The sequence below is a fragment of the Apium graveolens genome, chromosome 9, assembly GCF_009905375.1.
Source record: "Apium graveolens cultivar Ventura chromosome 9, ASM990537v1, whole genome shotgun sequence".
Classification (NCBI taxonomy): domain Eukaryota; kingdom Viridiplantae; phylum Streptophyta; class Magnoliopsida; order Apiales; family Apiaceae; genus Apium; species Apium graveolens.
This window is the reverse complement of record NC_133655.1, coordinates 177228301-177300389: the sequence shown is the minus strand read 5'-3', so window position 1 is coordinate 177300389 and position 72089 is coordinate 177228301. Positions and strand designations below refer to the sequence as shown.

The window sequence follows — 72089 nt, the reverse complement described above, 5'->3', positions numbered from 1 at the left end:
CACTGATCATATTAAAAGGGATGAAAATAATAAATTTTTAGGACCACCCTTTCTTCCTAGAGAGGTCAGGCAATTTCTGTTAAGAAATAGACCTACTCCTACACAAGTGCCTGCAAATCCTGATGCTGGCACCTCTGTCACAGTTCCTGATGCTAAGACTCAAGAAATCACCCATCTTGTTTCTAACCCAAGCATTTCTTCTTCCAAACAGCAAACACAACAAGTCTCTAAATTAGCCTCCTCTATTGTCTCTCAAGAGACATCAGTTGTAACAAAGAAAAGGCTGTTTAAGAAATCTGTCACTTCTAGACAGAAAGTTAAACAAGTCTCACTGAGTGAGAGTGAGAACAAAGAAGACTGCTTTCCAATCAGGAAAAGAAGACTGATCATTCAAGAAGATTCTGAATCAGATGATCATATGCCAATAGGGTCCCTGTCAAAAATCAAGAAGTACATTGATTAAAATCCTGATGACTTGATTGACACTACTGGAATCAAGGAGCCAGTTACTGATGCTAGTGCTCTGCTTGACAAGATTCTAGTAATTGAAGCAACTGATGAACACAAGAAAACTGCAAAGAGCTAGTTGAAAAGAAGAAGTGAAGAAGTAGTTGGATACATCAGAAAGAAAAAGAAGACTCAGTCTCTTGACAAGGATGTTAGTACACAAGAACCTAGGTCTCAAAGGAATTTAGCAACTGCAACACATCCAGTCACACAAGAACCATCTTCTCAAAGGGAATATGCTGACACTGAGGCTGCACAGATCATTGTTAATATTGCTCAGAGTGATCTTTTTGCTGATTCTGTTCAACTACTCCTGGAAAAACAAACTCATCAGGAGATACTGTCATGGGTGGATGCAATCATTGATGATCCTATTTTTGAGAAGAGCACACAAGAACCTTCACCAAGCATTGCTGAAGCAGCTCACATGTCTCAGACTCCACAAGAACCATCAGTTCAAAGTACTGATGCTGGTCTTTCAACTTCTCCTGACAGATCAAATCCTGATGATACATCACCTCCTACTGAGAATCATCTTTCAACTGCGCTAGCTACAATTGATGATCCATTACTAGTTGCTAGTTTGAAAAAGCATCCTGATGTGCTGTTTGTTCCTCCACTTTCATCACTTCCACTTGAGGAATCACCTTCAGGTATTGCTAACTTCTCATATATTCTCATGTTTGTATGATTATAAATAGTCTCTTCCTTGAGGTTACCTCTATTTATATGACAAATATACAACTTTTCTCAATCATCTCTTATTTCTTTGCTATATGTGTGATTGAGCCTTTCTGAGAGACTGTGTGAAAATATCAGATTTTAAAAAAAAAGAAAAATATTTTGAGTGGCAGTCTCCTGTACTGGCAATAGGAGAGGTAGTTTTGAGACAAGAATCTTATAAGTTTTTCTTTACTTATAAAGTTTCTTCTGTGAGAATAATATTACTCTTAAAAGTAATATATTGTGTGAAAAGTGATGAGATCACTTGAAAAGAACAGAGAGATTTAGGTGTTACCATGTTTCTGTTTCAGGATCCCATCAGCCACATGCATCTCTTGCAAAGAATCTGTATAAAGGCAAGGCAACCAGAATTCTGCACATTCTTCTGATGGCTTGTCTGACTCTGACAATGATAGTGATGATGATGATTCTGATACCACTCAGCTTAAGTCTGCAATTGATGCATCTAAGAAGTCCAATGTTGGTTCTTCTTCACACTCCACTGACCATCCTTCTTATTACAATGCTGATGCTGAGCATTTCAGACAGACAGAATGGGATTACAAATGGAGACTTGCAAATTCTTCTATCTCATCTGTTGTTAGCTTGCAACATATTCATCGTGCTTATGATGAAATTCAAACTCCTGATCTGAAGTTGCATCTTAAGGCCACAACTATTTCTGTTAAAGGAATTCACTCTGAACTTGATGAAATAAAGAAGTCTCATGCTGGTGTCAAAGAGAAAATTGATGGATTTTTGCTTCACACACCTAACTTAGCTGAAATCAAAAGTGTGAAAAATACCATCAAAGATGTTGTTAAATATCAAGACAACATGGCCTCTAGACTTTCCTCATTAAAAGATAAGGTTTCTTCTATAGGTGACAAACTGGATGCTCTATTTTACTTCTTTCAAATATTGATGCCAAAAAGGGGGAGAAGATAGTTGCTACAAAATGTACACCAGATTCTATTCAGACAAAGGATAAAGATATTGATGATGATGATGATAAGAATAATCCAGTTACAGATGTTCAAATTGCTTCTACTGCTCAACAACTTCAACATTCCAAGAAGAATGATCCTTCGGGACAAAGGAAGTCTATTGGTTGCTTATAAAGCCAAGCACAAGACTACTGCTGGTGCTCCTGAGGATGATGATATTACAATCTCAAATTTAACAGAAGCTAAAGGGATGTTTTTTCCTTACAGACATAAGGAAATAGGTGAAGAGATTGTCTTGTACTATAAAGACAAGAAGTTTGAGCAAAAGAATGCTAGGAGTGCTCTTGGGTATATAACTGAAGAATTTCCTGATCTAACACCTGAAGAAGCAGTTATGCAACAAAAGGAGCTTTTGGCTCAAATTGAAGCTGAAGCTAACACTTCTAAAGGAAGAGGAAAAAGAGGTGGTAGATCTGCAAGAGCAAGAGGAAGAGGAAGAGGAAGAGAAATAGGTGGAAGAACTTCTGGATCAAGTCAAGTGAATGCATTCAACTCTACTTTTCTGAATTTTCTATCCAGAGAAGGTTATGTCCTGTACAAGGAAATGAAGAAGATAAAGAAGTTCAGAAGCCAGAAGAGTTGATTATACCAAGGAAGAAAAGACCAGCCACTGACATTGATCAAGCTGATACAGCAAATCAGGATGTAACTCTTGATGCAAACACAAATCCTGAGGTAAAAGCAGATCCTGATGCTATGAACCTGATAACTAATTTTAACTCTGATGAAAAAGTGATCAAAGCATTAAATGAGTCAGCTCCTTCTCTAGTAATCACTCATATTTCAGAGGCTGATGAAAAAGAAAAGATTGATAGAAGGAAAGCTGATCAAGCATGCAAAGAATATTTGAAGAGAGTTTTAAAATAAAAGAGGGAGCTATGGCATAAAGCAGAAGGGAAGACTGATGATTTGTCTTCAAACTATGCTCCTCTCGGCAAGAAGAATAGAAGATGGAAAGACATCCATGTATCCAATTATTCTAAAGGGTTCTAGCATGTTGAATTTGTGTCAGCTGGGTTAAGAGATTCTATCTCAGAACAGGAAGATGTTGATAAGTACATCAAGAAGCCTTGGGTGGTATACAATGAAAAACTGAAACTTATCAAATCTCGAACCAGAGGAGACATTGGTCATTTCAGTATGGAGATCTTAGAATCTGATCTGCTGGAGACAGATACTCTGACAGAAAATCTTGGTGAAAGAATTTCTCCTTCACATCTTGAGAAAGTTGAAGTTGTGAAGATTGTTCAAAGAAAGATAAATGATAATTATGTCAGAGAAGAGATTCTGTACTTTTTCAAAGATGGTAAAGTAAAAAGCTTTACGTTATAGCAACTCTTAATGAAGGCTGTGACAGAATTGAAATATATTCACTATCTTCTTAGAGTTGAGAACAAAGTCACCAGAAATTGGTCTTCTATGATACTTGAAATGGTCAGAAGAAGAGTCATGACAAAAGATGATAAATACAATGGTGATTATATTCCTGAGTACAGAACTTATATGGTCAAGAAATGTAGATGAAAAAGGGAGCTGCAGTGCTACAAGTTTTTCTCAATAGTCCTTAGTTATCCTTCAGTCCTGATCATGAAGATGTCAGTTTAAGCTTCATGTTGATTGGTGATCTTGAGATAAGCAAAAGCTCAATTTTTAAGTTAAGATCAACTATCTATCAGCTTGGAGAAGACACTGAAGAGAGGAGAGAGTTGAAGAAAAAGCTTGTTAAAGTCCTACGAGACAAGGAGGAAGAAAGATTGAAGAACTTTCTTGAAACAAATGTTAGTTATCTGAAGATACTAAAGTAAGCTTTACTCCTTGTACATTTTGTAGATTGGTTTTGGAATCATTGAGAATGGAATTTAAGCTTCATTGCAATAAGCATAAATTGGGGGAGATTGTTACATATTGAATTCTCAATGATCAAAAGAAGCTCAGGATCTAGCTGTTCGGATGTCATCAGGATCTGATGTACCGTCAGGATTTGGTATGTCATCAGCATTTGTATGACATCAGTATTTGAAGACAGTCAGCATTAGAGGATTTGTTATGTTCCTTATAATATGGAGCATATATCTGTTACATCTGAGTTATAGGACTTTATTTGTTTAGTTTAAGATATGTATCAGTTTCAGTTAGTTTTTGATAATGCATATCTTAGATTAATCTGTTGCAGCTGTGTAGTATATAAACACAGTTTAGGTCATCACTTAGTGACATCATACTTGAGGATCATTCGACCTAGAAGCTCTCAAGAACATCAGTATTTCTTGAGAAGATTTTGTAATAGTTTTTATCAGATATATAAAAAGCTGTTATATTTTATTACTTGTTCGAAACATTTATACAATTGTATCCAACCCCCTTAAATAATTACATCTTTATTGGGCAACAGAAGATGTGTATCGAATTCACTGATCTAAATGACGCATGCCCAAAGAACTGCTACCCCTTACCTAGGATTGATACCCTGATCGATGCCAGCGCTGGGCATGAGATGTTGAGCTATATGAGTGGCTTCAGCGGCTACAATCATATCAAAATGCACAAAGATGACACCCGCAAGGCAACTTTCATAACCGACTTTGGTGTTTTTTGTTATCTTATTATGGCTTTTGGACTTAAAAATGCAGGAGCTACTTATCAGAGATTGGTGAAAGATATTTGCCCATATAGATGGAAAGACCGTGGAGGTCTATGTTGATGACATGTTAGTCAAAAGCCTGGCCAAGGCCGATCATAATAAATACTTCAGAGTGGCATTCGAAGTATTGAGGCACCACAAAATGATTTTAAACCCCGCCAAGTGTGCTTTTGGTGTTGGGTTCGAAATTTTTTTGGGTCATATGGTCTCGAAAAGAGGAATCAAGGCCAACCCCGATAAAATCAAAGCCATCCTAGATATGGATCCACCACACTGTATCAAGGATTTTCAGAAGTTGACTGGAAGAATTACGGCGCTAGGAAGTTTTATCTCCAAATTGGGAGACAAATGCCTGCCCTTTTTCAATACCTTGAAGAAGGTAAAGAACTTTGAGTGGACAGATGAGAGCCAATATGTATTTGAGCAGCTAAAGAAATACATTACTGAGGCCCCGTTGTTGGCCAAACCTATTCTGGAGGACATTCTTTACTTGTACCTCACAGTCTCTGAGCAAGCTGTGAGTGTCGTCCTAGTAAAGGAAGAATAGAAGCTCTAGAATCCCATCTACTATGTGAGTAAGGTGCTCCACATAGAGGAGTTGAACTTTTCCACCACTGAGAAGTTTGCACTTGCACTAGTCACAGCCTCGAGAAAGTTGAGACCATACTTCTAGGCCCACAAGATCGAAGTCCTGACGAACCAACCTTTGAGGAACATTGTTCACAGCCCGAAAGCAAGTGGAAGGCTCATAAAGTGGGCAATTGAGTTGGGTGAATTTGACATCAAATACAAGTGTCGAACAACCATCAAGGCTCAGGCCTTAGCAGACTTTATGGTCGAATGTATCATTAGCGACAAAGAAGTCAGGGGCAAGAGATAGTAGCCCCGGAAGGAAAAGAGAAAGATAAAGATGAAGATTTGACTCTGAAAGAATATTGGGTTCTCCATTTTGATGGCGCGTCTAAAACAAAATCTAGTGGTGCAGGCCTGGTCTTGCAAAGCTCTGAAAGGTTCATGATTGAGTATACTTTGAAGTTGGACTTCCCAACTATGAAAAATGAAGCGGAATATGAAACTTTGATAGTTGGCTTAGGCTTGGCCAGAGCCGTGAGGGCCAAGAATCTTAAAGTTTGTAGAGATTCAAGACTTGTTATTTCTCAAGTCAATGGAGAGTTTGAGGCTAAGGATGACACAGTGTCCAAGTACCTAAGAGTCGTGAAGGAAATATTGATTCAGTTTGATGAATGGTATGCTGAACATGTTCCTGAAGGGTTTCGAGCAAATAAATGCAACGGAAACGATGTAAAATAAAATAAAAACCAGAGTAAAATCGAAACCCTATGCAGGATCCATACGAAAATAGATATTTAATTCGTAGTAAGAATATTTACCTTGAAAAAGCTTTAAGAGTTCATTAATGGAGGATTAATGGAGTTCCAAACCTTGTTGAATCACCACATATCCCGCTCTCACGATCTACACTATACGGTATCTACACGAACGCTTTTCTTGAAGGATTGATGTGTACTAGCACCCGAAAACTCCATCTCCACCTCTCTTTCTCTTTCTCCTTGAACATCTAGGGTTTTGTAAACCATGTATCCTAATATATAAATTAGCCCTCAAAGAGTTTATAAAGAGAGAAAAATGAGTTTTCTAATTATAATCTAAATATAATTAATACTAATATGAAATCCCAATTTATTATTTAATTAAATCACACTTAATTAATTAGGAACTTATTTCGAAATTAGATTAAGTAATTTCTCTATTTTATTTAATTAATTAATTGAGTCATGCTTAATAAATGTCATATATAAAATATTTATTTAATTTAAATTCATAATTTAAATTATTTCTCCTTCAAGCACTCTTTGTGTGTGACCATGTAGGTTATTATTACATTGGCAATAATTTTAATATGTCATATTAAAATTATAAACAATTAGCGGCATCCAGTAATACATCATTGCTACCCAAGAATAATAATTAAATCGGTGATTCGATTAAACCTTTCATGATAATGTACAATGTAATATAATCAATTTAACCAAATATTATAGATTAAACTAGAGGCATGTAATGTGTCATCTTCATCATAGTTTAATCCAAGTTTCCTTGATCAATGAGTAGACTAGCATATCAGATCAACATTTGAGCGTGGTCATGCATTTCATAATCTAGCTCACACAAGAGGCCAATAATATCACTCCTAAAATAGGAGGGTTAAATCCCATCTAAATCATTCATATTTCTCATACGATTCATAATATATCCAATGTCCATTTTTATCATTACCCGTTTAAGGATAACTTTTAACGGAATCAAAGTATATTAATTCTCGTATAGAAATATAATGGCTTCAGGTCTAAGGACCATTACATCATTATCACTGTGAAAATAACTTATGACATTATAAACATGTAGTATCTCACAACGGGTCAATCCAGCACCATGTATCTAATACATGTGCATGTGTTTTGACTTTAGTATCACCATACCTATGATCAATGAGATGTGATCATCAGTCAACAAACATACTAGTCTTAATGCATAATTATTGTCCCCTATAATAATACTCGACTAGGGACCTTTAGGAATATTGATACTATTCTCATAATCTCATTTCTAAGTCAAGTACTTAGAGATATAGAATTGCATATCATATTCTAAGGACATTTATTAATCTAATATTTATATCGCAGGTAAATTAAAAATTAATAAATTATTAAAGGAATAATCGATAGAACATAAATATTAATAATCCAAATGTCTTAAACTAAAACATCATAGTGTGGTCTCTAGGGCACAAACACTAACAGTTCTGAGATAGGAGAACATTACGGCCGATTCCCTATCTAAGTTTGCCTCGTCTGAAATTGAGAACTACCCAAAAAGTATCAACTTCCAAGTCCCGAAGACCCTTACTATGCATGTCATAAATTTGATAGCACCAATTGTTGTGGCGAGTTGTTCCATCAATCCAACCAAGACTCACCTTGAGACGATGTCCACGAGGCACGCAAATTATCGGTGAGAGCATTGAGATATTTGTTGATGGAAGGCCTCTTGTACAAAAGGTCCTTCGTCATTTCATACTTAAAGTACTTGAGACCTCTTGAAGTAGAAGAGGCACCTAAAGAAGCTCATGAGGGGATTTGTGGACAACACTTGGGGGAAGGGTCTTCGCTCACAAGATAACTCGATTGGGATTCTACTGTAACGTCTGGAAAAATTACGCTTGTATTATATCATATTTATAATAAATTATGTCTGTTAGTTTATCATTTATGTGTAATTAGTAATAAAACCCTAACTGCTACGTGTTACGTGCCTTCTGTATTATTCGGGTATTTTCAGGGTATTTTTCAGATAATTTATTTTGTATTTATAGCTTTCCTATCAAAATTTATACGACCCGAATCATGATCTTATAGCTGATATTTCAAATAAAATAATGGGCTTTATTTTTCATCAAACGGCTTATACCAACGCGTTATTCCGAACATTTAAGTATTTTATAAATTTTCTCATTTCACGAAAAATGACTTTTCCGTGCCCCATTGGGTGTTAAAACCCCCACAAAAATCACATTTTTATTTTTATAAAATTATAGGTCTTTCATATATACCATTTCTTTGTATTTTTGCATTATTCACAATTTTTGGGAAATTTTGGTATATATATATTGTATATATAAAATATTTATACTTTAAATTTTAATACTCAAAAATTAAAAAATTAGGGGCCAATTAATTTTAAAAAAATGTAGAATTAGGGCCTTAATTTTAATTAGGAGTATTAATTTTACTACTATAAATAGCCTAATTATTATTAATTAATTAATTAAAATTCAGAAAAATACACAAAATTCTCTACAGCTGGGTCGTGTAGAACAAATCCGGGTCGAGGATTCAATCGTTGATTTTAATCAGATTTCTGTACCAAATCAAGCAGTTCGAGTATCCAAATCGAAGGTTTCGATCTGTTCTTCCTATTTTAAATATCAATTTCACGTTTTAATGCATCGTTTTTTATTTTCAATTTCTACGGTTTATGTTCAAATTAGGGCTTTTTGATTCTAGGGTTATTATGATGTTTTGATGATAGATATAGCTTCCTGATGTTATTTGCAATCGATTCATGGTGTTTAATTGAACAAACAATTCCTGGATGGTAATTTTCGATTATTAGGGTTTTATGTTCAATCTTCAAATCATACCTTCGTGATTTTGGTGAATATTTGGTTCTTGAAATCTTAGGGGTTTGATTGTATGTGTTCTTAGCTTCGATTTGCACTATAGAACGTTCAATTTCATGTACAAATAAAGAAATTCGATATTTGGCCGGAGTTGATGTCGGTTTTGATCGGAGATGAAGATTCCACGATGTTTATGGTCTGTTTTGGCCGGAGATGAATTGCTGAAATTGATTGGAATAGAAACCCTGTGAAATACGAACCAAACCAAGTTGTTTTTGGCCTGAAAACGGCACACCGGAATCTGCTCCGGTGGCCGGATTCTGGGCAAAATCTGGTGTGTTCTTCACGACCCGGATTTTGACCCGTTTGACCCGATTGGATTATCTGATTTTGATCCAATTTTGTCAGACTTTGGTTTCTGACAAATGTTTCTGGAATTTAATTTTATTTTTATTTTTATTAATTATAAAAATTAGTTTTATTTATTTTATAAATTGATTAATTAATTATTTAATTAATTGATTTATATTATAAATAATTATGAAATATTTTCTAAAAATTAGATTTAATTATTTTTTTAAGTAATTATTATTTATTTATTTATTATTTATTAATTATTTAAAAATGATTAATTATTTTGATAATTAATCAAATAATTTTCAATAAATCATAATAAATTCATTTTAATTCCAAAAATTATAGAAAAATCATTTTTAATTCTGATTTTTCTTAAATAATTACTTAAAAATATTTTTAAGGTTTAATAATTAATAATAATTATTTATATTGAATGATTTGTTGATTTATCTTTGTTTAATTGATATTAATTAGGTCATTCGTCCAATTCGAGCGAAACGAAAGCCCTTTGACTCAGAAGAATGAAGTATTTTCATTAAAAATAATATTAAAACCTAATTTCTTCTAGAAACTAGTTGCCTTTGATATTTAGTTGATTGTAAGCCGAATCACGTGCAGAGACGAGTCCGATAAATCCCGAAAAATAGGAAACGAGTCAGATAATGATCAATTAAGCAAACAACCAGTCAATTTTGATTCTAAAAATTATTTTAAACATAAGAATGATTATGTGGCTTATGTGCTTATGTGTATTATGTGGTTAATCGAGTCTTGCTTGTTAATAAATAATATACGAGTCAATAATACGCGTATGGATAGATAATAGGAGCTACATGAAGTCGATTTAAGACCCGATTGAGATATGAGATGACTAAATCAGTCTATTTTTTTGATAGAAGCCAAGCCAACAAGGTATATTGAGCCGGTGATAGACGAAGGTGACATATTTGAAGTAAATCGCGTGGAAGGCAAGTTTTTCCCCTATTCTAATTTCAGAATAGTGACGTTTCTTCAGATTCTTATCACGCTTGCACTCTTTTGATTCCTATTCACAAATACTAATACACAATTGATATTCTCTTGTTCATATTTCATTTTGATTCTTGATTTCTCCTTTTCCTTTGAATCCTCTATTCATATTCCAATTGTTACACATATACATTGGTATATTCTGGTGATTAGAATATATCAAGGCATATCGATTGTTCCAGTTGCTACTCCATGGACTGGATAATGATGTTTGGGATTAAGTTTTACTTGATCCTAAGGACTGGGACATAACTGGATCCTTGAGATAGGCCGTAGAGCCTGGGTGCCCGACTAGATCAATATAGTGAGATATAGATATGCACTGTATCCTGTCTGATCAACAGGGTATAGATGTGAACTTGTGTCCAGTTTAGTTCATTTGGTATTCGCTAGTAATGGCCTTCTTTCTATTCTCGCGGGGTTATATCTTTGCAGATGTACCCAGATTACCAATTCATTTAAATTACTTTAACACTGTTCATACTATCTTTGCTGTTTTTATGTTATTCACCTTATTGTTTTCAGTTAAGAAGGAGTATGAAACTTATCAGGACTCGAGTAGTAAAGAAGTGGGTCAAGCCGCGGGATCCTCTCATACCCGAGATGTTGATCCCAATCCACGAAGAAAAGCTTTGAGTTGCCCGAACAGGTGGAGTGTAGATAGTTAGTGTGTGTGTGTTTGAATAAAGATGAACTTAGTTTAAAACTGGTTAGACAATGGTTGGTAATAAAGAAAGTTTGTAAGATTTTAAATTTGGTTTGTAATAAAGGAGTTAGTGGTTCTTGTTTTCATACTACAACCTAAAAAGATCCCGGTTAGTGTAATAAGGGGTTTAGATATATTTCTTTATTATTGTTATTCAGGGTGTACAAGTTTGGAGATTGGCTAGTAACCCCCAGACTTATACCCCGGGTCTGGAGCGCGTTACATCTAGCGCGTTACATCTACTGGCCAACAATGTTAGCCGATGCAAAGGCTTATGTGAAGAAATGCGACAGATGCCAGATGCACGCTCCGATAGTATGACAGTCCCCAGAGAGGCTTACATCCATCAACACACCCATCCTTTTTATGATGTGGGGAATGGATATACTTGGTCCATTTCCTGTAGCTTCAAGACAAAGGAAGTTTATTGTGGTTATCATAAACTACTTCATAAAGTGGATTGAGGTCAAGGCACTAGCAAAGATAACCACTCGGCATATCTGTCAGTTCCTTTGGGAGAATGTGATATGCAGGTTTGGAATCCTGCGCATCCTTGTCACGGATAATGAATGATAATTTGATAATGCACAGTTCGAGGAGTACTGTAATGATAACAACATAGAGCTTCGCTTCACCTCGGTTGCACACCCCCTGGAAAATGGGCAGGAGGAAGTTTCTAATCGAATCATCCTTGAAGGACTTAAGAAAAAGGTCGAATGCTCAAGGAACACTTGGGTGGACGAGCTGTTGTCTATACTATGGGCATATCGTACCACCTGCCGAGTAACAACCGAAGTTACCCAATTCATGTTGGCTTATGGAGCCGAAGCTGTGGTGCCTGTAAAATTCACCCATGGATCGCCTAGGGTCGAACCTTATGAACTAGAGAACAATGAAGAAGGTATGAGGCTGGCACTTGATCTCATCGACGAGATCAGAGATGATGCTAACTAACTAAATACGGAGCACCAATGAAGAGCCTCTCTATATTACAAAAGAAGTGTTAAGGAAAGGTTCTTTCAGCAAGGAGACTTGGTCTTAAAGAAGATTGAAATGTCTGGAGTCAGAAAGAGAGGAAAGCTAGCCCTTAAATGAAAAAGGCCTTATAAGGTCAAGAAGACATTAAAACGAGGATCCTACAAGCTAGAGATCTTGAACGGTGATGAAGTGCCTCGCACTTGACATGCTTCAAACCTGAAGGTTTATTATGTTTAGGACATTCATAATATTTCCTAGTACTTAGTAGTAGATATTTAAATAAGATTGACGAAACTATTTCATGTAAGAGTTGAGCCCATTTCCCGAAGATATTATATATTTATGCAAGTTTGTTTCTATCATCTTATCTACAACTTTATTTAAGTACGAGCATCTAAAGAATACAAGTCTCGAAGGACCAAATGCCGAAAATAAAAGACAAGTATGAAATCAAACTAACAATGCATATATAAGATCCCGAAGGATCACGAATTAGTCCCAAGGGATAGTTAGGTTACAGACCATAAAATTTCAAATAAATAAAGTTCTAAATAAAAAAGCCACAGGCATCTAAAGCCATGCAAGGCCATCATAATCAATCATCTAAAGAATCCTCCTCCTTCTCATTTCCTGCTCCATGAACGACCTTGTCCTCCTCGTCTTCCTCTCCTCTTCACCATTTTCATCTAATCCAGACTCAGAAGATGAGCTACCACTCCCTGGAATCGGCTCCTGAATCTTTCCATAAAGGGCCGCCTTGGAGCTAGAGCAACCTAAAGGAGCCTTGCCCTTAGAGCTAGAATCCCCATGGCTCGAGCTGGATAAAGACTGATGACGAGTGGTCTCGGGGGCAGACCCAAAAGCTTTTCCGGATGGGACGATCACAGGATCTGCCCAAGGGCAAGTGAAAAGGTTTGGGTCGATCATGTCCGCATCCATGCTATGGACGTCTTCGAACTTATGATAACATTCATGCGTTTCCTCCACTTCATCTTCCTTCTCCGCATCTCCTTGGAATGTTTCTTTTCTACAAGAGTAGCCTTTTCTTCCGCCCTGTGTGTCTTGGACTCCCACTCCTTCAAAGATATTTTCATCTTTTCCATTGAGACTTGGAAAGATGCATAGTCACTCCTCGTCTTGATACTCTGTGTAGAAGATGTAGCAAAGTAGGCATTGGCTTGACAAGAAAAATAAAAAAGAGAGAGGTTACAAAAACTAACTCCACAAAAACAAGTGAAGGACACCAGGCCAACCATGACCATCACGGAGGTCTGGTCCCGGCCGACCATGACTCAAAAAAGCTGAGTCCGCCACATAGAGGCCTCTGGCCGACCAGAACCTCCATCGGAGGTGAGTCTTGGTTGGTCTAAAATCTCCTGATGTAAAGAAAAATGCTCTCGAATAAATTTTTTACAAGTTAAGAGTACCTGGTATAAGGCGTAAGCTCTTAACACCTCGGCATCAAGTAGCTTCTCACCAGAGGAGATATGAAGGAGGTCTGGGGGAGTAATGTAATTCTTAGATCACTCTAAGGTGAGAGCCAGACTCCCGAACACCGAGTCATTGGTGGATATGCCCCATGAAGGCTCAAAAGGGTTTTAACATTATCATCTGAGCCCTTGACTCTTTTCTTCTCGAAGCCAGAATCTTCAAGAAATGCCGAGACTTTCGGAATGCAGTTCGCCTGCTCGGCAACTTTCCAATCCATCATCCCGGTAATCACATCACCCTTGTTGTTCAGCGCATCCATGACTTCGGTAGCTGAAACAAAATGAAGAAAGAATTGGTATAAAAAAAACTTGACAAAGTCTAGGATAGAATAAAAATAAATACCCTCTTTAGAGAGGCTGCTAATGCCAGCCTCCACGAGTTTCGTCTCTGTGACAAAATGCCAATAAGGTGTTTGCCCATTATCCTTTATAAGATGATCTCGAGCATGAAGCTCTTCAATTGTAAGATGGAGAATGTAGTGAACACTGTCTACATGATAGCTGAAGTTGCACCTGAAATACGTTCCCCAGTCACCTTCCTCCCACTCCAAGACCATAAACTTTTTATTCCATTCATGGATCGAGTCTTGAAGAGAGTGAGTATTCACGATATGGGGAACACGAGGCCTGTGTTGAATCAGAACCCAGACGGGTCTAGAAGAAGGAGAGCTCTTCACTAAAAATATGCTTCTGAACATTGTAACGCTCAAAGGGATTCCAACGTCGTTGTACCTGAAGATAAATATAATGATGAAGGCCCATATGTTGGGATAAAACTGACTAGGATGAACCTTTAACTTGGAAAGAAGCCTGGGAATGAAGGAGTGTGGGGGAAACCTCAACCTAGCCGTCAGTGGTGCTTTTTATACATATAATCTATTGCGACTCAAGTTACAGGTCCTCTCGTTGGACTTGGATTTGAAATTTTTGATACATTCAGGCCATGGGTAGCTCGACCTATTTTTATATAGGTCCTCCTAACAAAGCACGCTTCTATGCTTGAAGGCATCAAAATGCAGAGTGCTCGAGTACTCATCAGCTAGTTCATCTGGCATGCTCTTTAAGTTGTTTGAATAACGATTAAGAGAGTAGAGAGAAATGAAAGGTATACCTTTCAATGACCGTATCATTGCACCCTTGTGTATAGTTTCCTGAGCGGAGATGGAAGGCTTGTTATAGTGGTCTTGAGACATCTTGGAAGAAAGCATTTGAGAAGTTGAAAACTTTTAAGCTAGAGAGAAGTTGAGAAATGAAGGTGTGAATGAAAATGAGCATACCTCATCTTCTTTTATAGGAAAAGAGGCACCTGCTGCAGCAGGTCACAACTCCGTCTAGATCGCGCTAGAAGATAGAAATCGAAAAACCCGACAAAAGGGTAGGAAAACGGTCAAGTACTGAGACGAAAGAACATAATAAACGAATAAAGCGATATAAAACATCGGCTATTGTATATGTTCTCCAAAAAAATCTTGGTGGAAGCTAAAGACAAAGCGTTAGTCCTAATCCAACACTAATTATAACGCTAATTAAAATAATTAGTGAAAATGTGAGGAAAAGAGCAAGGTTTAAACTAACACAAATGACCATCTATAACCACAACTTGATATCGGGAATGTTCACGGAAATAAGTTTCGTGAAGAGTGGAATATTCACAAGAAAAAGTTTCGTGAAGACTAGAACGTTCACGGGAATAAGTATAAGACATCCTCAAAAAAAAAATTCTTGAAGACTCCTAGGTGAAGACTCATCCGTATGAAGGGGTTGCGAAGACTAGAATGTTCGCGGGAATAAGTATAAGACGTCCACGAAAAGTTTTTTCGTGAAGACTCCTAGGTGAAGACTCCTCCACATGAAGGGGTTGCGAAGACTAGAACGTTCATGAGAACAAGTAAAGAACATCCATGAACAGTCAAGATGACTCTCGGTTGACCAGAACCCTTACGGAGGTGAATATTTGGCCTACCAAGAGTTAAGGGAGCAAAGTCCTCTGTATGGAAGGGTCGAGTCGTGTGGAATGCTCATAAAAAAAAATTGAGGCACTCCACGACCCGGCCGACCAACACCTACACGGAGGTGAAGGCTCGGCCGACCAAGACTCAATGGAGCCGAATCCTCCACATAGAGGGGTGAGGCCGAGTGAAATTCACTCCTGTAATAAAAATTCGAGAACATTCACGACCCGGCCGACCAGGACCTCCACGAGGGTGGAGTCCTGGCTGACCAAGACTCATAGGGGCCGAGTCCTCCACATGGATGTAATATCCGGGATATATCATGTAATTATTTTTGCTAATAAATAATTAAAATATGTGTTCAGTATCTATTCTATGAATTAATTGTTAAGTGTTAAATGTGTTTGGATGTTTAAAAATATTATTAATTGAGTATTTTAATTTTTACATGTCCAAAATAAAATATAGATAATTGTCATATCTTCCTAATTATTTTTATGTTGATTTATGGATTTATAAGGATCATATAAAATTTATAAAATCTTTTTCCGAGTATTTAAAATCTATTTTATAAAAACGGGAACCAACCGACGTCATCCGTTGTTACGTTTTTTGAACCCGAAACTCTTCCGAGAACTCCTTCCTAACCTAATTGTAATATTCCGAGCATATTCCATGTTTCGACTTTTTCGATCCGGCTTACGCTTTGCCCTGCGCGGGTCCCGGCGCAACATTTCGATACAATATTCATTTCGGTAAATCAATAAAACTCGTATTTTCGATAAACGGGAGCTTTTTATTAAACTATCCCAATTATCACCTCGTAGTACGTGTAACCAGGCGCTGAGACCAAGACCGCGGTACAAATTGTACTGGTTTGGATAACTGTCCCGAAAACTGATACCGTTTGGATCAGTTTTTACAAATAAACGTACCGTTTTATATTCGGAATGATCCAACGGGATACTAATTTTCCGTAATTACAAATAGCCTTTACCGTATTTTATTTCGTATCAAAAATTATTTGCAGTCAGTAATTATATAAATTTCCAGAGAAAAATCATATATTCATAAACCTTTCTGAGAATCAAACAAACAATCGGAGGTGTTACCGGAGTCCGTTTGGAAAGCTCGAGTACTCAATCCAAAGGTCTTGAGGTGTTCTATCAGATTCTGTGTTCCAAATCACTGCAGCAATCAAGGCTTATTTTCTGAAAAATTATTTATTTTTGAATTAATTTTATTAAAAATATGAATTTTTGTTCGAATGATTGTTCGTATGATTTGATGCTTGCATGTTGTAGAGCTTGTTTTCCTGATGATTTTCATATGTCATATGTCTGATTTGGAGTTCAATAACATGCTCAAAAGTGGGTTTAATTTTCGAATTTTAAAATTAGGGTTTATAACCCGTATGAATGTTTTTAATTGGAATTTGGGGCTTTTTGATTTAGGGGTTATTAGCTGTTGATTTATAGTGGATTATGTTCCTTATGAAATTTGCAATTGATTGGTATATAGCTCGTTAACAGAGGATGTCTGAATCGAAGGGAGTTGTGTTTTGAAAATTTTCGAAGTTCGCCGGAAACCGGCGATGTTCTTGGCCAATTTCCGGCCAAGTCTGGGGTTATTTGAATGATTTGATTGCATGAATAAGTTCCTAGTTGTCTGTATATGTGATCTGGAGCTTGTGATGAGGTGATGGTGCCAGAATCGTGTTCTCCGCCCACCCCTGTATTTTCCGGCGACGGGGGTTGTAAAATTGCATTTTGGTACCTTATCTTTTGGGGAAGAAACAGTTAGGTCCCTGAGGTTTCCAGAACTTGCAAATATTGGATTCCTGTTTTAAAAATTGTGGACCAGATTCGTGGTCAGACCATATAATGGTCAAGTTAGGCCAATGTGTGCCTTGGATCCAGTAGTTAGAGTAGTGCTGTGTGCTTTGCTCGGGGTTAGTGCGTGACTGATCAGCAGTCTAACCTTGGTTTTTAAAATGAAAATATAATATCCAATTCTAAATCATAATCCATTATTCACTTGATATCATAATCATATTTTCCTGATGATCATTATTCTCAGTTTTGTCATTGTGACTTGCTGAGCCAGTTAGCTCATTTATGCGATGTTGTTAATGTTCTTTTCCAGTTAAGAAGGAACTGGTTGGTACCGAGGATCCCTAGTCCAGCGCGAGAGCTAGGGGTTCAGGTTGATCGAGTTGAGCTAGTAGGCTTCTTTTAGAATAATTTAAGTTTGTAAAAAGTTTGTAATAATATTTAATACTCAGTTCTGAGTTGGATAGTTGGGATTTGAACGGTTTGTAATATAAGTAAGTGTGGTTGGCTTGTGTGCATACTTTAACCTGTTGCGGTCCGTGGTAGTTGATAAGTAGGGTCACTGTATATTATTATTATCTTTATTATTATTATAAGCAGGTTATAAATAAGGTGTATGTGTGTGGACCCCAAACTTCTGACCCGGGTTTGGAGGGCGCCACAGGTTTGGTATCAGAGCTACAGGTTATAAGTCACTGACACAAGCCTAGATTGACAGGAATGGGTAGAGGGTTAGGATTAGAAGTAAGGAATAGAAAGATAGAATGTCGAGAGGTTGAGTGCTTCGGTATAACATGTATTAGTATGATTCGCGTCATGGTTCGAGATTCTTATATTGTGATATGATTTCAGATAGCAGCGATGTCCGACTCTTTTATCCCCGTATCAGCTGATCACTCAGAGCCTTCAGTTGGAGTACCGTCTTCGGATCCACGTCCTGTTGTTCCACCAGTGTTGGCTATACAACCTCCACCTAGGTTGCAGCCCGTACCATTGCAGGCTATTCCACCCCCAGGCATGAGGCCACCTATCAGAGGACCCCCACCAGCTGATTCAGATTCCACTGGGCATTCAGTTGCGAGTGCCCCATTCCAGTCTACATTGCCCCCAGTTCCTTACTACCGGTATGAGGCTCTTCTACTGGAGCGTGATTCCTTGTTGGCCCAGATTCGAGAGCTACAACATATCATTAGGACTATAGATGTTGATCGTGGTGTGAGGGAGCTTCGAGAGGAGATTCATATGACACGGAGGATTCTTGAGGCTAGGCTACATGGAGCTACATTACCTGGAAGAGGCCCTGATGCATTGATGGGCTGGGCTACTGAGGTGATGGAGGACTTTGAGAGGCTGGCAGGACTAGAGTTTCCTTGGAGTTGAGTCAGAGATCCAGAGACAGAGATGCTGAGCAGTATTGTGATGGTTATGTATTATGTACAGTAGTGTGTAGTGTGTATCAGTAGACTTTTGGGTTGTATTTATAGACTAGCTATGCTGACTAGTGAGTAGGTTGTTGTACCCCTTTTGCTTTTACTTTCGAAGCATTTTTACGCTTGTACTACCCAAAACTTTTGATCTATATATATCAATACCTTTTTCCTTTCCAGTATTATCATTTATTTTACTGCACCTGTTTTACTTTACCTTATTTATTGCACCAGTTATACCCCTGTGATACCATGTACCCTATTTTTCATAATTGTTTATATTCTGTAAAGAAGCATGCAATTTACTTAGTTCAACTGTTACAACTGTTTTCAAAAAGAGATATTTCTGTGTTACAAAACTTTTCTTTTATGCAAAGAATTTGATTTAAAAGCTAAATAAGTTGTTTGATTCTTTACAGAAAAATGCCTCCTAGAAGAAATACCCGCACCAACACCTAGAATGAAGAAACCAACAACAACAATAATAACAACCAAGATGATACAAACCAGAATGCAAACCCATGACCCATAGACCTAGCAATAGCCCAGATTCTTCAAATCTTGGCCCAACAAACAGTTCACCTGGCACAACAACAACAAAGACAGACCAATCCCCAGGTAACTTTTAAAACTTTTCAGGCAGTAAACCCACCAGAATTCAAGGGTTCCTTAGAGCCGATTGAAGCAAATGGTTGGTTAAAGGAGATAGAGAAGGCATTTGCCTTAGTAAAAGTCAAGGAAGTGCAGAAGGTTGAGTTTGCAAGTTACTATTTGAAGAATGAGGCCACCTATTGGCGGGAGATGGTGAAGACGTTGGAAGGAACAGATGTTATTACTTGGGAGAGGTTTAAGAGTTGTTTTTAGAAAAGTATTTTCCTCAGTTTGTTCAAGACCAGATGGAGCTGAAGTTTTTAGAATTAAAGCAAGGGAATATGTCGGTGGCGGATTATGAGAGTAAGTTTGAGGAATTGTCAAGGTATGTGCCGTCATATGTGGATACTGACAGGAAGAAAGCTAAGAGATTCCAGCAAGGTTTGAAGCTATGGATCAGAGGGAAGGTAGTCATTTTTAAATTGGATACCTATACAGGAGTTGTACAGAAGGCTATGATTGCAGAGACAGAAAGTGAGATGTCACAAAAGGAGAAAGAAAGCAAGAAAAGGAAATTTGAAGGGAATGAAGGTCAGTCACAACCAGGGAAGTTTCCAAATTTTAAGAAGGGCAAGTTTCAGCCAGGAAGAAATTTTAATTTCAAGAGACAAAATGCAGGCGACGGAAGCCAGGGCAACCGTCCAATTAATGCGAATCAGCCAAATCAGTTGAGATTAACTTTTCCAGTTTGTCAGGTATGTGGGAAGAAGTATAGAGGAGTTTGTAATAAGTTGAATGTAGTTTGTTTCAAGTGCAATCAGAAAGGGCACTATTCAAGGGAGTGCCGAAATCAGCCAGCAAGAGAGCCAGCAAATAAGGATCAGCCTATCCGGAATCCAGCAGTGAAGGTTCCAGCCATTGGATTTACGTGCTTTAAATGTGGAAAGCCAGGATATATAGCCAGGGATTGCAAGACACCAACCCCAGTCAGTAATGCATTGAGGATTATGGGATCTATTCCAGCAGTGAATGAGACTCCAAGGGCCAGAGTTTTTGATATGTCTGTAAAGGATGCTATCCAGGATACTGATGTCGTGGCAGGTACGCTTAATGTGAATTCTTTAAGTGCCAAAGTGTTAATAGATTCGGGAGAAACTCGATCATTTGTTTCACAAGATTTTGTTAGTAAGCTAAATTGCCCAGTTGAATATTTAAATGAAATAATGACTGTGGAATTAGCAAATCAATAACGAGTATCTATTAATCAAGTTTGTGGGAATTGTGAGATTGAGATTTCTGGTAGTAAGTTTTGTGTAGATTTTATACCATTTAAGTTAGGAGAATTTGACGTTATCTTAGGAATGGATTGGTTATCTAAGCACGATGCCCAGATAGATTGTCGAAATAAGAAGGTAATGGTGAAGACGCCAGATGAAAGAATAGTAACGTTCAAGGGCCAGAAACAAGTAAAGAAGTTCTTAACGATGATTCAAGCCAAGAAGTTACTACGACAAGGATGCGAGCATTTCGTGGCATATGTGATTGATAGGAGTCAGGAGCCAGTGAAACTTGAAGATATTCCAGTAGTGAATGAATTTCCAGACGTGTTTCCCGACGAGTTACCAGGACTTCCTCCAGATAAAGAAATTGAGTTTGCAATCGACTTAGCACCTGGAACAGAACCGGTATCCAAGGCCCCGTATAGGATGGCGCCCGTTGAGATGAAAGAGCTAGAGAAGCAATTGCAAGAGCTGTTAGAGAAAGGAGTAATCCGACCCAGTGTATCCCCGTGGGGAGCCCCGGTATTATTTGTCAAGAAGAAAGATGGAAGCATGAGACTGTGCATTGACTATAGGGAACTCAACAAGCTTACAATCAAGAACAAGTATCCGTTACCCAGAATTGATGATATGTTTGATCAACTGAAGGGAGCTAAGTACTTCTCCAAGATTGATTTAAGATCGGGATATCATCAACTGAAGATTAAGCCAGAAGATATATCGAAGACAGCTTTCGGAACAAGGTATGGACATTACGAATTTTTAGTGATGTCTTTTGGATTGACCAATGCCCCGGCAGCGTTTATGGACCTGATGAACAGAATTTTCAAGGAAAACTTGGACAAGTTCGTTATTGTATTTATAGACGATATTTTGATTTATTCAAAGGCGGAAGGGGATCATGCAGAACATCTAAGAACATCTTTGGAGATTTTAAGGAAAAAGAAGTTATATGCTAAATTCTCGAAGTGTGAGTTTTGGCTACAGGAAGTTCAGCTCTTAGGACACATAGTCAGTAATGAAGGGATCAAAGTGGACCCAGCAAAGATCGAGGCAATTACAAACTGGGAAAGACCGAGAACACCCACCGAGGTAAGAAGTTTCTTGGGATTAGCGGGATATTATCATCGATTCGTTCAAAAATTTTCAAGGATTGCAATACCATTGACAAAGCTTACACGGAAGAATGAAAAGTTTATATGGAACGACAAGTGCGAAGAAAGTTTTCAGAAATTGAAGCAACGATTAATCACAGCATCTGTTTTGTCACTTCCAGACGATCAAGGGATTTTTTTAATTTATAGCGATGCTTCTCATAAAGGACTAGGATGTGTTCTAATGCAGCACGATAAGGTGATTGCGTATGCGTCAAGGCAATTGAAACCACACGAATAAAAATATCCTACTCATGATTTAGAGCTAGCAGCCATAGTTTTTGCTTTGAAAATTTGGAGACATTATCTGTATGGAGAAAAGTGTGAGATTCTCACGGATCACAAAAGCTTAAAGTACATATTCACTCATAAGGAGCTTAATATGAAGCAAAGGAGATGGTTATAATTGATCAAGGATTACGACTGCTCGATTAATTATCATCCCGGTAAAGCGAACGTTGTAGCAGACGCATTAAGTCGGAAAGAAAAGTTAAATGTGTTATTAGTACCCGAAGAGATATATAAGGAATTTCAGAAACTGGCATTGGATATTAAAGTTTGCAGGCCTAATGAAGCAAAAGTGTACAGTATGACTTTTCAGCCGGAGTTGCTAGAGAAAATAAAGAAGTGTCAGGAAGATGTAATGGATCAAGATATTAATCGTTTGGTAGGTGAGAAATTGTGCACGCAGAAGGATGATCAAGGTATTCTTAGGTTTTCTTCAAGAATTTGGATTCCACCGGTGACGGAGCTAAAGAATGAAATTTTACAGGAAGCACATAATTCAAGATATTCCATCCATCCAGGGAGTACCAAAATGTACAGAGATTTAAAGGAAAATTATTGGTGGCTAGATATGAAGAGGGAAATTGCGGAATGGGTTAGCCGATGTTATACATGTCAGAGAGTTAAAGCTGAACATCAAAGACCAAGTGGATTGCTACAGCCATTGGAGATTCCAGAGTGGAAGTGGGAACATATTTCCATGGATTTCATAGTTGGATTACCAAGGACAAGGGCTAATCATGATGCCATTTGGGTTATAGTGGATAGACTTACCAAGTCAGCTTATTTTCTGCCTATAAATGAAAGATTTTCACTCGACAAGTTGGTCCATTTGTACCTGAAGGAAATTATAGTTCGTCATGGAGTTCCTGTGTCTATCGTATCTGATCGAGATCCAAGATTTAATTCAAGATTTTGGAAAAGTTTTCAAGAATGTTTGGGAACAAGATTGAATATGAGTACAGCTTACCACCCTCAGACAGACGGCCAAAGTGAAAGAACGATTCAGACGATTGAAGACATGTTACGTGTTTGTGCTATTGATTTCAAAGGAAGTTGGGACGAGCATTTACCTCTGATAGAGTTTGCTTATAACAACAGTTATCATGCCAGTATTGGGATGCCACCCCATGAAGCTCTTTATGGACGCAAATGCAGATCTTCAGTGCATTGGGACAAAGTAGGAAAATGTAAAATACTTGGACCAGAATTAGTACAACAAACAAAGGAGGTGGTTGAAATTATCCAGAAGAGATTAATAGCCGCACAGGACTGTCAAAGGAAATATGCAGATCAGTCCAGGAAAGACATGGAATTCGAAGAAGGAAACTTGGTATTACTGAAAGTATCACCGTGGAAGGGACTAACGAGGTTTGGAAAGAAAGGAAAGCTGAGCCCCAGATATGTCGGACCTTTTGAGATTCTAAAGCGCGTTGGCAAAGTAGCTCACGAGTTGGCATTACCTCCGCACATGGAGCACATTCACAATATTTTTCACGTATCAATGCTTAAGAAATATAATCCAGACTCCAGGCATGTAATAGAATATGAGCCAATAGAGCTTCAGACAGATTTGTCATATGTAGAGAGTCCGATAGAGATTTTAGAGAAAAGAGAGAAGGTATTGAGAAATAAAGTGGTGAAGCTAGTAAGAGTGTTATGGAGAAACCCAAAGGTTGAAGAGTCAACCTGGGAGTTAGAAAGTGATATGAGAGAAAAGTACCCTCATTTGTTTTCTTAGGAGATTCTGAGGACAGAATCCTTTTAAGGGGGGAAGGATGTAATATCCGGGATATATCGTGTAATTATTTTTGGTAATAAATAATTAATATATGTGTTCAGTATCTATTCTGTGTATTAATTGTTAAGTGTTAAATGTGTTTGGATGTTTAAAAATATTATTAATTGAGTATTTTAATTTTTATATGTCCAAAATAAAATATAGATAATTGTCATATCTTCCTAATTATTTTTATATTGATTTATGGATTTATAAGGATCATATGAAATTTATAAAATCTTTTTCCGAGTATTTAAAATCTATTTTATAAAAACGGGAACCAACCGACGTCATCCGTTGTTACATTTTTGGAACCCAAAACTCTTCTGAGAACTCCTTCCTAACATAAATGTAATATTCCGAGCATATTCCATATTTCGACTTTTTCGATCCGGCATACGGTTTGTCCTGCACGGGTCCCGACGTAACATTTTCGATACAATATTCATTTCGGTAAATCAATAAAACTCGTATTTTCGATAAACGGAAGCTTTTTATTAAACTATCCCAATTATCACCTCGTAGTACGTGTAACCAGGCGCTGAGACCAAGACCGCAGTTCAAATTGTACTGGTTTGGATAACAGTCCCGAAAACCGATACCGTTTGGATCAGTTTTTACAAATAAACTTACCGTTTTATATTCAGAATGATCCAACGGGATACTAATTTTCCGTTATTATAAATAGCCTTTACCGTATTTTATTTCGTATCGAAAATCATTTGCAGTCAGTAATTATATAAATTTCCAGAGAAAATTCATATATTCATAAACCTTTTTGAGAATCAAACCAACAATCAGAGGTGTTACCGGAGTCCGTTTGGAAAGCTCGAGTACTCAATCCAAAGGTCTTGAGGTGTTCTATCAGATTCTGTGTTCCAAATCACTGCAGAAATCAAGGTTTATTTTCTGAAAAATTATTTATTTTCGAATTAATTTTATTAAAAATATGAATTTTTGTTCGGATGATTGTTCGTATGATTTGATGCTTGCATGTTGTAGAGCTTGTTTTCCTGATGATTTTCATATGTCATACGTCTGATTTGGAGTTCAATAACATGCTCAAAAGTGGGTTTAATTTTTGAATTTTAAAATTAGGGTTTATAACCCGTATGAATGTTTTCAATTGGAATTTGGGGCTTTTTGATTTAGGGGTTATTAGCTGTTGATTTATAGTGGATTATGTTCCTTATGAAATTTGCAATCGATTGGTATATAGCTTGTTAACAGAGGATGTCTGAATCGAAGGGAGTTGTGTTTTGAAAATTTCCGAAGTTCGCCGGAAACCGGCGATGTTCTTGGCCAATTTCCGGCCAAGTTTGGGGTTATTTGAATGATTTGATTGCATGAATAAGTTCCTGGTTGTCTATAGATGTGATCTGGAGCTTGTGGTGAGGTGAGGATGCCTGAATCGTGTTCTCCGGCCACCCCTGTATTTTCCGGCGACGGGGGTTGTAAAATTGCAGTTTGGTACCTTATCTTTTGGGGAATAAACAGTTAGGTCCCTGAGGTTTCTAGAACTTGCAAATTTTGGATTCCTGTTTTAAAAATATTTAAAAATCATATTTCCTATTTATTTTAATTATAAAAATTCGATTTTAATTTCTGAAAATTCCAAAAATTATTATTTTAATTCCGAAAATTATTTTTAATTCAAAAATAAATCTGAATTAATTAGTTAATTAATTTCAGTTAATTTTTAATTGATTAATTGGTCAATTAATTCGAAAATTGATTGATTAATTGATTTAATTAATTATTAATTGATTTTAATTAAATATTTAATTAGATTTAATTACTTAAAAATGATTTAAAAATTCCGAAAAATAGTTTCGAGCTTTAAAATATTATTTTAAATTGTTTTCAAGGCTCGATAATTATTATTAAATTTTTTTGAAGCCAGAATTGGCCAACCGAACCCTATTTATTACTTCGAAATTGATTCAACGATCTGTTTTAATTTCGAAAAATGTTTTAAAAATCATTTTGAATATCCGAAAGCCTATTTATGACCCGAGACTTCTTTATAAATGATATATCATTGATTATGTGACGTGTTATGTGTTATATGTGACTTGTTGGTTAACTGTCGGTCTATATATTCGATGTTTACTTGTTTATTGCATAAATTTCAATCCGTTAATCGGATTTGGGTGAAACGAAGGGTAGATAGAAGTATGTGTCGAATAGAATCGTATGAGTTAAATATTGATAGATGTTTATGATATGTGAGCAGAAGAGGCAAGGCGTAGGAAAGGGAAACAGATAGTCAAGGAGTAAGACAGTGGTGACTAAGAGCAAGTGCAGTGTAGTAAGCTAGTACCAGGCAAGTGTTCTGAACTTTCTCGAGATATTGTAGTGATTGATATTCCTGTTTTATATTGCAAGTGCTTTGAAGCACTGAACCCTAAACCTTGATTCCAGTTATTGATCTTGAGCCGTAAACCTGATTCTTTCCAGACTATTGATTGTTGTGTATCCAAATACAAACCTCAAATATACGATACTACTCCACAAATACATACAAACTAAGTATTAAACACTGAACCAAATTGCTTACACATTCAAACCATTGTATCTTATGCTTTGAAAGACCAAATCCTTGGAACCCTGAAATGTTGATTCCTTTGTTATCCAATTCTTTCATTACCTAACAGCCAATCTTTGGAAATGCCATATTGATCTTTATACATATTGAAACCATTTTCATTTATTGAACGTCCAATATTGTTAATGATCCTGTTTATTGTTTATTACTGCTTATTCTGTTATTATGGTAGAATTGGATTGTTTTTATAAAATTGTAGACCAGATTCGTGGTCAGACCATATAATGGTCAAGTTAGGCCAATATGTGCCTTGGATCCAGTAGTTAGAGCAGTGTTGTGTGCTTTGCTCGGGGTTAGTGCGTGACTGATCAATAGCCTAACCTTGGTTTTTAAAATGAAAATATAATATCCAATTCTAAATCATAATCCATTGTTCACTTGATATCATAATCATATTTCCCTGATGATCATTATTCTCAGTTTTGTTATTGTGACTTGCTGAGCTAGTTAGCTCATTTGTGCGATGTTGTTTATGTTCTTTTCCAGTTAAGAAGGAACCGGTTGGTACCGAGGATCCCCAGTCCAGCGCGAGAGCTAGGGGTTCAGGTTGATCGAGTTGAGCTAGTAGGCTTCTTTTGGAATAATTTAAGTTTGTAAAAATTTTGTAATAATGTTTAATACTCAGTTCTGAGTTGGATAGTTGGGATTTGAACGGTTTGTAATATAAGTAAGTGTGGTTGGCTTGTGTGCATACTTTAACCTGTTGCGATCAGTGGTAGTTGATAAGTAGGGTCACTGTATATTATTATTATCTTTATTATTATTATAAGCAGGTTATAAATAAGGTGTATGTGTGTGGACCCCAAACTTCTAACCCGGGTTTGGAGGGCGCCACAATGGAGGCCTCTGGCCAACCAGAACCTCCACGGAGGTTGGTCCAGAGCCTCTTGAAAGACTTCCCCTAAACCTCCTGGGAATTTTAAAAAAAAAATCGGATTTTTTTAAATTTTCAGGATTCTAGACTTAGCCCCTTTTAGGGTGGATAAGTAAGGATTAGCCCCGATTAGGGCCGAGCAGTGCAAATCACACATAATTAGCCTATATTAATGGTAACTATTAATTTGTGTGGTATAATTAACCCCGATTAGGGTTGTTTAACTTATTTACGCACGTGAGTAGCGTGGATTAGGGATAATTAATAGCTTGTACATAAAATCCTGTTTAGGGCCAATTAGCCTTGAATAAGGTCTGGTAGCAGATTTCACCGTATAATTAACCTTGACGAAGGTTAAAGGTGATAAATGCTCGTCTTTTAGTCCCGATTAGGACCGTTTAGTGTCAAACACTATTCAATTAGCATGTACAAAGGCCCTAAGTGTGTATACCCGCACTAAAAATATATAAGTCATTGTAAACGTGTAGGTCACTCCACACTATACGATAAAAAAATAATACCCATGAAGGACCGATACCGATTAAGGACCGATACTCATAAAGAGCCGATACCTTAGAAAGGCCAAAAGTACTCCTAGTCGCGCAAATGATATGGATAGAAAATACATCCCAATAACACATTAAATGTCGCATTAATTACACTTAGAAATCTTTTCCAAATCCCATTATAAACCAGGATTATCAAGGCCTGTCACAGACTAAAGACGGCGCAAGTCGTCAAGGCCCACGAGCAGAGGTTGTCAAGGCTCACGAGCAGAAGTCGTCAAGGTCCACGAATATAAACTGTTCACGTACTAGGCCCGATACCACTGAAAGACCAGAGACCTGACGTCCAACATAGATACTGACTCCTAAAATAAAGGATCTAGAATCCCTTACCTTACAGAAGTCCTAATTACCATCTAAGTTGGAGACTTGTCCATCACGTCTTCTAACACGAGTCTAACCCTAGACTCACCTCTATACAAAGGGTTCTACCCCTCAACCTAAAACTAGGATTTTGGTTTGATTCTCTATAACACAGAGATACGTATGCATCTTGCGAGGACGGGTAATCAACGAACGCGAGAACAACCATTAAAGCCCAAAGGTCAAAATCCTAGCATTAAATACTAAAGAACCCTAATTTTTATTCCATAACAAGTAGGACGAAAAAATTGAACAAGCCTTAAATAATAACATATATATGGGGAAAAATCCTTAGACAATGAGGGAATTTTCATGAAATTTGGGTGTCTAAGCGAAATTTTTATAGGCTTATAGTTAAAAAAGTTTTTTTTATATCATTTGCAAATTTATATATTATTTATAATAAATTATGATGTAATTCTTATTTTCCTTTATTTAAAATAACGTATTTTTTATGTTATTATAAGATAATTACAAATATAAAAAATATTTATGATAACTAATCATATTCACATCTTACACAAAATTTATAAATCATTTTTTCTGAACGGAGAAATTATTTTAGCTTAAAAGTAACATGTAAGACCCTATTAACCACGATTATAGACTTGGACCATACATTATGTAGACAATTCGTACTAGAATCAGTAGAGCTATAAACGAATAGAGCCAAGTCGAGCTTAACTTTTTTATAAAATGAACCGAGTTGAGCCGAGTTTAATAACCGAGCCGAAAGTTTTGTTTTAGCTCGGCTCGTTTATAACCGAGCCGAACACGAGTTTGTTCATGAACAACCGAGCTGAGCTGAACTCAAGCCAAGTCGAGTTGTCCACTTATAGTTTACATATATTTTCCAACCGACCAACCATAAAGTATAATTTATAGTTTGAAAAGTTATATCGAGATAATATACTAATCTTATCTTACAATTATATACGCACACTAACCTACACTTGTTTCTTAGTCTGTATGATTTTATTTTTCACGACAAGTTTTAAGAGTATATTCAATTTTATTTTAAATTATTGAGACATTCGTAATTTTAGAAATCGTACACTACTTTTTAAATTTTCTATGTCAAAATTTTATTAGATTTTGATGTGTTACTTAAATTTGGTTTATGTAAATTACAAGTTATATAATGGTGTTTATGAAAATGTTAATAATTGGATATGAACATATAATGATAACAATGTTTGATAGTTTTCTTACGAAAAAACTAAGTTTTAAATTTAGAAAAATAAAAAAAAATCTAAAATAATCAAATATTAATTAATGAAGAAAAATATAATAATAAAAATATTTAAGTAAATAGTAATCTATACTATTATATTAAGACTTAATTGCACGAAGATGGTCTCACTTATAATTTTTTTGCATAAAACCGGCTGAATTTTAATAATAGGCACACGTATGACTCTCCTTTAATTTTTTAACACGCGATTGCATTCCATCAATTGCATCAAATGGACGTTACATATTCTCATTTTTTTAAATTAAGTAGAGGGCTAAATTGGTAAAATTATATTTTTTACAAACATAACCCCTATAATATTCTCACATCGATCATATTATTTCCCACCAAAAGAACTCTCCCAATTCCCCCCAACCCGCTCAGAAAAAATCTTAAATCTAACCGTTACTGAAACTTTAATCAGGGAAAAATGGCATGGAGACTAAAGTTGAAGGAAGATGAAGATGTCTTCAAACCCTACCACTGTCCAGAATATATCGGTAATATCTATTTTCCTTATGTGCATGCATATTGAGTTAATAGTGATTATAAAATTGGGGGTTTAAGGTTTCTTGAACAATATATGTGTATGTCTTATGGATTGTTGTAAGTTAGGCACTTTTTTGTATTGATTTGGTTACAAGTGAACAATATCATAGTGTTACAAGTGCATACTTGTACTAATTATATATTGTGTTTGATGTGTGTTTGTACTAATTATCTGTTGTGTTTGATTGTGCATAAAATGGTAATGTAAACTTATTGATTGAGTTTTGGGTGCTTTATTATGTCAGATGATGATCTTTTCTCAATTAAACTGTATTATGATGGTGAACTGCTAGATAACCCTAAGAGATATACTGGTGGCTCTGTTGTATATGTTGATTTTTGTGATAGTGATGCAATTAGTCTACTAGATATTTAATGTATGCTAGTTGAAAGTGGATCAAAGGGTGGGTATGATGTAATATACTATAAGATACCAAGGACAATAATAGAACATGGGTTGTTTGAGTTAGAGACAAATGATGATCCTATGCTTATGTGTACATTGATATCTAACAAGTAAACACCTAAGACTAATAGGTATGTAGAGGTATTTGTAACTCAGCCTCTGGAGCCATTAGATATTGTTCCTAGCCAAAAAGAAATTAATATGGACAATCTACATAACAAGAAATAGATGAGGAACAACAAATAATGGAATTAGAGGGTATTTACAAAAATTTCTCAGATCCTGAGAAGAGTGATGAATATGAATTGAATGAGAGTGACAATAATGATGAGTCTTGTCACTCAGATGCCTCTAACAAGGATGAGAGTGATGATGATCTGGTGTTCGATAAAAATGTTGATAAAATGGTGTTTGAAGATCATGACACCCCTGAAGAGCCTGAGAAGGATGATAATGTGGGTACATATGAGGAGAGTTTCTATGCTTGGAGTGATGATGAGAGTGTTAGATATATTTGTGATGTCATGTCTAATCTGGTTTATTTAGTTTCAGAACTTATTATCAGAACTTAACTGGAAATCAGAACTTACTGAAGACAGGAAGTTATCAAAACTTAAGCCATCAGGACTTACATCAGAACTTAAGTGCGTATACACTTCAGGGATGAAACACGGCTGATTTACAGGAGAGGATCTGGATTAAACAAAAGAAGATATGCTTGGAGAGTTCTACAGCTAAAGGATTACAGTAGATAATCTCTGATTGATGTATTTTAGGAAACACAACATATCATATCAATTAGGAGATATCTTGTAACTGTGTAGTATATAAACACAGATTCGGGTTTACACTATATGTGTTATCATTCACGAGAATATTATCCATTGTAACCCTAACAGCTCTTAGTGATATCATACATCACTGAGAGAGTAGATTAAACCTACTGTAACAGAGTTTGATATATTGAATAAACTTGTTTTCTGTTACATACTTGTGTTTATAATCGAATTGATTGTAGATACTATATTCAACCCCCTTCTATAGTATCATTGAGGCCTAACAGAGAGGATGGCACCTAATTCTACTGATGAAGATGAGATAAATTTTTCAGAGTTCAATGAAGATGTGTATATGGAAAGATTTATTTTTAAGCTGGGTATGTTGTTCAAAAGTTTCGAGATTTTTAGAAAAGCGGTAAGGAATCATGCAATCATGGAGAGAAGACCAATTGAGCTTGTCAAAAACTATGGAAGGAAGATCAAATATATGTGCAAAAAACCTTGTAAATGGACTGTTTATGCTTCTCCATTTAATAAAACTCCAACTTATCAGATAAGAACATTGGTCAGAAAATACACTTGCATGCCTACATTTCAACAAAAATAAATCAATTCAGTTTGGCTTGCAGAGCATTATGAGAGGGAAATCACGATGAACCCTGGATGGTCTGCTAAAGGTTTTCATAAAAAAATATTCAATTACTTGAAAGTGGAAGTGTCAAAGCATGCTGTTTATAGGGCTAAAACTAGAGCACAGTGAAAGATCAATGGCACTCACAAAGAACAGTTTGGTCGGGTATGGGATTATGCATATGAAGTGAAGAGGGTTTTTCCTTAGAGCAATATCAAGATATTGTGTGAAGATCTAGATCCAGGTGAACAGAGTGGGAGGTTTATGAGAATGTATATTTGCTTGGGGCCATTGAAGAAAGTATTTGTTCAATTCTGCAGAAAATTAGTTGGCCTAGATGGTTTCCACATTCAAGGACCATTTGGTGGGCAACTCTAGGCAGCAGTTGGGGTAGATGCCAATGATGACATGTACCCAATTGCCTGGGCAGTAGTGAAATCTGAATCTACACAATCCTGGAAGTGGTTTATGGAGCTATTGAGACAAGACTTGAAGATTCAAAATGATGCAGAATGGACCTTCATCTCTGATAGGCAGAAGGTAAATGTTATTGCACAATTCCAATAAATATGAATTGTGACCAAATTGACGCAACATAGTAATTATTTCTTGTGCATAATACAGGGACTTATAAATTCCTTGGAGGGGGTGGTATCAAATGCTGAACAAAGATTCTGTGTTATGCATTTGTACCAAAATATGCATAAGGAATTCAAAGGAGTGGCATTGAGATAACTACTTTAGAAGGCTGCAAGGTCTAGCACTGATTGAGAGTTCAATTTACATATGAATTAGATAAAGGAGGTACAAATGTCATTATACTTATTTCGGTAGTATATCTTTAGCTTTATCTTATACATATATTTGTGTGTCATAGATTGTTGTTAAGTGTCATGAGTGGCTAATGGTCAAGCCCAAAACACAGTGGACAAGGGTAGCTTTCAGAACACATGCTCGCGGTGATATATTTGTTAACAATCACTGTGAGGTGTTTAATAGTTGTATAAGAAATATAGGGACTTGCCTATAATAACCATGTTCAGAAGTTGCACAAGTATGTGATGAAAAGAATCCAAGTGAGGAGACATAAGTTGGCTTCAAGAGAAACAATCATTTGTCCTAGTGCCCTTAAAAAATTGGAAAAGTAAGTACTCCCTTACTGGATTCAGTATAATATTTTTGTTCTAATATTTATCCTAGTGTCCTTAAGAAACATTTGCATGTTCTAATACTTCTGTCATGATTTATATGTAGAGCAATTCAGTATACGGGGAATTGTGCAGTATCATGGTCTGAAGGCACCAAATATTTGGTAATTTGCACATATGGTGGTCATGAACTGGTGGTTGGCCTACATAACAAAACATGCACTTGTGCTATCATGCTTGTGCATGTATAACTATTAAGAATGAACCATGGGAAATACATATAAACAACTAAACAACTGTTATAGCAAGGAAGAGTACATGAATGTATGTATTTTTCATAAATAATTAGTACTCCTTTTACTGATCATAACTAAGTATTTTATTTGTTTAACAGCTCTACAATTGTACACTGGACCCCATTGTAGGACCTGAATTTTGGCAAACAAGTGCCGACCCAAGGCCCTTACCCCCAAATGTCAAGACCCCTGCAGGAAGGCCAAAGAAGAAAAGGGTTACAAAAATTGACATCCCTTCTGATGCCACAAAGCTAAGAAAGGCTGGCACAGTTGTGAATTGTCATTACTGCAAAGCTAGGGGGCACAATGCTAGGACTTGTGTTGCCAAGGTAAACTTGAGGTTGTTACTTTCATGGAATATTTTCTTGCAATTTTCAAGACTTACTTAGAATCATCGAAAATGTACAAAAAAATGATGCAATTAAAAAGGCTATCGAGATAGGAACTGTGTCTAGCATAGCCAAGTCAACTTGTGTGTGCAAACTATGCAACAAACATGGTCATAATTCAAGAACTTGTGCACTTAAGGTACAAGTGTGTATACTATATTTTATGTTCTTAAGATAATCATTAGTGCCAACTTACTTACATTTAATGAATTAACACGAACAGATGGTGCAAGGAGGGAATTCTTCTACAAATCCCAACAAAGAATACATGAGATGATGTAGCAACATGAAGAGATACAGATTCATGAAACCCAAGGAAGCTCAACTTCTGTCTTTGAAAAAACCCCAGGAAAAACAACCAAAGAGGAAGAGATGAATGTCGTATTTTATGCTTGTTGTTGTCTCTAACAAGAATGGTGGTTTAGTAGTAATGTGGGTGAACGTATTTATGACCGTCTTTTTTTATGGTTGGGTCTGTTAGTTGCCATTTGGTATGGCTAAACTTTTGCAAGTTATGTTTTGTGTGTCATTACATTTGTTGAGTATGTAATAGCTGGTATTAAAGGCTTCAAGCCTTCCTTTTGTCAGCCAGTTTTTGGTTACTAGGATAGGCTATTCTATTGCCAACAATACATTTTGATGGATTTATAATATCTAACCAAACACGTTTATGTGTGTATATTGCATTTTTCTACTAGTCGATACCTTACTTTGTATGAACATGTAATGATAGGCTAAATACATAGTTAACTGATAAACATAATCCATTAAATTAGATACCATTACAAGATTTAAATATCTTCTTTTACATCTTCAACTAATGGTACATTCCAAACAAAGAAGAAGAAAAACATATCCATTAAAAAAAGGCAGCCTAATTTCCATCTTTTAGCTTCCAATTTAGATTTCTCCACTTCAATTTGTAGTATCCTGCATCTTTGGCAGCCATTAACCAATCTGAAAAACCCACAACCTCGACTACCAAGAACACAACCAAGAAATTTTTGACCCTCGCTTGCCTCTGTTCTAGCAGTCCTCTCCACATCCCAACTTCTACAAAAAAATGTATGTCATGGTGTGTCTAAGATTAGCTTTACCCCCCAATTGATTTTTAGGATAGGAGTGTTAATTTTTTTGGTATTGTATGTGTTTATATAGAGATAAATCTTTGTATATGAAAGTAATAGCCGTTGAAAATAGATGTTTCCCAGTTTCCCTTCTTATTTAACGTCTGTTAGATGAAACTGGCGGAATGCAATCGCGTGTTAAAAAAATTAAAGTAGAGTCTTGCGGATGCCTATTATTAAAATTCAGCCAGTTTTGTGCAAAAAATATAACTGAGGTCATTTCCGTGCAATTAAGTCTTATATTAAAGACCAAACATTAAAAGTTTGGTTGTTGGTCATTGGTCACTCAATCTAGAGCCGTCGGATCAAATTGATGAGAACCGTTAGATATAATTTTAAAAATTATTATTCAAGTTATATAAGATCGAATCCTACAAGCAACATGTTATAAAAATTATAATTTATAATTTACTAACTTAGAACCCGTGCGATGCACGGATTGCATAAATTTTTTTAAATATTATATAAATTTATTTTTGAATTTAATTCTTAAATTTGTTCATTTTAAACTCGTGCGATGCACAGATCGCACATATTTTTTTAATATTATATAATTTTTTTTAATTGAATTCTTAAATTTGTTCAGTTCATTTTAAATTTTAAATAAAATGACTTCATGATAATTATATTAATACACGTATATGTTTATAATTCTTTTAGAACAATTAAACTTATTTGAAGTAATAGCCTCGGTACACAGAAATAATAATAGCGGATTTTCATTTTAATGAGAGTAAAATGCAATGTCTTCATTATGTTGGGACCTTAAAAAAATTATATTATTTTAGCGATGTTATTACTTAATCAATTAATTATAAGAGCTATTTGAAAAAAAAAATATTACTGATTGAACGATATAGTTTTGTTGATAATTTTATATGTGTTTTTAAAAAGGAATAATATTGTTTTAATTAAAAAAATTTAGTTAAGATCAATAAGATACGAATTATACTTGGTCGGATATTAATTTAATTTATCCCTGTTTATTGGTTTACATTAATTTTTTTACCAAATTCAACTAATTTTTTTTAGTTTAATTTTAATTCTTTTAAACCCGGATCAATAAGATAATTTTGTTTTAACCCAAATAATTAGTATATATGATTTTGTTTTAGTTGGTCGATTTATATTTAAATTTAAATTTTGTGTTAATTTGGATCAATTGTATAATATTTTTTTTATCCAGGATGAATAATATATATTATTTTATTTATCCTAGTTCAATATTATTATTTTTTATTCGGATCAATAATATTTATTATCCCGATTCACATTTATCCATCAAATCTAACCAATTATATTTAGTTTGTTTAAATTTATTTTAGCCCGAAATATCATTTAGAATAATATAGAATTCAATATGAATAAGAATTTAAATTGGTAGAAGAAGTTGATTTTAATATCAATTATAATGATTTAGAGTTCGATATTAAATAAAATTTAAATTGGTAGAATAAGTTGACTTAAATATAATTATAATTAGAATTGACTGATCGACCAAATGAAATTAAAATAGTTAAATAAAAGTAATTAAATAATTTTAACAAGTATCGACCGACTGCCAAATTTCATGGTTAAAATTATGGGATGATTTGAGCCTACACAAACAAACCTGAAATAAATTTGATAACATGGGTGATTTTGTTTACTATGAATTGAACAGATTGATGCAGTTGCTGAGATATATAAATTGAATTAATGATAAATAAATATGTGCATGTGGTTGTTCGAATATAATGATTTACTTTGATGAACACACCATCCAAGAATCGGTGAACGATGAACCTGTTGGTTCGAATTGATGATAGCATGCGTACTGTACAGATTTGTTTGATTTGATAACGGTGTCTTAATATTATTATGATTTTTTATAAAATATAATCCCCTTTTAATCATAATTACTTTTTTATAAATTAATATAAATATAATGTATAAGTTATGATAATTCGGTAAAATTAGCGTGTACCGTACAAATTTTTTTAATATTTCGTCTTTTATATAATAGTAATAGAAATAGATAGGTAGTAATAGATAATGATAAAAACGACCGTGCATCGCACGAGTTATATACCAATATTTATTATTTGTAATATATACAAATTTTATCCGAGTCGAATTATCGAGTTCGAGCCGAATCCGAGCCGAATCCGAGCTAAATGAGCCGAGTCCGAGCTATTCAGCTTGGCCTCGGACTCAGCTTGTTTATTTATGGGAGCTCATTCTCATGTTCAAGACAAAGAAGCCGAACTGAGTTTTCTTAAATGAGTTGAGTTTTATCACTTGCCACTTTCTAGAACCACATCACAATTTATTGAATAAATTAGACTTGGCGTTTCAGTGAATGTGTGGACTCAGTTTTTTTAACATACAAGAACTGATTTACACAACAGTAAAGAATCATGAACGGAGTGAGTGGACTTTCTCTCGATTTAACAGGAGTAAAGAAATAGAGATAAGAAATAAAAAGATTTGTATATAAGATAGCAATAGCTTGGGCAGTTCGTTTAACACTGGTTCTAATGAATTTGAGAATGTGTTTGGTGAGAACTATCTACACAACTAGTAAACTGAGGCAGGCATGTTAATGGATCGATTTGACCGGCTGATTCTGATCAAACAAACTATACAGTATACCCTCAGAGTAGTGATACTGCTAAACCTCTGTTCTCTTTCTTCTGTTAGAATGAACGAACCCTAAATGATTAGTTTGCATCTTCCATTCTGCTAGGAGCAGCGGTTGTAAAAATACAAAGTGAGAAACAACATAATCCTTGCCAAACATGTGATCTAACTGTTCTTCTCCAAACTTCTGATCAACTTTTTCTCAGCTCTTTTAATGAATATCACAAACCATTTTAGTTTCGAAGTTGGGAAGAAAATGAATCCTATGGACAATCCAAATATCAATCCACATCCATAGCCCATTAGCATTATTTTCAAATCAAACCCTTCGTCGTAATCATCCAGATCCTCATCAACTCCTCTTGCTGGTAACTCATCATCTGTACATCTCTTCGTCAGAGGAACTCCACACAAGGCCAAGTTACCTAGGAATGACTCATTACTGAAAGTGCTGAATTGCCTTTCTCTTGGAATTGCTCCAGAAAGATGGTTTTCTGAAAGGTTCAAGGTCGAAAGAAATGTCAGACTAGTCAGTTGCCAAGAAATTTTACCTGACAATTGATTCGAAGAGAAATCTAAAGATTCAAGATGAGTCATGTTTCCCAGAAAGGATGGGATATCTCCTGTAAGGTAGTTATGAGATATGTTGAGAAGCCGCAGTGCTTTAAGTTCTCCAATGACCTCTGGAATTTCTCCATTAAACTTGTTGCTTGATAAATCAATACTTGTGTAGATATTGAGAATCCTTGTCACCTCAATTTCCATACCTTTGACAGTTAACCTAATAGAGGCATCGTAAAATGAACCTTCCACTGTTATATTGATATCCACTGGTTTATCAACATTAGCTATAACTTTCAGATTGTCGAAACAAATGATTGGTAGGTTTCCATTGAGTCGATTGTGAGAGAGATCCATGATTCCCAACTTGGGGAATGGTTTTTCCATCCTGCTAACACTTAACATACCTTGAAGTCTATTTGATCGCAAGACTAGAATTTGTAGGTCTGGAAGACTACCTAACCAAGGTGGAAATGTGTCCCTTATCTTGTTGTTTCCAAGATCAAGAATCTTTAACTTCTCACAGTTGGCCAAGGTTAGAGGAATTGGACCCTCGAAATGATTGTTGTTCATGTTAAAAGACATGAGTTGGCAGCTCTTCGGGAAAGTTGTTGGTATTGTCCCTAGAATTTGATTATTATGAAGATCCAAAATGGAGAGAGTAATGCTCAATTCTCCCAAACAGCGGGGAAGTGTACCGCTTAAGCTGTTGCTTGACAAATCAAGAATCTCAAGGGATGTCGCTTTGCAAAGTGTCGTAGGAATAGAACCATTGAACTGATTTTTGCTTGCAACAAACCCCTTGAGATTCTTCAAGAAAGATATTCCAGTAGGAATTTCACCTGAAAAGTTGTTGTTATCAATCTGGAGCATAGCTATACTCGGAGATATTCTATCAGGAAGCTGTCCAGTAAATGCATTGTGACTTAACATCATTTGTCTTAAATTCAATGAAGTCCATAAACCATCTGGAATTTTACCAGAAAATCGATTACTTGAAACCCCGAGAAACTCTAAACTAGGACATCTCCCTAGTGATTTTGGGATTTGACCAGTAAGATTATTCTCAAAAACAAGCAAATCTGTTAAAGCCCCATTGTAGCACAAATTATCAGGTAACCTTCCCACAAAGCTGTTATAAGTAACTATGAAGGTCTCAAGCTTTGAAAATCTACCCAAATCTTGTGGTAGTTCTCCTGACAGAATATTGCTGAAAAGTTGTATATTTTTCAAGACAGGCAATCTTGCTATACTTAATGGAATCTCACCTGATAAATTATTGAAAGACAATGACATAACTGATAATTTTGTAAGTTTTCCGATGTCATCTGGGACTGTTCCAGTCAATCCATTCATTGATAAATCCAGTTCTTCCATTTTCAAAGCTTCAATAGACCGGGGAATTGAACCAGAAAGTGTGTTATAGGAAAGATACAATTGAGTTAAATTCTTCAGCAAAAACACACTATCTGGAATTTTTCCACTCAAGTTATTGCTGCTGAAATCCAAGATTTCGAGAGCAGTCAGATTGCCAATGCTTTCAGGAATCAATCCTATCAGATTCGATTCAGTTATGAAAAGATTTTTCAATTTTGTCAATCTAGTGAAAAAAATTGCGGGTAGTGGCCAAGGTGGAAACTTACTTGCATATGAAAATTCAAGAACTTCAAGATTCGTCAACTTTCCTATTTCTGGCAGAAAAGAGCCATTGAACAAATTAGAAGAAAGCTTAAGAGTCACAAGCTCCGAAAGCAGTCCAATAGCAGGAGGAATGTCTCCAGTGAAGTTGTTACCCTCGAGATTCAGGAAATAAAGATGAGACAATTTGTTAACATCTCGGGGAATTACTCCTACAAAGTAATTCTCAGAGAGGTCTAGATACCGAAGATTGGAACAATTATAAAGGCCTGATGGAAATGTTCCAGGGATATAGTTGTATGAAAAATCAAGGAAGGTGAGGTTTCTAAGGTCACATATAAAACGTGGGATTTTCCCGGACACACCTCTGTTGGAAATGTTAAGTCCAGTAACAGAATTCTCTGTGCAGGCGATCTCCGGCCATGTACAATGGTTACTGGAATTGGCAGAAGACCAGTGTTTGAGTGAAGGTGGATTCGACCAGGATTGTTTAAGTTGAAGAAGGATGTCTTTTTCCTGGTTGTTAATCTGTTGAGAGTTGCCTGGGGAATGTAGAGTAGTTAAAACGAATATGGCGAAGATTTTGAGCAAATTTAGAGTTGTTACCGACATGCTGATGCAGGAGTTTTGTGTATTGGTTACGATCTTCACTAACATATAAATGATTTTATGGTGAGAATGTTGGTGGAAGAAGAAGAAGCTGAAAATATGTGACTTTGAATGGGGCAAAAGTTTATCATGAAATATGTGCTGCATGTGGTGTTCTGGTGAATAGATTAATATACCGTGATTAGGTTTTGATGTCCATTATATACATTTAAAGGTTGGTTTGTTTTTGTTGTGATGATGAATTTTTAATGCTCGCATGGCAATATAAAAGTATATATGCTCAGAGTCTATATGGCCCAAATTGATATCTATGCCCCCCAAATTAGATTTTGAAGTTACCTTTTACATACATGTGCATTAGAAAATTGGCAGTGGTTGTCAAAGTGCATAAGAATAGGTTTCTATGTATTCACACACTAAATATGATAATAGGTTTCTTTTGCACTCTTATCTGTTAACAGAATGTACACTCGGGGGGTATTTGGTAAGGCAGTACACAAGTTAAATGATTCATAATAATTGTGAGAAATAGTTCACTAAAACTTGAATCCTTATTGCATAGTTATCAGAAAGGAGAAAGCACCCCAAGGAAGATAAGTTTATCAAGACTGGAAAAGTACAGAGCAAAACTACAGTGAAATTGAAAGCAAGCCTGGCAGTGATCCAAAGAGCCTGATGAGCTAAAACCTCAAGGGAATGCTGTTTCAAAGAAGAAACAGGAGGCTACGGCTTGTTCGCTGAAGGAAGCTGATGCACTGAGGCTTGTACCGCTCTACGAATTATAGTTGCTATTCGAGATACCTTGTTGGTTTTCAAGACCAAGTACTTGCAAGAGGCATGCACAACGCTGATTAATTTGAAATCATGAATATGAATGACAAAAACAACAAGGGGTCATCAGGTGTAAAGAAATTGGTTGGAGGCCGATTCTTTTACTCCAGATTTCAAAATGGGACGTTAACTGTGTTCCTCGCTGCTCGATCTTAGCTTAGCATGCTAGCCGCTGCAGCAAGCAGCCCCTAACTACATGCAGCAACTTAAGTTCCGGGTGACTAGATCACCCCCTTGTGCTGTGACATGGTGTGTCTTTTTATCATTTCATAAAAAAGTAAGAAATAGTAACAGGAATGACCTCAAAATGCCTACCATGAACTACTGGGTTGAATGTAATGATACTGACAAGCACTAGAATTCAAAGTCAGTTCACAAATAAGACTCACAAAAACCACGGAAACTTTAGTACAAGCAATTCATCATAAATCACAACACACAATACTAAGACTTTGTACAGATTTACGAACAAGCGTTCCTTATCACAGTATTTAGAAGCATTAACGTTCACCAAGCCCGTTTCCTTCACCTACTTGTTTCCCTCCTGAAGCAACTACGTAACCAAGCCAAGAATGATTTGCCAGCTGGCTTTAGAAGCCAATACGAATTACCAAAACAGAAGAAAGATATTCCTAACTAATACCACCTTCATCAGTCAGGATCAACAATCTTCCATATTGGCAGCTCAACTAAAACCAGGGATCAGTGCATAGCAGTAGCCCTCTGTTGAGCTTGATCAGACCTAATATTTCCCCAGTGCTGGACTAAAGAGGTGGTCCCTTCTTGGTTCCTATACATCCCGCCATCATTTACATATGTCTGTGCATTGATCCCTGACCCTCTTGCATCCTGGTAATAGTTAAGATTCGAGTCTGAAGGCAATGCCTCAGACCCAGATGAGCTAAGAGATTGAGTTGAAGCAGCCGAGATGGAATTTTTCCCATTATCTTTAGCTTCATTTGACTTCTTTGAATCATCAACATCAGACTTCTTTGCAAAACGGCCACCTGAAGCCCTTGCCCTTCTAATAGCATGCTGATGCCGAGACTCATGAAGATATGGCTGAAACATATGAAAATGACATCAAAATCGCTACAAGATACATACAATTTCTACCACAAATTTAAGTAGACAAATGCATAACTAAGATATCATTACATGTTACTTTTGGTCCCTTACACCTAGAATTAGTTAATGGGGACGCTTTCACGGGAAGAAGTTTCTTTAGTATAATCAGGAAAGTCTCCAGTTATATGAAAAATAAATGCTCCTCTAAATTAATAAATATAAGCTGATTGATACTCATAATGCAAATTAGAACGATTAACAAGCTTCCCATAGTTTAACTCATCACCTTTTTTGGCAGAGAGGCAAAAAAATTTCTGCATCATTATCCCAAAGTAGATTAGCAATGTGTGATGAACAAGAAAGACACACCAAGGAAGTGTATAACATGTAAGGTGCCTTGCCAAATAAGTGTGTAAGATGCAAGGTGCCTAAATAATTCTATGTTTTGATATAAGTAAAACCCACTAAAATTTGCAATCATAACCCAAACCAAAACCGATATTAGAAGAACAGGTAAAACTAAACATGGAAATACGGACACATGTAGCTTATTAATATACTTGAAAAGTTAGTAATCCCCGAGGAAACAAACAGTAGCTTCACTCATCTCAATAATTCTCTAAATTATCAGAATTTAATTATGGGAGCCGGTCCTTGGCAAACTGTTTTTGTAACAAATGATTTTAAAACCGTTGGATCAAAGTCAACCATCCAATGGTTCTGAATTAAAAAAAAAAAAAATTGACCCTAACCCTGGACAATGTCCGCGGTACGAGTTATTACCATTTTACCCCTGACCACGTACGTCAGAGTTGCAGGCATTGTCCAGGGTCTGTCCCTGTTTATACGAACCCAGAAACACGACGGATGTTCAACTCATGTAAATTATATGACACAAGTTAGAACTACTACTAGCAAGTACAGGAATCAGATATTCGAAACTGCTAATTGTTTTTCTAGCAAGTCTGAATCCATTTCTCGACAAGCACAACATAATAACCAACCAGTCAAAGGTGCTAGTTTTACTTAAAAAAAGGAAGAATGGAATCGTTTAACAGCAATCCACAACACTTTTGCAGCTCAAACAAACAAAACTTAAAAAGAGTTAAAAGATATGACCCGCACAAACCAATTAAAAATCAAGTTTAACCAATATATGAAACCCTAGAAAAGAAGTAATAGGCAAGGCAGTAGTCTGGAATCTTGATTTTATATCAAAACAAAAGATAGTGATATACAAGTAAACATAAAGTTAAAAAGTTTATACAAGAAATAAATCGAAACCCCCAAATGATTTAACAGCAACTAAATTACTAGCTCCACCAAGTCGATCCATCTAAATTCAGCATTCTATATGATAATAGCCCTTTAATCGCCTCTCCCCTGCTGCTTTTGTGCGTTATAAACAGGGATGGACCCTGGACAATGTCCGCGGTACGTGGGGTAAAATGGTAATTACCCCGTAACGCGGACTTTGTCCAGGGTTGGGGTCGATTTTTTTTTTCAGCGACCCAACGGTTGTAAAATGGTTTGTTACAAAACAGTCCCTGGCAAACGGTTGCCAGGGACCGGCTCCGTGTATCACTATTCTACCGCATTCTGCACATTTCTTTTTACCTCGATCTTAATCTTGTAAATCCAGCAGATGCACAAGAAAGTTAATGATCAAACCATGTCCAAATTTTAACTTCATACAGGACTAAACTGGACTAAACTTACAGTAAAGCCCTTGACAAGTGTTACTGTTCAAGAAAGGCTATAAATTTGACTTGACAAGAAATCTGTTAAATTTATATAATTGTCACCATTATTCGACTTTACCGGTATTTTTTGAAGTAAAAAAAAATCAGGGCCTGCATATTATTACCAGGAGGATTTGTCAACAAACCTTTCGATCTTTTATCAGCTTCTTTTCAAGCTCTGCTTTGGCGCGTGATTGTCTGCGCCGTAAAATCCCATGGTATTGCTTGGCATTCACATAAACAGGCTCTTGTGCCATATCAAGGTGCAAAGGCATTCGAGTTTGATGCATGTCAACTAGATGAGGATGAACCTTACGAAGAAAATATACTCTGTTTTTATTAGAACATGTATATAAAACAAGCCGTAAAATAGAAGGCAATAGAATCTGCCCCTACATGGACTGTCATAACACATGACAAAACTGATAACCTTAAAAGAGTGATACTCTTTTAAAATACTCCTTTAGAAATCATATAACTCCTAGTCTTAGTCTTTTTATTGCAATCATATAATACATATTAAATCACGATTTTCTGAATTGGAAATAGTTACAGATAATGCATCTTGTCCTGGAGTATTGCTCAAGTGTCACCTCCTGTAAAAGAGGCTGGGGGCTCAAGACTTGCAAAAGGCAAAAGTGAGTGGGTGGGTGTTTGATCAGTAACATAAATAAATAAAATAAAGTGTCTGAGAAATATGAAGTTACAAAGTAAGTATTGAGGTTGTTATGAAGGAGACCACATATGTCCTTAAAACTCGCCAAAATTAAAATGTTGAAAGACGTGTGCGAGACCAAATGCACACACCAAGTTTCAGGTACAACTGATTCAATTTAGTCCCTGTTAAGTCATATTTTAATCAAAAGACAAACCATGTCCCAGTATTGGTGGGACTAGTCAATCTTGATCTCCTGTGTCTTAGTTACAGCAACTGTTACTATTCAAATGTCTCTAGCATGCCTACCACTTAAAGATTTAGGCAAGCTTTACCTGTAATCTAGAAGGACAAAACTATACGTTGATAAAAACATAATTTGAAAAGTTAACCTAAAAGCTAGAATGACAGGACTGTAAGTTGGTTCAAAGCTATTACGAAACTGTACGATGCGTCCTGCAATGGTTTAAAAAGTTAGAAAGAAGATTCGTGAAATACAAGCCTATCATAGCCGGTAAGAGAATACATTTGTAATGGACTACAGTCTTGTTGGTATGAGATAACCTCAAGGTTTTGGCTCTAATTTCTGGTCCTGAAACTTGAGACCATACATCAGCTAAAAAAAATTAAAATATTTTATCTAGACCAAGTTAGTTACCAACTTAAATCTCTATACTGCCCACTGCAAAATTTAAGAATCAACTCAGACCATGTCTTGATTGACAGCACTTAATTTAAGGCCTGAAGATATATATAAACATCTAATCAGCATAGAGGATAAAAATCCAGGATTTCCTACCCATGTCGTATGCAACTAGGCTTCACCCCGAAGTTGATCCCACTAATTAAAGGCTTACAAATTTTAAGGAAAGAATGATTTGCACAAACAAGCTACTCATGGTATATATATATATATATATATATATATATATTCATCATTCGGGATGAAGTACCTCTTCTTCCCGAGGTTTAGTAATGAACCTAAGTAAAAGGATTCAGATTAAGAAAATATGAGAAGGCATACCATAGGCTGACCATAAGCTGCCATCATCCCTCCATAATAATATGGATCATAATAGGCATTTGAACAAGCCTACAAAACAAGACAGTTGTCTTTATCAAATGGGTGTGAAAATATATGTGTGTGTGTGTATGAGCGTGCGTGCACGCATTGTCACTTGATCCATCAATCAAGAATATACAAACAATCTAGATAATAGATGGCTATATGCACATACAATGGAGTGACCGACAAGTTCAAGCTGCGAAGGTTGTGTGAGACTTGCATCATTCTTAAGAGAGGTACTTGATGTTACATGCTGACTCTGATGCTCTTGTCCAAAATTACCACCCACCCCTGATTACACATTAAAACTTTATGATTAAATTATATAACCATTCAAAGCACAGACATACACACATAAAGCATTAGGCTGATAAAATATTCAACATACAAAAAGATACAGACAGTAGTAGGGTATGGCATTAAAATTTAGCTAGTGTGTAAATATTTAAATATGCTCAAAAATCCAGCTTATGTAAATTCTACTGTAACTGACTAACTGTGGTCAAAAGTTATACATCAATTGTCAATTAAAATCTAAGAAGAGGATTATAATTAAGCAAAAAAGAAGCAGCTAGCTGAGACAGAATCATGCAGAGAATAATGCAACAATGATTTTTATCAAGGATCTAGGAAGAAATAAATATGTTGATACTATAGAAAACCTCTCAGTCTCCAACACAATTACACAGAAACATCTTGTTGTTTGTCAAAACCTTTAGGTGCAGCTTTTATATCCCACATCACATAATTTGGAACAGTCCTCGGCAGAGGTTCTTCTAGTATTAAATCACGAACGCCTCAAAAAATGATCCATCAACGAACATTCCAAAAGCCAGAGTATATGGATTACAATATCTATAAGATAGAAAAGCAGAAGATAAAGGTTGACAATATTTTGAACACACCTGAATGCATAACTGCATTGTTTTGTGAATCCTTGGTACTTTCATCATCTTCATTCTGACCACCATCCGACTTTGACATGCCATCAGCTGACTGTTCCAGTGAAGATGTCTCAGATGCATTCTTTTGGATCATAGTTGGGGGAACAGCATTATATCCACTATTATGCCACCAAGGTTCAGAACACAACGTGGATGGAGGAATGCTATAGGGATCATCTTCCACCCTCTTTCCAGACTTCGACGCAGAGTGCATCTTTAGAAAATCTTCAGAAACTGTAGGAGTGAACTCCAATATTAGGACATACCAACCAACATTGCAGTACAACAATCAATTAAAAGAAAAACATTTTGACCAGTACATCACTTGAAAACTTGGTTATCCAAAAAAAACTACTCAAGAATACTACGAAATTGTTTATAAGAGCTGAATAATAGCCTTATATAAAAGACTTTAAAAGATTGAGTTTTCACAATATTGTATCGTATTTGCACAGGCAAGGTCTGCGCACACATTACCCTGCTCCGAGCGGGATGCACAATATTTAATCTTAAAAGAATGAGTTTTGACAATATTCTATCGTATGTTTGGTTTTGCTTTAGAGTTTAGCCAGTCTATACATCTACAAGCACATATGTGTGTGCATTTATTTGTCTGAACCCAATGAAATGCCTAATAAATTAAGACTAAATTAACATGCCAAAATCGGTGAGAACTATGAGCTACCATAACTAAAATCCATTAGTGAAAACACTCCATTTTTAAACAAAGTTGTAGCGATCACATACTTCACAGCTAAACAATTCAAAATCGAGTCGAAATTGATGAAAATAAAAAATCCGCCAATATTACGATGACCTTGACAAAGACCTATCAAAAATGAATATACAAATGACACCAGCACAATTACAGAAAGTTATAAACATAAAGGCAATTATATGCTTATCTTTGTGTGTGTGTGTGTGTTTGTTTTTGTGTGCTTGAGAAAGAAATACGCATTTAAATAGATCTAATAAAGTGATAGACCATGTTCAATGTTAATAGTTGAGGTTGAGAAAGTACCAGAAGAGAAGGGTGAAGAGCAGAGAAGAGCGCCCTAGGCCAGGGCTTTTGAGTTGAGCGAAAAAAGCAACCAACTTTAATTAAAACTCTCCCTCTCCCGATGGTGATAAGATAATGATGAATTGTATGAATCTTGTCTATATTCATTTATGAGGCTTCGGCCAACTGGCCGGGTATTATGTCACACTTAAACTTTTTAACCGAATTCAGAAGAGTGTATTAGAACTCTTCATACGTTACACAGCCTTTTGTAGTTAATCCCGGAGAGAGCCAAACAGAGTAATTTCAACCATCCAGTTTTACAGACAGTGATTTCTTATCCAAACTAAGCATACTTTTTACCTTATTAAAAAGTCCTTTCAAAAAGAGATCCCATCAAGTTGACTGAATATTTACCTTAAATTTTCTTGCAGATTATATATAGGGTAAAAGGGAATTAAAGTACTTATTAAAAAAAGGGAATTAAATCTATCTTTAGAAAATTTCCTACTGTTAACGATATTAAACTGCGTCGTTTTAACTTCAAGAAGCATCCAACACTTATTTTTTTCTAATTTAACATTCAAATGATATAAGTCTAAATTGTTATTAAAACTCTTGACTTAGGAATTGCGTAAAGTGGCCTCAAAATAAGAAAACTAAAATTTTCTGGGTTCAGAAGTATATACTAAAACTACATGTGCAATCACATATTTGTGGCATCTTGAACATTTTAGTTCATTCAAAACAATGAAAGGTTATTACAGACATGTAGGTAGGCACTCTTGTTACTATGTCTAATGGTCCAATACGACCTAATTATAACAACTTGTATAGGAGTGAAACTTACCAATCCTTTCATAGTAAGTCAGACGAAAGGTTATAGGAAGTAAACCTTCTCTTTTCTTACACTAGAGATACAGATAACTGTTATAAAACGATCGAAGTCAAAATTAGTGTTAGATTGTTTGTTAGCAACTAAAGATGCAGTTTCATATAATTAACTTTAGGAAATTTCCTTAAGATAACTGTACGTCGCTTTTACCCAAATAAATAAATATCAATAATAAACTATATTTTTCATACTATCACCTAATTTTTTTCAAAATATCAGACTATAACAAAAAACTGGTCAAATAGTTTAAAAAACTGTCCAAATGGACATTTAAATAGAAATGAAGTAGTATAAACTATGTTACTCCAACCCTTCAGTTGTGGACATGTCAAATCCTGACGGGTATTTGACAAACTAGAAGACCACATATGAGATTATCTTAGGATGCGAAAAGAAAGAGATGAGAAGAACGGAAGAAAGGAGAGATGCGAAAAAACAAGAGAAGAAAACACCTAATTTGGAAAATTTCATTAAATAATTTTAATTTGAGGTTTATTGTTAATTTTTGCTACGAAATTTTATCTAATATACAGTTTAATAATAAATATGTCATGTATTTGACTACCCAAACCCGTGTTCAAAACAAACAATCCATCTGTCCTTATTTTTGAGAAATTCCAAGTCTGCCCATAGTAATTACCAAAGAGCAAACACATCCCAAGGAATAAGCGCAACGTCTTTGCGCAAAGCGCGCTTCATAGTTTCAAAATGCACAATATACACTAACATTTAGATGCTAAAAATTGATTAGAAATAACAATGACACTATAAAACAAGTCAAATTTATAGTTAATGTAATCAACAAAAGTCCAGATAGAACTTGTGTTCATAACAACAAAGAGATTTACTAGCACCTAAAGCATGCTAAGTTCTTCAGTTAAGTAATCTTTTTCTTCATCAAGGTTACCGAAAACTTTATTAAGATTATCATGGTGATCTTCAACACCATCAAATTCTTCCTCCTTTATTTCATGAATCTCCTTCACATCAACTACGGAGCTTTTAGATGATGATACAAAATATACCCCAACCTTTTAATCTTAATATTTTTAGTTTCATCTCAGTTTTTTCCAACTTAATCTTCATATGATGTTTAGGTTTTGTCTGGGTTGCTCAAATATATTTGGGTATTAGAACTTCTAGATCTGATTTTTATGAGTCCATATATGATCTTGTCTAAAATACAACAATTTTCAATGAAGTGTGCTTATGCGTCACGTCACGCTTCTCCGCATAATGCCTGCGCTTAGCTATGGATACATAGCCAGCGCAATATTACAACCACAGTCTAAAGTATGGAAAGAGAGTTGTTTCATATAAAGGTAGTGCGACTCTGTGAGGTGTCATTCATTCACTGGTTTATTAATTTGGATATCAGGACAAATTGAATTTCTTCACTTAGGAATAAAAGTAATCGACTGTTAAAATTGTTTTTGGTTCATTTTCCACATTCACCTTTTAAACTATTCTGAACCGTTATGAGTGGTAAAAAAAAATCTGAACTCCTATTATGTTAACAATTAAAAAATGTAAAACTTGATCCTAAACAAATACTCTTAGACTTTCTACATATAAAGAATTATCAGATTCAAATCCAAAACTGATTCGCTTGTAATGCCCAATATTTCGTCATTTTCTCCAACATTTTTCAGTATCTGATGCGGAACAAGGAATAATTAAATTAATTTTTGAGTATTTTGTATTATTATTTAGATTTAAAAGTAATTATGATTGATTAGGTAGTCAAGTTGTACTCCCTCTGTCCCACTATTTTCTTTACGGTTTCCTTTTCGGGACGTCCCTCTCATTTCTTTACATTCCAAAAGATTCCTAAATTAGTAAAGTTTTATAATATAAAAATTAACAGCATCCACTACTTTACTCCACTATACCCGCTTTATACTTTAAATATTGATTGGTCCCACCACTTTACTCACTTTTCTTACATTTTACTACTAAATTACACTTTTTCGTAACCTCTGTGCCCAACCTCAATGTAAAGAATTGGGTGAGACGGAGGGAGTATTAAGTATATTTATTAGGAAGATTCTCGAACCTCAATGCAAAGAATTGGGTGGGACGTTGGGAGTATTAAGTATATTTATTAGGAAGATTCTCAAAGGATAATAGAAGGATTTGTTTCCTTCAATTAGTTCTGGTAGTAGATGTTTATGGGGATTAGTTTTAGTTGGATATTACTTGGTTCCCAATAATTAATTAGCTACATAAACTCTTGTAATCCTTCTTTACTGAATAGAGTTGATTATTATGAATTAAATTTGCGGATTTGTGTGTTTCTTGCTGATTCTCTGAGGAGATAGGCCTTTATCCCCCTGTTTACCCTTTACCCACCCTTGTCCTGCATCAAGTAGTATCAAGAGCCACTGTTTCTTCGCCTAAACCTTTTATCAAACACCTTCCCCTGCAGAAAAAAAAACTCCAGCACCAACAGCCACCAGCAACCACCAACAGCCACCTGCAGCCATCGCAAGTAGCCTCCAGCAACCACCACCAGCCACTGAAGCCTCTGTCCAGAAGTTTGAGGGCTTCTGAATCCCTTAAATTATTCGAAACAGCCCTGCACTTGGATTATATTGGACAAAAATGTCATCGCAAAGGACACAGGCCAGACTGCAGTTTGAAATATCATGCGCTAAAAAGCGACATCGAGTTATATTGGATATGTTATCATTCTCTTTTCCATATTGTCCTAATTACTTTAAACTAGCCTATAACCCGTGCGATGCATGGTTGTTTTAATCATTATATATTATAAATCACAATAATTCTATTTTGTTTTAATCATTATATATTATAAATTATTATTTTAATATGTTATTGTTGTGATTCGAACTTTACACCCCTTATATGTTGTAAATTATAATTCTAATATGTTCTTGATGGGATTCGAATCTTAAACCTTCGTATATAATAATTTTTAAGAGTATATCTAACGGTTCTCATCAATTTGATCATTTAATATTTAACGGCTCTGAATTTAGTGACCAAATCGACTACCAACCAAACTTTTATTGTTTCGTCTTTAATATAAAAGTATAGATATCACGAAGAATGTCAATGGTACGATGAGATAATTACAAAATTGGATGCTGAATATGAAAGAGTAGTACTACTTGACATTCCGATGGGCTCGAAAGAATTCAACACATTATGCAAGATTTGATTGCTCTAAAGGAGAAAAGTCTACTTACATTAATAATGAGCAAGTTGCATATCGAGAAAATGGAGACAACAAGGTTGCAAAAGATCGAGATGACTCTACTCTAGATGAGGACATTATTAATTCAAAGTCACCTCTTGAATTACAAACAACTCACATCGACTTAATCATTCCTCAATAGTTTTACAAAGTAAAGGATGTCAATGATATATCTCAAATATTTCCAAAAGTTCATGCTGAACGCGTATAAAATCTTATTCGAGGATTATGGATTCTTTTTCACCATAAAATTCGTGGTCGAGTTTTCTTCAAAGGAAAGGAGAATGATGCTGAACAAAGAGTAATTAAATTATTTTTTGTATATTTTGCATTATTATTTAGATTTAAAAGTAATTATGATTGATTAGGTAGTTAAGTTATACTCCCTCTGTCCCACTCATTTCTTTACAGTTTCCTTTTTGGGACGTCCCTCTCATTTCTTTACATTCCAACAGATTCCTAAAATAGTAAAGTTTTATAATATAAAAATTAACTGCATCCATTAGTTTCCTCCATTATACCCACTTTATACATTAAATATTGATTGTTCTCACCACTTTACTCACTTTTCTTACAATTTACTACTAAATTACACTTATTCGTAACCTCCGTGCCCAACAATGTAAAGAATTAGGTGGGACAGAGGGAGTATTAATTATATTTATTAGGAAGATTCTAGAAGGATTTGTTTCCTTTTTGTAGGGCTTAGTTTTATTTAGAAATTACTTGGCTCACACATAATTAATTAGCTACATAAACTCTTGTAATCCTTCTTCACAGAATAGAGTTGATTATTATGAATTAAATCTGCGAATTTGTGTGTTTCTTGTTGATTCTCTACGGAGATAGGCCTTTATCCCCTGTTTACCCTTTACCCACCCTGTCCTACAATCAATTAATTCGATTTAAATTCCTACTCTTCATTTCTACAAATACATGTTCACAATATCATTAATCTCTATTATTAGCTTAACTTAAAATATCCGCAGAATCCGTATATCCATCACACTCACATTCGAATCAATAGGATCTGCATAAAACGAAACTTAAATAATTTTATGTTAATTCTCTCAAATTCTATTCAATCAATCCCAACAACAATCATCACAAACAGTAAATATACTTAAAAACAGATTGAACTAATAAAATGACAAAATTATAATGTATTAAAAAGAGTAAATAAACATATAAAATTTGGTAAGAGATAAACAAGCAAAGGATGAAGAATTACCGGACATAAAAACCCTATAATTGAGTAAGAGATTAAAGGTCGTTGCAAATTAAACAAGTGGTAGGCTCTCTATTGCAATGATAATTGCTAGTCAGGTGTGTTTGACTCTTATCTGTCAGTAATACAGTGCTTTTAATAACTACTTAAATAGGACTTGCATCGTATTCACACAAATCTATACAACAGACAATTTATTAGTATAATAATAATAATCATCATCATCATTAAGTCTTGTCAGAAAAAAACATTTGTAGTAAAATACTATATTTTTGAGATAAAATATATTTTTTTCGGAGGTTGGGATAATCTTTTCCAATTGTTTCATGCTTACCGACAAAGCATCCCGCTTCTTTGATGCAAAACGCAAAATATACACCAATATGTAAATGCTAAAAATTGATAAAAAAAATATAGCAGTGTCATTATAAGACAAGTTACATTGTGTAATCAATTATAGTTGAGATAGAATTTCCGTTCCTAATTACAAAATAGATCCGCTATGAACTAAAGCATGCTGATATTTTAGGTTAAGTAATCTTGTTCGCCATCAAGGTTATCAAAAACTTCATTATGATCCTCAACACCCTCAAATTTTTCCTCCTCTAGTTCATGAATTTCCTCCCCATCCACTAAGTAGCATTTAGATGATGATTTTTCAGACCTCAATCTTTTCTTTTTGCATTCACCACCATTTCCTTTTATCCTAATCTTTTTCCTCTTTTATTAATCCTAATATCTTCCCCTTCTTATGATGTTAATGTTTTGTCTGGGCTGCTCAAATATATTAGGGTCTTATGACTTCTAGATCTAATTCTGATGACTGTTCATATAATTTTGTTTCAAAATCTAACATTTTTCAAAGAAGTGCGATTACGCATCGCCTCATGCTTATGCACTTGATGCCTTCGCAGCTTTGCTTGAAGGCTAAAAGCATACTTGTGCCTCTCCATCTACGCAATGCCACAAAAGGGCCGCTTTGCATACTTCATGCTCATGAGCACTCATGGTAAGAGTCCGATATCCAAACCCAAATGCGGGTGACAGAGCATATTAATAACAGTTAGTAGGTTAATAACTTTTAGAAATGTGAGTTACACAATGATTTGATTTTTTTTTACAAATTTGACACATAGCCAGAATAACATTATATCCACTTTCAACTCACAGAAACAGAGGAGTTTTACATGAATTAGTGCGACTATGTGAAGTGCCGTTCAGTCACTGGTTTATCTAATTGGATATTCTGGAAACCTTTTATTCATAAGGGAATCAAAAGTAATTGACTGGTCCAAAAGCTCTCCCCCTCGTTTTCTACTTTAAACACTTACATTAATTCGAACCGTTATGAATGTTAAAAAAAATCCAATAATCTTTTTATTATGTTTATCAACATAAATGAGTAATACCCGATCCTAAACAAATATAAATACAACTCTATGTAGAAATAAAGAATTAAAACATTCAAATCTGAAATTACTTCATTAGTAATGTAGAATAACATCTCGGTGATTTTCCAATATTTAATCCATTCATTATCCAAAAAATCAATAAATTCAACTTAAATTCCTCATCTTTATTTCTACCAATACATGTACACCATATCATGAATCTCTAACACTATCTTAACTCAAATTATCGGAAGAATCGGTATATATGTTACAATAACATTCAAATCAAAAGGATCTATACAAAAAAAAAAACTAAATGAAGTCACTCAAATTCTGCTCAATTAATCCTAAAAAACATCTAAAAAATAAAAAAACAGACACAAGAAAGCAGTATTTAACTTACAGAAAAAAACAGATTAAAAAACAGAGAAACATATATTAAAAATAAAAATTGAAGTAAGGAGATGAGTAGTCTGAAGGAATGAGAAGTACCCGATAAAAGAAGGCGTGGAATAAAAGGGAGGGGGGTTGCAAATCTAGCAAGTGATAGAGTCTGTGTCGCGATGATAACTGAAAGTCATGTGTATGAGTATAGGTGTATGTATGTATAGGACTGACACGACAAAGTCTACAACTCTTCTTATCTGTTTAGTAAAATAGCAGCAGCACTAACTAACTACTTGAACAGGACTTGCATCTTATTGCAAACTACTAGTTAGTACAAAGTACAAACAAACATTACTGACTTCACGTAAATCTATACCAAATTATAATAATAATAATAATTTTAATATATATATATATAAATATGTATATATTATTAAAAACAATTATATTTATATATAGGCTATTCAAATAAAAACAACCTTATAATAGAAACTAGCCTATTCATTTAAATTAGGACGACCAGTCCTAATATGTTTGATATACATACAACATCAGTACATATCACCAACAAAAACCCATGTTTCATCCCTGATCACGATCTTCATCTTACATTACAACTAGTTAATCAACCCCATCATCTCTAATCTACCTCCACAATCATCTCCGATCTACCTCCGTCTCCGTCTGAGACCATGATGTTAGGTCCCAATTTGTTTGTAGAAGGGGGTTGAATACAAACAATACCGTTTAATCGAATTTAGTGCGGAATAAAAATTGAAACAAAATTCAAGTTAAATAAAAATATTATTAAACTTGAAAGGTGTTACAACAACGGTATCGATTACAAGGGATTAATCTCAAATTAATTATCACAAATCTATAATAAATCCGACATAAACTTTTTCTATTTTTGCAATAAAAAGAATCAAATGTTAAACACAATTTGAGATTTTGATCCGCTAGATAGTTACACAAGAACAAGAGAATGATTTCTAGTGGTTTGGATTTAACTTTAAAACTAGAAATGTATAATCTTGAATTCAGCAGAGAGATGAAATATTTTGGGCTGCTTTTCTTTCTGTGTTCTTGAGTTGTTTGACTTCTGTTGTAATAATTTGATTGTCTGCAACTTCTGTCTTTAAGTATTAATCAACAGAACTAAAATGAACTGGCATGACAATCGCCATGACAATCACTTGTACTAGGAAGACAATCAGTATGACTATCTCCTGAACTAGCATGACAATCAAACTGAACTGGCAAGACTATCTCCTTCCAGTAGAACTTTCGGTGAGACAATTGAAAAAGGCCTGGCATGACAATCGGTATTACAATCCAGATTGTCATGCCAGTTCAATTTCAATTGTCTTGCTGAATTAAAACTGATTTTAATTCAATTATAATTCTAAAAATTCTTAATATTAATTCAGAATTAATTAATTCAATTAATCAATAAATTAATCTTTGCAGATATAGTTTATATTCTTAATTAAATTATATGACTTAATTAATTAATAAAGAATTAATACTACTCTTGAACTGCAACCATTCTTCTGAAAATCTTCTGAAAATTATGAATCAATTCCACCACTTCAATGTTGACACTCGACGTACTGTCTGGTTCATGAGTGACTAACTTCCGTGACGTTTCTTCATGTCTTGACTTTGATACTTGATTTTCTTCAGATTAAATCCCTGTAATTATCTGATACCCTGACAAGATCTCTGTCACCTGATTAAATCCACAATCTTGATTTATATCACTGAGTCTTGATCAATTTCTTGAACTTCTTCCAGTGAAGTAATTCCTCAAGTTTGTAGATGAACCTTGTTTCTGAATCCTTTGATAGATGTTACTTTGAGAGATCTCTTTGACGGTAGATCCACTATTTACTTGTTACATTCCTATTTGAGTTGAGTTAAAAACTCAAATAAACAAATAGGCTATGACATATGCCTTTCAATCTCCCCCTATTTTTTGTTAGACAATAACAATAAATACCTAGAGGATAACTCAACTAACAAATAAGAAAAAGATGCAAACAGAAATGCAAAGTAAATAGCAGAAAAGTTCTGGATTATATTTAACATTTTCCAGATTCCAAATAGATGTTCCTCTAGACTGAACATATCTTCAAGTAGTTTCATCTTCATTTGTACAACCACATTTCTTGTTGAGAAGCGCATATTTTTCTTGCTTCTCCCCCTATGAGAATCAACTACTTAAAGGAGATCACCTTCGTTTACCACATCTCCCGTACAATAGGATCCGCAGATAAAAACCAATGGTACTCCCCTTTTGGAAAACAGCTTCTTCCCTCACTAGGAAATCACCTTGTGTTTACCACCTCTCCCGTACAATAGGATCCGTAGTTACAAACAACAATGGTGTGGTGTAGTGTACATATGTAGGATCTTTTTCTTCCTCACTGCTATTTCTCCCCCTTAGTTGAGGAATCCTCCAAACTATTACTTAAGCTTTTATCTCCCCTTTAAAGAAGGAATGTATGTCGTTGTCTGAAGGAGTTCTCATATTTCACTTGGTTGGAAAAGAAATAACAAGTAGTTTCTCTTTCTTCCTCACTATGAGTGTGGCGAGTGTGTGATTCTGTTTAGTGTACCTCACATGTGTTTCACTCTTCTCTCCACTCGTGTTTACACTCATTCTCACAAGTGTATCACTCCTCTCATAGCTCCAAAATTCAGCTGTACCTGCAAGGAAAATCACCTTAGCCATCCTTAAGGAGGTCACAGGTGGTGCAATGGGAGTTCACAAATCCCCATCCTTGTTAAACTCGTTAGATGAATCCGAGTCATAATCTATAAGTTGCTAGTTTCCCTTTTAGGGTTCCAGATTTGAATTATGGGAAGGTAAACAATGATCCAACGAATTTAGCATAAAGATCAAAGTTCCCTTCTAATGTCTGTGAAGACATTTCCTTGTGACTCATCAGGTAATATCTGAATCATTGTCAACAAGTTGCCGATCTGCGCCTATGTCAGATCCACTATCCGCAGATGCATCCAGGGGATTTAAGCCTGGGGAGGTAGACACTGACCACTGACATATGGCTTTTGGATCAGTATCCTCTCCTAACACCTGTAAAGGCAATTGGTCCACTAAAGAACCTTGAACAATCGAATCTGACCTTAAAATGGTCGAAACTCTTATTTCCGTCAACTCATCCTTTGTGTGTGTAACCTTTTCTTGTGCATTAAGAATTGTTTATGGCAAATTTCAATAGACGTACCCTGTTGAGAGGATGAATCTAGTAACTGTTTTTGTGCCTTTTCAGCCATTACATCTTTTTGAGATGATGTATGGGGGTTAGCAGTTGTCTCGGTATAAATACTACTCATCTTTGTAGGAGACAGAGCTGATGGGTTGACTTCAGAACCTTCCTTATGTGGTGCACTAAGACACTATCTCCCTCACGCTCATTCATACTTTATTTAGTGGTAAGAGAGTGTTGGTTGGTTCTGTTTCGGTGTTTGTCTTTATAATATGGGATAGAAGTTGTGGGTTTTCAACCTCATGACTGTCAATGAAAGAAATTCATTAGAGTTTGAACCTGTATCACAGAACATATGGTAATATAGAGATAAAATTTACTTAAGATCTATAATGAATGAAAATTATACATTTAATCTTTTGAGAGAAATGATGTACAATAGTGATTTCAAAAGATTTTAAATGAGATAAGAAATCACTAATGTTGAAAGAAGTTTGAGTTCAATGATAACATTACCAGCTTGCAACCAGCCATATCCCTCAGTTAAACCTTTGCTGTTATCTCCAAAGGTAACCACTGGGCCAGCTTTCTCAACCACATTTGATAGCAGGGCTCTATCTCCGGTCATATGTCTTGACGATCCACTGTCAAGAATTCACACTGTCGGTTCCATCTATTTAATGCCCTGCAATACAAATGGATTAAACCTTCTTCGGAACCCAAACTTGGTTGGGCCCGGCATACTTGTAGAATTGACCTTTTGTTAGGTCACACACACACTATAGAGGGGGGTGAATACAGTGTATAGCACAATCAAATCGAACTCTAATAACTCAAGTAACAGAAAACAAACTTTATTCAAAACAATAAACTCTGTTACAGTATGGAACTGTCCTCTCTCGGTGATGAACAAATATCACGAGAGCTGCTAGGGTTACAATGAATAATCTTCTCGATAATGATAACACTTATAGTGTAAACCCTATGTCTGTGTTTATATACTACACAGTTACAAGATAATCGCTAATTGATATGGAATATAATTCTGCTTCCTAAAATATATCAATCAGATATCTTTTCTTCCAAGTATTTCATTCTTCACGGAATTCCTTCTTCATGCATATCTCTTCTTACGTTTGTCTAGATCTTCTCTTCCTGTAAATCAGCTGCCTTCCTTATCTGAATATTTCCTTTAAGTCCTGATATTATCTTCTGATAAATATCTCCTGAACCTTAAGTACTGATGACTTAAGTTCTGACTTCAGTATAAGTGCTGATTTCAGTTAAGTACTGATTTGTCCTGTTTAAGTAAGATCTGAAAAACTAAACATAAATCATATTAGACATGACATTATCAAATATATCTAACAATCTCCCCCAACTTGTAAATTAGCATAATATACAAGTTTAACAGATATTTGATGATGTCAAAAACATTAAGTACAAATGCATGAGAATTTGACTAGATAACTACAACTTACAGTCCTTAAAACTTTACCAACTTTAACTTCTGATAACAACTTTAGTCTGTATACATATCAAAATTTGAGCAGTTGTAGATCTTGACTTGGCTTCACTTTCTGATCTCTCTGATGTCAGGAGTTGTTCTGAGATAATTCTTTAACAAACATCTCTCAGCATATCTGAGTTCATCAATCATCCTCCTTTTAGCATCTTTAAGTTCTGCAGAATCTTCACCAGTTTGAAAGATTGCAGCCCTGAGATCATTAATTTTAGCTTTCCTTATGTCCTGATCCAGTCTGATCAAATATGTCTAATCAGACTCAAGATTGAATTCCACAGCCTTGTAACCCAGAAAGGTAGTTATAATCTTAGCAGAGTTAGGCTTCATCTCAACAATATCACCCTTGTGATCTCTGTACTTTGGAAGATATATGCTGTCAGACTTAACAGAATAAAGCCTTTTCTGTTTCTGAATTTGACTCTTCAAATAGTTTGCAGCACTTTCTGTTATTTTGTCATTCACTTGAAGTAAGAATAATACATGTTCCAATTCTTCAAAATACTTCAGTGGAATGACATTTTCCCTTATATGATAAACCCTACCATCTTTCATGAAGTACAACAAGATGTGTTCTGTCAAGTAGGTATGGTAAACCATCTGTACAGATTCTAGTTGATTCAATCTTTCAGGAATTACTCCAATACCTGGGTCACTTAAGAAAGTTGGATCATTGGTTGTATTCTGTATTCTTCTTTCATCAGCACTACCCAATCCAGATTTATCTCTTGCTTCCTTTCCAGTAACCACTCTTGCTTCAAAACCACTTGCAGCAGTCTTCAAAGGTTGAGTCTGTTTGGCTTTGGTGAATCCTGGTAGGAGTATCTTTGAAGGTTTAACATGAGCAATGTCAGAGGTTTCCTTTGATTTATCTTCTGATATCAATTTAACTTGAGCTATGTCAGAGGTTACTTGCTTCTTTGAAATACCAGAACTAACTATATCTTTACTCTGAACAACTTGAGCCATGTCAGAGGTTGTCTTAGAATTTTTTCTTGAAGTCAGAGCAAGATCAGCATCTTCAACAGTAATTTCTTCATCCACAGGAGGCACATAAACCTTGATAGGTTCACCAACTTTCTCTTTGCCTTTGGACCTTGGATCTATCTGCAATTGTGATTTAGCCTTGGTTGCTTCAGGATTTTTTCTTTCTTTTATCACAATGCCTTTGGCCTTTGGAAGTTTCTTTTTACCAACAGAAGCTTCAGATTTAGAATTGACTTTTTCTGACTTAAGTCTAGCTTTTTCTTCCATTAGACTTTCCAAGTCCATTCCTGGATTTTCTTTCAGAAATAACTGTCTTGATATTTCTTCATCAAGATCCAAAAGTTCATCAGAACTTATCCTTTTACCAGTAGCAGAATTAATTCTTTTTCCAGCATCATAACTTATCCTGTGACTTGTAATTTCAGCTCTTCTTGATGAGAAACTTCTACCTTGACCATGACCTCCACCCATTCCAGAGTTTCCCTGGTCATCTTTTTCATTATCCTTCCCCTTCAGTGTCTTAACAGTTTTGCATTTGGACTTAATTACTTTCTCCCCCCCTTTTGGCATCAGCAGGTAAGAGAAGAGAGACAAGCAATTCCACTGAGGCTTGGATTTCATCGAGTTGAGATTGCTGAGAAGCTTGATTTTTCAAAATATCATCAATCTGAGACTGTTGCTTCTCTTGGGTCTTCTCAATGTAAGCAACTCTGTCAAAGGTAGGTTGGAAGAATTTTTTCTTATCAATTTTCTGAGTCATTTCTTGCTTGAGCAATTCTTCCTGAATTTTATGTAACTCTGCATGAGTTGTTGAATGGAGACCTTGAAGATGTCTAGTACTCAATGCAGTGACTCGAAGCTGTGTCTTGAAATCATCATTAATTAACATTTCATCAGCTTTTGCCAAGTGCTCAGCAAGAATCTTTTCAGATGTAACAAAGGTAACCGAGTTCCATTCCTTAGTCAACTCCTGTCCTCTAGGAGTTTCACTCCAAGGTACTGGTGTTGCTCTTGTAACAAACTTCTTAACTAGTTCAGATTTATGAACAGTTTGTTGAGATGCATGTCCTGAAGGACCAGCTTCATCAGCATCTGCATTAATAGCAGCATCACCAGTATAATCAGCATTTGAAGCATCAGAACTGACAGAATCAGCATCTTCTGATAAAACAACAGTATGAGAAGCAATTGAGGCTTCAGCATCATCCTCTAAGTGCTGATCTATTTCCAAGTTCTGATCAACAGTCATATCCTGATGCTCACCTATATTCAGATCATCAACATCTAGATGCAGAGAAGGTGTTGTAGACAATTCTGGAGTTTGAGTAGCATCAGGAAAAGGTGTTGTTGATGGATTAATTGATGTTGGAGCTTCTAAGTAGAGAACCTCAGCCACAACCAGGTTGTGAATATCAATTTCAGCACTTGTGCCTGGGTCTACAGGAGATACAGTTTCATGTACAGGAGACACATATGGTGTGTTTGCCTTATCTATAGCAGTTTCCTGAGTTGGGGACAATGAAGAGGGAGATGCAGTAGCTTCAGCAAATTCTGGTTCTTTTGAGATCAGAGATTCCTGATCTCCTTCCTTAGCTGCTGCTTCCTCATCATCTGAAGCTGGCCTTTTAGCTCTCTGTTTCTTGTATCTCTTTGAAGGTGGGGATTCCTTGGGAGGTTCAGCAAAAGTCATTCTTCTAAGCCTTTTGAGAAGCTTAGATCCTCCAATTCCAGAATCCTTCTAAGAAGGGACCTTCTCATCTTCTTTAACAACAGGTTCTGATGCAGAAACCTGTTCCTCACTGTCTGACTCATCTCTCAGAACAATCCTCCTTCTCTTCTGTGGTGTCTGAGGAATAGTCTTTTTCTTCTTGGGCTTGGAAGATGAAGGCTTAAAAAAAGTTCTGAGAGAGGGTTGAGGTATAGATGTATGTGTGGTATGTTTAGATAGTTTATATAGGCAATAGAATGCCAGGAGACGCGAGGATAATTTAATGCGGACATGTAGAAATAATTCTACCTCGTCTCCCTAGACTGGGAAGAAGAAAAACAGTCATTGGAAGTGTAAAACAGGGTTTAATGCGCACAAGAAACAAGTAAATATTACTGTGCATGGACGTGTTCCACTAACCCTAATTATATTGACTGTTAATATTCCACCCAAACATATTCTGAATTAAAATTAGACTGTTGCAGATTTTAACCATAAATAAGTCAAGTAAAGAATCAGAATTTAATATCAGCACTTAGACTTATATCAGAACTTAACAGTCATCAGAACATGATTTCTTAACTCAAAAAGTGAATGCCTATCTCCGTAATTCTTCACACAAATTCTGATGTTGATTCTTCAGAACTTAATCATCAGAACTTCCATTAGAACTTGTCCTCATAATTTATGCAATTTGACACATAAACGGTTCATCTAAAACAACATTGAACGCCACAGTAATTTTCATCATTCATATAGAGTGTAAGTGTGTGTATTAAGCAAAATATCAGACAAAGAGTAAAGTCTGATTCACTTCAGTACATCTTAGAAATAAGGCATAACTTAGAACTTTACTTAAAATCTGTCATTATTCTGAAGCCTACTTTTGAATGAGTTCATGCATGAGTCCACCTCAACCGTTGTTGTGCTTATTTTATGCATCTTTTGAAATTCCATTTATAGTGGCTTCTCAGTGTAAGTGAGTTACGACTGCTTATCAGAATTTATACTATTATCAGAATATTTCTCCAGTAATCATAGAGTGTGAAAAGTCACCAAGAAAAATATTTATTTTTGCTTTTTCTGATGCATATTACTTAATACCAGCAATGCACTTGGGACGTCCCTTCCACATTTTTACTCTAGATCTCAAATGAGTACCTGATTTTTATTCCTTGTTTCTTTTCCTTTTTCTTTTGATAAGTGAGATTTATCAGCACTTAGTACATTCAACAGATTTACTAACATCAGAACTTAACAGATGAGAAGCATTATTCTAGTTTTTGACTTAGTAATAAGATAGACAAAGTAAACTTGACTAATCTCAATATCAGAATTTGCTTGTGTCAATAGATTTCCACATAAATAATTACTTCTAACGTGGGATCTCTAGTATATTAAAGACTACTAGGTCAGCATCTAGCATAGTTATCCTCATAGGATTGAATAGTCACATAAACAGTCATATCACTATCAGAGTTTAGAAATTCACATCAGACAATAATCAGTACTTAAACAATTTTCAATCAAGCACATAATACAAAGAGAGTAATTTCTGTAAATACTGATCATAAAGTCTGATGCATCAGAACAAGAGCTAAGCAGATTTAGAGAAAGAACCTGAAACCATTCCAAGTTCATTTACCAATCTTGTAAAAGTAGCTTCACATAGTGGTTTTGTGAAGATATCTGCTAGTTGTTGATTTGTTGGAACAAAGTGTAATTCCACTGTACCTTCATCCACATGTTCCCTTATGAAGTGGTACCTAATGCTGATGTGCTTTGTCATTGAGTGTTGAACTGGATTAACTGTCATAGCAATAGCACTTTGATTATCACAGTAAATAGGGATTTTAAAATATGTTAACCCATAATCCAGTAACTGATTCTTCATCCAAAGAATCTGTGCACAACAGCTTCCTGCAGCAATGTACTCTGCTTCTGCAGTTGATGTGGAAATTGACTTTTGTTTCTTGCTAAACCAAGAAACCAATCTGCCTCCAAGAAATTGGGGGCTTCCACTTGTGCTTTTCCTGTCAATTTTGTAACCTGCAAAATCTGCATCTGAGTAACCTATTAGTTTAAAATCTGATTCTCTGGGATACCACAATCCTAGATCAGCTGTTCCTTTAAGATACTTGAAAATTCTTTTCACAGCTGTTAAGTGAGGTTCTCTTGGATCTGCTTAAAATCTTGCACAAAGACATGTAGCATACATGATATCAGGTCTACTAGCAGTTAGATAGAGTAGAGAGCTTATTATACCTCTATAATCAGTAATATCTACTGATTTATCAGTATCTTTATCCAGTTTTATTGCAGTGCCCATGGGAGTGGATGTACTTGTACAATCTTGCATTCCAAATTTCTTCAGCAAATTTCTGGTGTACTTGGTTTGACAAATAAAAGTGCCTTCTTCATTCTGCTTGACTTGAAGGCCCAGAAAATAGCTAAGTTCTCCCATCATACTCATTTGATATCTTGACTGCATCAGTTTGGAAATTTTTTTGCAAAGTCTGTCATTTGTAGAACCAAAGATGATATCATCAACATATATCTGAACTAGAAGTAAGTCCTTTCCATGGTTGAGGTAGAATAGTGTTTTGTTTATAGTTCCTCTATTAAATCCACTTTCCAGAAGAAACTGAGCTAATGTCTCATACCATGCTCTTGGAGCTTGCTTAAGGCCATAAAGTGCTTTATCAAGCCTGTAGACATGATTAGGATATTTGGGATCTACAAAGCCTGGAGGTTGTTCAACATATACTTCCTCCTCCAATTCTCCATTGAGAAAAGCACTTTTCACATCCATTTGAAAGACAGTAAACTTTTTGTGAGCAGCATAAGCCAAAAATATCCTTATGGCTTCCAGTCTAGCAACTGGTGCAAATGTTTCATCATAATCAATTCCCTCCTATTGAGAATATCCTTTTGCAACCAACCTTGCCTTATTCCTTATAATTATGCCATCACTATCAGTTTTGTTTCTGAATACCCACTTTGTACCAACAACAAATCTGTTATTTGGTCTTGGCACTAGGGTCCAGACTTTGTTTCTTTCAAATTCATTTAACTCTTTCTGCATTGCTTGCACCCAATCAGCATCTTGAAGAGCTTCTTCCACTTTCTTTGGTTCAGTCTGAGAAAGAAAAGAATTGTAAAGACATTCACTTGAAGTAGCTGTTCTAGTTCTGACACCTACATCAGGATTTCCAATAATTAAGTCAGGTGTATGTGATTTAGTCCACTTCCTTGCAGATGGAAGGTTTTCTCTAGAACTGGATGCTCCCCCATGATCCATGCTATCTTCATCAACATTTTCTGATGCTCCCCCTGAAACTATGCTCTCTGAGTTGGATTCTTCAAAATTTAAGTTTTCAGAATTATCAGAATTTGGCTTATCAGAACTTAACGAATCAGATTTTGAACAGCCAGATGTATGTTCTGATGCTTCTTGAGATGTGGTTGTATCTTGAGTATGCTCCCCCTGCATAGGTGCATCTTCCTTTGGCGTAGTCACCACAGTTTCAATAACATCAGAGTTTAATCCATCAGAGTTTGCAGTATCAGGATTTAGACTGTCAGGATTTTCAGTATCAGAATTTAAGTCTTCATTTTTAAATCTCAGCTGATCATGATCATTGAAATCTTCAAGTCCAGTAATCTTCTTATCATCAAAAGAGACATTGATAGATTCCATGACCACTCTTGTTCTCAAGTTATAGACTCTGAAGGCTTTTGTGGAAAGTGGATATCCAACAAAGATTCCTTCATCAGCTTTTAGATCAAATTTGGATAGTTGTTCAGGGTGTGTCTTAAGAACAAAGCATTTGCATCCAAATACATGAAAATACTTCAGATTTGGCTTCTTTTTCTTCACCATCTCATATGGTGTCTTTCCTTACTTGTTAATGAGTGTTGCATTCTGAGTAAAACAAGCAGTCTGCACAGCTTCAGCCCAGAAATAGGTTGGAAGCTTTGCTTCATCAAGCATTGTACGTGCAGCTTCAATGAGAGTTCTATTTTTTCTTTCAACAACTTCATTTTGCTGTGGAGTTCTAGGAGTAGAAAATTCCTGGTTGATTCCATGGTTTTTGCAGAACTCTTCCATTATCAAATTCTTGAACTCAGTACCATTATCACTTCTTATTATCATCACAGAATCTTTGACCAATTTATCCAGTTGCCTGACATGATCAATCAAGATAGATGCAGTTTCACTTTTTGTGTGCAAGAAATACACCCATGTGTATCTGGTGAACTCATCCACTATGACCATAGCATATTTCTTCTTTGCAATAGACATGATATTTACTGGACCAAATATATCAACATGTAGTATGTGATAAGGCTCAAGAATTGATGATTCAGTCTTGCTCTTGAATGAAGATTTCCTTTGTTTAGCCTTCTGACAAGAATCACAAAGGCCATCAGGAGCAAATACTGACTTTGGCAGTCCTATCACAAGATCTTTCTTGACTAATTCATTTATGTTATTGAAATTTAAATGAGAGAGTTTCTTGTGCCAATTCCAGCTTTCATCAATTGATGCTCTACTCATCAGACAGATTACAGAACCATCAGTACTTGTTGAAAGCTTGGCTTCATAAATGTTACCATGCCTGTATCCTTTCAGAACAACTTTGCCTATAGATTTACTTACAACTTCACAGTGTTTTTCAAAGAAATCCACATGATAACCTCTGTCACAGATTTGACTAACACTCAACAGATTGTGTTTAAGTCCTGAGACTAGAGCTACTTCTTTAATGATGACATTCCCAAGATTGATATTGCCATATCCCAATGTTTTTCCAATGTTGCCATCTCCATAAGAAACACTTGGGCCAGACTTCTCCACAAAGTCTGATAGCAGGGCTTTATTTCCAGTCATATGTCCTGAACATCCACTGTCCAGAACTAGGATGTTTTCCTGTTGCCCTGCAATCACAAAGACCACTAATGATTAGTTTTAAGGACCCAGACTTGCTTGGATCCTTTGGCCTTATTAAGTTTGTTAACATTTGTAGCGGATTTAGCATCAAAGTTTATGTTAACATTTTTCTTATCAGAATTTACACTATCAGACTTTGAATCAGAACTTACACTAGAAGGAACAATGGTAACTTTCTTTAAAGAAGGTTTTATTTGATAATAATCATAGTACAAACTATGATACTCCTTACAAGTATAAATGGAATGCCATAAACTACCACAATGAAAATAAGGATTTTGTGGCTTATATCTAACAGACTGACTCTTAACTCCTGACTTTGAAGGTAAGGAGTTTATGTTCTTATTCTTCCTGCAAAAAGAAGCCAGATGGTTAGAACTTCCACAGTTATGGCACGTTATAATCATTGCTTTTATTCACACCTTCCTTTCCATTCCTATTTTTCCTAGGTGATTTTACCTTATTTGCATTCTTAACATCCTTCAGCTTATGCTTAAGCTGCTTCTTTGTCATTAAGCCTATGTTTACTTCAGTTGTCTTTTCCTGTTTTAGTTTGTTAGAAGTTAATTCCTTTTTAACTTCTGATTTCTCAGTATCAGACTTTACAGCTACAAACTTAACAGGTTTTAACTTTGGCTTTTGTTTAACAACTATAGGCTTAATATCTACAGTTCCTTTATCATTCTTATCCTCTCCATAACCTAAGCCCTCTTTCCAATTTTAACTACTTAACAAATTCTGAGTTGTTCTGCCAGAGTTAGTCCAAGTCCTGATAATCTCTCTTTCCTTTTCTAACTCAGCTTTTAGAGATTCATTCATTTTAAATAATTCATCCCTAACATAGAAAGCATCATTTCTATCTTTCCGAGTTTGATGGAACATGACTAACTCTTTTTCTAAATAATCATTCCTCTTTTTACAAGCAAGATTTTCATAAGTTAATCTTTCATATGTTAAAGTTTGATCTCTATAGATAATGATCATGGTTTTAAGATATCTTCTCAACTCATTAATATCATCAGTATGAAAGGCATAAGTAATTTGAGGTACCTTTAACTCAGCAGCTTCAGAACTGCTTTCAGCACTTGCCATATCAGCATTTGCCATCAAGGCATAATTCTCATCACTTTCAGAATCTGAGGTGTCTGTCCAGCTTTTGTTCTTTGTGACAAGAGCCTTGATTTTGTCACTCTTCACTTTCTTGCAATCAGGAGATATGTGGCCTTTCTCACCACAGTTGTAGCATTTGACATTTGTATAATCTCCTCTGTCAGACTTTCCTCCTTTGTCCTCAGATTTTCTGAAATTCTTCTTATCAGAACTTGCACCTTTCCTGGAAAACTTCTTTCCCTTCCCGAACTTCCTGTATGCAATCGTTGTGATTCCTTTCACCATAAGGGCACACAGCTTCATCATCTCTTCATCAGCATCCATCTCAGGCAAGCTTTCAGATTCTGAGTCATCATCACTATCAGAACTTGATGACTCGGTATCAGACTTTTTGAAGAGAGCTTTACCCTTGCCTTTCCTTGAGGTAGCTGCCTTGGGGGATTCTTCTTCAGCCTAAAGAGCAACTATCCTTGACTTTCCTCCTTTCTTCTTGCTTCTTTGTTCCATCTCAAGTTCATGAGTCTTGAGCATCCCATAAATTTCATCAAGAGTCATTTCATCAAGATTATAGTTGTCTCTTATTGTTGTTGCTTTCAAATCCCAAATTTTCAGGAAGAGCCAACAGGAATTTAAGGTTTGAATCTTCAAGATCATACTCATTATCAGCCAGTGACAAATCATTCAAGAGTTTGACAAATCTATCATATAAATCAGTCAATGACTCATTAGCCTTTGAGTCAAAGTGTTCATACTATTGAGTGAGTATTGTCTTCCTTTTCTTCTTAATCGTATCAGTTCCATGACATCTTGTTTCCAAGGCATCCCATATCTCCTTTGCAGTCTTACAGTTTATTACCCTGTTTGACATTACATTATCAATGGCACTATGTAGTAAGTGTCATACCTTAGCATCCTTAGCAATTGATGCGATATCTTCAGCAGTGCAGTCACTCTTCTCCTTTGGTACTGACTTTGCTGCTTCACCTGCAACTGCAACTGCGAGCTTGGTTGGTTTGTGAGGCCCTTCCTTGATTCTATCAAGATATTATGGATCTGTAGCTTCCAGAAACATGGTCATCCTCACCTTCCATATGGGATATTCAGATGGTCTCAATATGGGAACTCTAATAGCCTCATATCGGCTATGGATTTGTGTCTTTGGAGGTTCTTCAGTTTTGGTGGGCTTAGTTGGAGTTTCTACTTCAAACATGATTGTTTTTGGATCTTAAACTGTTTGTGTGTTAACAAATAGGCTCTGATACCACTTGTTAGGTCACACACACACTGTAGAGGGGGGTGAATACAGTGTATAACACAATCAAATCGAACTCTAATAACTCAAGTAACAGAAAACAAACTTTATTCAAAACAATAAACTCTGTTACAGTATGGAACTGTCCTCTCTCAGTGATGAACAAATATCACGAGAGCTGCTAGGGTTACAATGAATAATCTTCTCGATAATGATAACACTTATAGTGTAAACCCTATGTCTATGTTTATATACTACACAGTTACAAGATAATCGCTAATTGATATGGAATATAATTCTGCTTCCTAAAATATATCAATCAGATATCTTTTCTTCCAAGTATTCCATTCTTCACGGAAGTCCTTCTTCATGCATATCTCTTCTTACATTTGTCTAGATCTTCTCTTCCTGTAAATCAACTGCCTTCCTTATCTGAATATTTCCTTTAAGTCCTGATATTATCTTCTGATAAATATCTCCTGAACCTTAAGTACTGATGACTTAAGTTCTGACTTCAGTATAAGTGCTGATTTCAGTTAAGTACTGATTTGTCCTGTTTAAGTAAGATCTGAAAAACTAAACATAAATCATATTAGGCATGCCATTATCAAATATATCTAACACTTTTGTCAGGAAAAACAATATTCTTAACTTTAATGTTCTCAACTTTCTGAATGACTGGACATTTGACCTTGTAAACAGCCTTAACAAATTTCTGCTTAGGCTTAGGCACAAATGTCTCCTTTCTAGCCTTAGAAGGACTAGCAGTTTTAGACCTATCATGCTTCTTATTATTCATATGTTGACGAGGAGTAGTCTTATCACTAGAAACATGCTTACCATTAAAATAAGCATACATCAAATTAAAAGCACAAGACACACAATTAGGAACACCACATACTTTATGAGAGGGATTAACAACAGGAAAATTATGCATAGTAGACATGGCATTTTTGTTATCCAACTCATGTGTGTCTAAGTTAGTCTCAGTTGCTTTCACAACTTTGACTGGAACTTTCGACACACTTGACTTGGAAACAACCTTCTCATTAGCATGATCTTCAGCATGTATTTCTTCTTGAATAATAAATGAGGTCTCATCAAATGGTTCAACAATTGATCCTTTATAGAGGGGTTTATCAATACCCTTAAGCACATGTGGTACTTCCCTACCTTTAGCACATACATGAGGAGGGGAGTTTATGCCTAATTCTTCAATATCAACATTGTAATCAAAACCTATTCCAGATGTTTGATTAACAGCTTGCTTACTGTAGAACTCTTTAGCCTTCGAACAAGAATTAAAGTAAGCTTTAACCTTAGTCTCAAGACCGGTGATCTTGTCTTTGAGAAAAGTTTCGAGTTGTCTATAACAGTTAACTCTATTCTCTAGAAAAGATACTTGTTCTTTTAATTTGTCTTAATTAATGTGCACAAGTCTTAATTCATTGACCTCTTTCTCAAGGTCTTTGATCTGCTGACTTAACAGTTCATTATCACGACGAGCACAATCTAAGGAACCTCCTAGATGATAAACTAATTCAACATCTGTAAATTTTACCTCTTTTCTTGACGATGAAGTATTTCCATCAATAGCCATAAGAGCAAGATTCCCTTCTTCTTCTTCTTCACTATCAGTATCATCCTAGCTTCTTCCCTTTGCCAGATAAGCCCTTTCAGAGTTACTCTTCTGATCTGAATCATAAGAGTTCTTCCTTACTTGCTTTGGCTTCCTGCATTCTGTGGCAAAGTGTCCCAACTCATTGCAGTTATAGCATCTAATGGTGCTCCGATCAACCATCCCTGTTTTGTATCCACCACTACTGGTGTTAGAGGATGAAGATCCACCTGTCTGGAATCTGTTGTAGTTGGACTTGTACTTGAACTTGGGATTTCTCTTGAATCTGACATTGGAGAATCTCTTGACAATCTGGGCCATTGACTCATCTTTCAATTGCTCCAGCTCTTCCAAGGAGTAAAAATCATCACTGGATTGATTTGTAGTAGGAGGATCATATTCTGCTACTAATACGTTTTCCTCAGCCTTGGAATACTGTACCATTCTCTCTGACTGTTGAGATTGTTGTTGTTATTGTTGACCTTCAGCTACTAGAGCAGTAGATGTGCTGACCACTTTATCTTTCCTGTAGACTTCCTTCTGCTGAATCTGCTCCAACTCATAGGTTTTTAATACATCATAGAGCCTTTCCAAAGAAATCTCATTCAGATCTCTCGCTTCTCTTATGGCAGTGATTCTATGTTCAAGATAAGTTGGCAGTGTTAAAAGGAACTTTTTGTTGACCTCCCTGATTGAATAATATTTCCCATTTATATTCAGGTTGTTGATCAATGCATTGTACCTCTCTAACACTTCAGTAATTCTTTCTCCTGGATTGGATGTAAAATGTTCATACTCAGAGGTTAGGATCTCTAGCTTGTTCTCCCTAACTTCCTCTGTTCCTTCAGTAATCACATCAATAGTTTCCTACATGTGTTTAGAATTTTTACAGTTCATCACATGTCTGTTCATCAAGGGATCAAGGGAATCAACTAAAA

General features: G+C 35.6%; 3 protein-coding genes across 6 annotated transcripts; 1 reads left to right on the top strand and 2 right to left on the bottom strand.

The window, feature by feature from the left end:
* Positions 1 to 5137: 5137 nt before the first annotated feature.
* Positions 5138 to 12125, top strand: LOC141685749 (uncharacterized). Its single transcript, XM_074490835.1, has 3 exons — positions 5138 to 5395; positions 5731 to 6180; positions 11763 to 12125. Exons 1-3 carry the CDS (start codon positions 5138 to 5140, stop codon positions 12123 to 12125), a joined length of 1071 nt encoding a protein of 356 aa, XP_074346936.1.
* Positions 12126 to 37503: 25378 nt separating this feature from the next.
* LOC141683095 (uncharacterized) lies at positions 37504 to 40570 on the bottom strand. Its single transcript, XM_074487793.1, has 2 exons — positions 39737 to 40570; positions 37504 to 39646 (listed from the first exon to the last, which is right to left on the bottom strand). The coding sequence occupies exons 1-2, from the start codon at positions 40485 to 40487 to the stop codon at positions 37698 to 37700; spliced, it is 2700 nt and encodes an 899-aa protein (XP_074343894.1). The 5' UTR covers positions 40488 to 40570; the 3' UTR covers positions 37504 to 37697.
* A 913-nt stretch (positions 40571 to 41483) lies between these two features.
* On the bottom strand, positions 41484 to 55079 carry LOC141682430 (nuclear transcription factor Y subunit A-1-like). Of its 4 annotated transcripts, XM_074487124.1 has the most exons (8): positions 54873 to 55075; positions 47668 to 51119; positions 46608 to 46880; positions 46416 to 46499; positions 45875 to 45993; positions 45661 to 45729; positions 44128 to 44292; positions 41484 to 42233 (listed from the first exon to the last, which is right to left on the bottom strand). In XM_074487124.1, the coding sequence occupies exons 3-8, from the start codon at positions 46858 to 46860 to the stop codon at positions 41874 to 41876; spliced, it is 1050 nt and encodes a 349-aa protein (XP_074343225.1). In that variant the 5' UTR covers positions 46861 to 46880; positions 47668 to 51119; positions 54873 to 55075; the 3' UTR covers positions 41484 to 41873. The 4 variants fall into 4 exon arrangements, with proteins under 4 accessions (XP_074343225.1, XP_074343224.1, XP_074343227.1 ...); XM_074487123.1 differs by lacking the exon at positions 47668 to 51119 and having other exon boundaries at positions 54873 to 55074; XM_074487126.1 differs by lacking the exons at positions 44128 to 44292; positions 47668 to 51119 and having other exon boundaries at positions 54873 to 55079.
* Positions 55080 to 72089: the final 17010 nt, after the last annotated feature.

Coding starts and splice junctions, on each gene's coding strand:
- LOC141685749 (XM_074490835.1), top strand. CDS start 5,138: ATGGATCCACCACACTGTATCAAGGATTTTCAGAAGTTGACTGGAAGA. Junction 5,396..5,730: donor TCACAGTCTCTGAGCAAGCT/GTGAGTGTCGTC, acceptor ATGTATCATTAG/CGACAAAGAAGTCAGGGGCA. Junction 6,181..11,762: donor ATAAATGCAACGGAAACGAT/GTAAAATAAAAT, acceptor GATAATGCACAG/TTCGAGGAGTACTGTAATGA.
- LOC141683095 (XM_074487793.1), bottom strand. CDS start 40,487: ATGCAGCACATATTTCATGATAAACTTTTGCCCCATTCAAAGTCACAT. Junction 39,647..39,736: donor TCTTGAATTTTCATATGCAA/GTAAGTTTCCAC, acceptor CGAATCTGATAG/GATTGATTCCTGAAAGCATT.
- LOC141682430 (XM_074487124.1), bottom strand. CDS start 46,860: ATGCACTCTGCGTCGAAGTCTGGAAAGAGGGTGGAAGATGATCCCTAT. Junction 46,500..46,607: donor CAATGCAGTTATGCATTCAG/GTGTGTTCAAAA, acceptor TCATTTTTTGAG/GCGTTCGTGATTTAATACTA. Junction 45,994..46,415: donor TATAAAAGCTGCACCTAAAG/GTTTTGACAAAC, acceptor ATGTGTAATCAG/GGGTGGGTGGTAATTTTGGA.